Source organism: Muscardinus avellanarius (assembly GCF_963383645.1).
Source record: "Muscardinus avellanarius genome assembly, chromosome: 1".
Classification (NCBI taxonomy): domain Eukaryota; kingdom Metazoa; phylum Chordata; class Mammalia; order Rodentia; family Gliridae; genus Muscardinus; species Muscardinus avellanarius.
In genome coordinates, this window is record NC_137786.1 from 183,893,569 (window position 1) to 183,951,009 (window position 57,441).

Consider the following 57,441-nt stretch of genomic DNA (forward strand, 5'->3'; position numbering starts at 1 on the left):
TCTCTGAGATGAGGGCCAAGGAACCTGCCCCAGGCCGTGCAGTGCCGAGTGGGGGAGCTATGATCTGAACCCATATCATCTGGCTCTTTGGCCTGTGCACTTGACTACCATGCACACTGCCCTTCCCAGCACGGCCATCCTCATCCCTGACAGTCTGCAGTTGGAGGCTTCTTCCCTTCTCTCATCTCTCCTGCCCTACCCCCTCCCCATCTCTTTCTCTCCATCTCCCTGTTCCGCTCCCTGCCCCGTACTCTCTGTCTCTTCACCCTCTGTTTTCCTGCCCCACGTTTTCTCATCTCCCCTGTGTTCCTATCTCTGTCTCAGATCACTAATCCCATCCAGTACAGATGGGCAGGGAGGCCAGGGCAGGAGAAGGCAAGCCTAGGGGACTCTGAGGAATGCTCTAACCTCCCCATATTCCCCAGGTGCAACAGGGAGACAGACACTTTAAAACAAGAGGTGTGACCCAGGGGCTGCCTCAGTCCCCCAGCATCTTTAGGCTCTGAGAGACAAAACTGAACTTGTCAGAACTGTAGGAAGTCCTGGCCTCTCAACAATATCCCCCCACTTCCCTCTGATCACAGAGCAAACTCTGAAAGCAAGAGTCTCTCAGGCACCGGCAGGACCCTCTGGGCCAGCTTCTCTCTAGAATCTGATTGTTCTAGAGAGAAAAGAAAGTATGAATTGAGGGAGTATGACCCCAACCCAAGTGCCACAGGCAGCCAAAAGTCTCCTGAACCACTGAGGGCCCAGACTTTTCTTCCAAAGGCCACAACCTCTACAAAGCCCCAGCTCAGAGAGAGAGTTGGGGACCTGGCTATTTGTCCTGGAGCAAATGGAAACAGAGAATCGGAGTCTGGGCAGCATCCATGGAAGCCTTGGGTAGGTGTGCAGCCTGGGGCCCTCAGAACATAGTGGGGGGGGGGCTGCCAGCTCTCATGAGAAAGGGCGGGTGCCCAGAAAAAAAAAAAAAAAACACTTGGAAGACTCTAAACTGTTTGAATGCAAATCTGCCCCCCACTACCCCACTGGGAGTAGGTTTTAAGGGCTCCTCTCTCCCTGAGCCTGCCCAAGGCACCAGCAGCTCATCCTTTCACCTCTGCCCAAGCAGCTGCCTTCCTCCTTCCTGGGTCTGCCTCTGAACTCCTGGGGGGAGAGTCATGAGGGGTTAACCTAGGGCACAAGGAGCCCCCTCGTGTGAGAAGGGGATCCAAGTAAAAAAGAGATTTTACAGGGAGGAAAGAAGCGTGGTATGGAACATTATTTGAGCACTGGATTCAGCCAGGAGCAGTTTAACAGAGCTGGAGATATTTTGGCTTTAGAGGAGCTCAACCTGGTGGTGGGAACAGAGATGCTGCTGCTAAGAGGGGGACAGACCTGCTGGTCGGATGAGCTGGCTGTGGTTGGGTGACAAAAGTGACGCCACGCGGAGGAGCTCCAGAGTAATCTACTCTGGTGCTTGCACGAGTTTGACAGGTCTGGGAAGCACTCACCCTTATTGAGATAAAGCAGCATGAAGGTCTGACCCCAGGGCCCAGCACAGGCCGAGGTTTGCCTGTGGGGTTTCTGGTCTCTTTCCTGAGCTTTATGTGTGTGTGTTTCATCTGATGCTTTTCTCATGATAAACCGGGCTTGACCAAGAATTTTTTGAACCAACCCATCTTCATATCAACTTGTCTTTATTCATTCATTTTCAGGCAATTCTAATTTTAGAGGTAACAGGTAGCTAAATATTGACTCTGTCCTCTGTTCCCAGTCATCTGCAGTGGACTGCAGTCCCAAGGAGAACCAGTCCAGGACAGTGCATGCCTTCTACTTGACCAGATATCTCCAGGCTGGGAAAGAGGGTCAGGCTTTTCTCAGGTCATCCCTCGAGGCTGTGAAACCTCTCCAGGGACATAATCCTCAGATCCCAGTAGCCATTCCGGCCTTGCCTTGGTTGCCCCATAGAGAGACCTTGCTCTCTGCCCTCCCCACTGGCTTCAGACCTCTTGAGGCAAGGCCTGGGTGGCCTTTTCTTCAAAGCATCCACGGACTGATATAGGACTTTCTGGTTAAGGTTTCTTAGGACTTTACCATGTCCAGGATGGTGAGTGACCCCAGCTTGGGCAAGCACAGCACCTCCCAGTGTAGATCTGGGTCTCATGCTGACCTGGAAGCAGATCATCTCCACCTCTTGGACCCAATAGCACCAATAGGGTCCGTGATGCTGGGCTTAGTATGTTTCATGTCATGTTGGGCTGCAGAATACCCCCAATGAGGTCTGTAGCAGCCAGAGTGGGGCTAGGGTCTCCTGAGAAGGCCAGCTCTGTGCCCGGGGGCTTCCAAACCCTGCCTGCCTGATTTTGAGTCTATCTCATTGTGAGTGAATTAATTGTTGTGCAACCTGCAGTGGTGAGACAAGTTAATTACATAATTACTGCAAAATGACATGTTATTTCATGGCTGCAATATGGTAACTCTGTTGGAAACAATTGTAATTGCCCAGAAACTGCATTGGAGTGGCTCTGTTATCTCTCCATAACCATGTAATTAACTTGTGTTACAACTTTATCTGCAACAAACTCGGAGGTTAGAAGTCAGGTCCTTAGGGAAGGCACAGCCATCCTAGACCTAAGGACCCAGGGAGCGTCGGCTGTTACAATCCAGGAAAACAATTTGCCTTTTCATACAAGGTGAAAAAACTCCTCCTTATGGATTCCAGCCCTCCACATCTCTCTACACACTAAGACTCATTCACAATATCACATCATCACACAGGCCTAACCATCCCCAGTTCCACAACCACATCAGACTTACATCATAGGAAAACATCCACTGCAGCCAGACCGACTGGGTCTTTGTCCCTTTTCTCTTGCACTGGGTCTTTGTCTCATCCTTCACAGAGGGTGGATGCCTCCAACGTTAAGAACTTCTGCCCCAAGATCCTCGATCCCGGCCATTGCTTTCCATGGACAGGACCACTGGCCACAAAACCACGACCTAGAGAGATCGCCCCTGCCCAGCGCTCACAAGAGCTCAGCTTTCCTCCCACTGTCAAGCCAGCCCGGCCGGGGGTGGGGTGATGTAAGAGTCCAGTCCAGCCAGTTCCCTACCTGGGGGTAGGCAGAACTTAAAGCAGCAGTCTGACTCCATCAGCCCTGGGCTTTGGATGGCCAGTGCAAATAGTCCCTGTGAAAGAGGAGTGCGTGGTTTGATACATATGGCCTTTTCTGCCCAGGCTTTGGGCCCTCTCTTCTTACCACTGCTCAGTGGTTTGGTACCTTCTTGGTTCTAGGCTCTGTGCTTGGCACTGTGGTGGCATCCCTGCTGCCTGGGGTAAGCCCAGCTCAACCAGGGAGGTAGACAGTGCCTTGGTGTCTGCCCATCAGCTGCAGGTCTGGCTGTCTCTGGCCTGGGCTGGATGCCTGCTGGCTTGCTGGTCTGTCTCTCCTGCCTGCCGGCACCTGGGAGGGTCTAATTGTGTGCCCATTGGCTGGTCTGTCTCTGACTCTCTGGAGCCGCTGTAAATGGCCTATGTCCTGGAGAGAGCTGGTCTGTCCCAGGTATCCCTACAGTGGTCTGTCCTCTCCACGATGTGCTTTGTTTTCCTGGCTTTCCCTATCCCTGGCTTCTGCCTTCCAGCCCCACAGCAACCTCCTCAAGGGCGGGGGAATGTGTCTCATCTTGATTCAGCTTCTTTTCTGATTTTCTTTGGGTTCGCCCCACTCATGACACAGAAGTGGGACATAGAGAAGGTTGAGGTTCGCTGACTGTCTCCAGTCTGTATGGGCTATATTAAAAGGAAATAGGATTATTCTTGTTCTCTCAGAAGGCAGAAAGTAGAACTCTAGGTCAGACCTGAGCCAGCAGTGTCCCTCGAAAAGAGAAGAGGGCTTGTGGAGGGGGGAGGTACTCCCATGATAGCGGAATTGGGATTTTATGATAGACCAGATCAGAGCTGAGTCCCCACCTGGGCAGTCTGGGGTCCCAGTGGCTGACAGACCACAGGAACAGTTTCATCTTGCCGCTCTTGGGGGCTTGCTCGGGGCCAAGATGTATGCTTCCTCAGGGCAGGGGGGCACCCTAGTTTTCTCCTTGGGCTGGGGCTGAGGGATGCTGAACTGTTCCCTTCCTTTCAGTTTTTTCTCTCTAAGGCCAACATGACTCCCCTGCTCATCAACAGTGTATACTGGAGGCCCACCCCCTGCTCCATGATCTACGCTTGACAGGAAGAGAGAAGGGGCCCAGGTCTGTGTCAGTCATGTGCACAACACAGAGTAACATCCCCGGAAACATTCATAAGTTTAATCCACGCCAGTAATAAAATCGCATTACATTTCTCATAAAATAAATGTTCCCATTTATATACAGAAGACAGACTGTACAGGCCCAGCCGGGTCCCGGGAGGGGTCACACACAGATGGGCGTCGGCAGGAGGAGGGGCCGCCCTCCCATGAGGATGGAGAAGTTCTAATTCAGCAGGACAGCGGCTGGCCAGCCCGTGCCGGCAGAGTGGCTGACCAGTCAGCCTGCCAGGTGGGTGGGCGGGTGGACGGACGGACAGATGGGCCCGGAGGCCAGGCGCCGGGCGTTACTGAACCTGGGATTCAAAGGTGCCATTGAGCTGCCCTTCCTCATAGTCCATCTGACACAAGATCATGTTGTTCTTCAGGAAGAATTTGTCTCCCACGCAAAATCTAGAAAATGCAAGTGAGAGAGAGTGAAAGCCTGAGAGGGTCCCAGCGGGTAGCAGGACCCAGCCTGGCCCGCCGTGGCGGGATGCATGGGGGGTGGGGCGTGGGGGAGTGTGTTTGCTCCTTGAACTTTCCAGAGGGGATTGCAAAAGTCCCGCAGCAGTCTGGTCAGTTATGGTCAGCCAGGCCCTGCGGCCTGGGACCTAGGACAATCAGAGAGTCGAGTCCAGGTGACAGGTCTCCCAGGGAGGGGAGATGGGAGAACAGCATTGAAGAGGGAACACAAAATGAAAAGCACTGTGAGGCGAGAGATGGGGAGGGGGAAATGGGGAGAGGGGAGGGATAAAGTGGTTGATTTTTCTATCCTCTGTCCTCCTTCCCAACTTAAGAGGTTGGCATAGTAGAGAGCATACTTTCTCTAAACAGAAGAGATAGGCTTCCTAGGGCATCTTTCCAGGAGGTGGCCCTGTCCCACTAATCTTCTACCCAGCGAGAACCATGCTTTGGGAGCCCTTGTTCTAAGCAAGTATTGGGAGAATCCCAGTCCTTTACAAAAAGATGTCCCTAGGGTGTCTGGGTCCTTTAGCGAGCCCCAGGGTCACCGGCCCAGTCCCAGCAGAACCCAATCTAACCACCAGGTGGCGCTGTAACTTCACAGAGCCCTCCTAGCAGCAGGTCTGGCCAGAGGCCCCTTCAGGTCCTCTGGGAACACCTGTACGAGTTCCTACTTGACCTGGGGGCTCCTGAGAAGTGGACCTGTTTTTATGTTAGGCCCCAGCCAAGGGTAAAGGGATCCTGAGGTTCCCAAGACCTCCCACAAGGATGGGGTACTGAGTAGGGCCTGGAAGATCACAAAAGGGGCTAGGCTAGAACCAGATTCATAGGAGTGGGGCCAGGATAAGTGGCTATTGCCTGCAGGGCTTGCACCCTGCAGGTCTGGGAATCCCTTCTCACTGGACTGCACACGCACATGCACATAGTTACACACAAGGATACAGGGCACACATACATTACTTTTTGCATGTGCATGTTTAAAATGTGCACACATGCATACCCACTTCACCATGTACATACAACACACACACACACACACACCCTTGCACATGGACATTTAAAAACATATCCCACTGCCGGGCGTGGTGGCGCACGCTTGTAATCCCTGCGCTTGGGAGGCAGAGACAGGAGGATCGCACAGGTTCGAAGCCAGCCTCGCGCGCTGGCTTAGGAGACCCTGTTTCCAAGTAAAAATGTAAAAATAGGTCTGGGAGTGTAGCCCGGAGATAGAAGGGCTTCCAGGAACCCCAGTAGCACCAAAAAAATAAATAAAAAAAAACATATCCCACTTACATGTGTGCATGTTTTAACCCCAATGTGTATGTTTTAAACATACATGTACTAACAAGTAAACTCACACTATACACACACACACACACACACACACACACACACACACACAACTCAAGCATGCCCCATCATTACATTCACCCAGAAATGTGCCACACAAATGCACACACCCATTATTGGGGTACACATCTTTACACACATAACACACATGTGTACTTGCATGCTCAGCGCAACATGGGCACTGAGCCCCATGCACACACAGCACTCACACTTGCATGCACAGCTCTGAAGCATTCCTGGCCCCTCCAGCAGGTCTCAGCCTGGGGTCTGGAGAGTGCCCCGGGGTGGCTAAGGCCAGCACTCACCTCTGGTTACAAAGCTGGCAGGCGAAGCAGTCAAGGTGATACACATTGTCCCGGGCGCGCATCACCATCTCAAAGGCTGGGATCAGCTTGCTGCACGCGGCACAGTTTCCCGTGGTGCCAAACAGTCTGCAGGAGAAAGGCAGCCCCTTTTATTTTTTTTTTAATTTTGAAGCAGGGCTTCTCTAAGTTGCTGAGGGCCCTGCTAAGTTGATGAGGCTGGCCTCAAACTGATTAACTCCTTTCTCTACTATAACTTCATAGTGTCACTTGCCCAAGTCCCCTTTTCCTTTCTCTGAACCTCATTCTATCCTTCTGTATAATGGGCTTGCTGGATCCTGTCCAAAGATGCTTCTCAAACAGAACTGCTGCCCAGCAGAAGGTCCAAGGGTATGTGGTACAATGGCCTCCTCAGTGGCAAAGCTCCAGGATAGAGAGTTCGCTCCCTCTCCATGCAGGCCAATCTTTAACGGGATGTTCCAATGGTCTGAGCCAGCAAGCTCCTTGCTTCTTTGCTGTACAGGGGGAGCAAGCCCTGAGTGAGGCAGGGGGGCTGAAAGGCAAGGGGGAGGCCCCTCTAATCCCTGATTTGTCCAGCTCAAGCTCTGCAGGCACCTGCGGACCAGCCTGGCTCCATTATTCATCAGCCTGAGCTGCCTGGTGGCTCAGATAAAGGCAGACAAAGGCTGGGCTGCAGCATCTGCCTGCCAACAGAGGCCATTCCTGCCACCCACCAGGAAGAAGTTGCTGCATGGGGCAGGCACTGGATAGCCATTTCCCAGGCTGAGCAGCTCCGGGAGGCCACGGCCCAACCTGGCCCACTGGCCTACCTGGCCCCAAAAGTCACTCCTTGCGTCTGCCAGAGTGTGAGGAAAAAAAACCAAAAAACCAACCCTCAGCCTATAGTAGCTGTTGGGGCCTAGAATGTCATGGGTGCTTTGTCCTGAAAAGCCCTCCCATACACACACACACACACACACACACACACACACACACACGCACACTCACACACACGGTGGTCCTTCTTTGCCAAGTCCTGCTGGACCTTCAGGGTCTGCCACCTCTCCTGAGCCTGGTAGGCTCTGCTGCTCAGGAGGATGCCCTAAACCTCTGGGTTTAGAGACTCCTTCCAGGTCCTCAAGGGTTGAATCCTCAGGAGCATCCTTTACCCTCCCTCCTGGCCTCAGCCTCCCCTCCAGCCTTATTGCATTGCTTTTCTGCAAAAGTTGGAAGCTAAGAGATGCAGACAGGGCTGTAGATATTGGGCTCTTCAGGGAAATAGGGGAGCTTCTACTGATAATCCCACTCCTCTCCAACTTTCCCCGACTTCAGCAGGGGGAGCCCCATAAACCCTTGCCATGGCCTGTTCATTAATGTGATGAGCCTTCCTTCCCCACAAGCCCCGGCCACCCTCCAGCAGCCTGCGACAGGGCCAAATGCAGGTGCTGGGAGTCAGCCAAGGCCCGGCTTGGTGGCCTCCTTCCAGCCTTGCTGATGTTATAGGTGGCCTGAGGGAGGGTTAATTGGGGGATGCAGCCCCCAGGCGCTGAGATTCAGCTTGTGGGTGTGGATGAGTTAGAACTCCGGGGAATGCAAAGCAGGGAAGCTTGATTCTCTTCATCGCTCCACAGAAGAGCAGACTAGGAGAGAGCCCCTAAGGTTGGAAGCCAAAGGCTCAGAGCTGGTTCAAACCTAGGTCTTTAAGCTCTAGCATTAGCCGTCCTTGTCCCAGGTTGTCCTAGGATATGGTCACCTGCCAGCCTCCCATGGTAAGTGGGATGCCTGGAAAAGGAGAAAGTGAGGTGCTGGGAGAGATGGAGGGAGCCCAGCAGAGAGGAAGGGCCCAGGCCAGCCTGAGATTCCCTACCTGCTTCTCAAAGCCCCCCTGAGTTGTCCCCTCTCAGAGTCCAGGAGGTGTGGCAGGAGCAGCCAGGTAAGTGCCCTGGGGAAGCTTCTCTCAGGTATCCAACAGCTACCAACCCCTGTGTGGACCATGCTAGGCCCTGATTCCAAGGAGTTTAATACACAGGTCTGTGTCCAGGCAGCTCCTCGGGCACCTGGGGGTGCAGTGAAGATTGAAGCCGCATGGGCTGTGCACACAGGGTGCTAGGGTGTAAGCGGGGCACAGTCACGCTGGGCCTGGGGACCCACCTCAGGTAGTCGCGCCGGCACAGGATGAGGTTGGCCTTGGTGTAGAGGGTGGAGCCCACCTCGCCCAGGCGGCAGTCACAGCAGGCACACTTGAGACAGTCTTCGTGCCAGTACTTATCCAGCGCCTTCAGCAGGTAGCGGTCCTTGATCTTGCGGTTGCAGCCTGCACAGCCCTTCTGCTTCCCTTTGGGCTGGACAGAAAGCATCGGCACTCCTGTAGATGGACAGACCAAGAGATGGATATAGCACTGGCCTATGGCTCTGGGCCTCAGGGCACACCCCTCTTCCAGGAATGGGGAGTTCATTGCTTCTCTCTGCTGCCAAGAGGAAGCGGGAGGTGCTAGTGCCTGCAGGGAGGTGGCTGGTCCACTCTTTGGGGCTCCCCTCAGGAATGCCAGAGTCAAGCTTCCACCTTCCTGGCCTGAGGGAGGAGATTCACAACTTCTGGAGCCTTGTTCATCTTACCAGGTGAGAATCTGAGCCACCAGCTGGGTATGGTAGTGCACACCTGTAATCCCAGCTGCTTGGGAGGCTGAGGCCAGAGGACTGCAAGTTGGGGGCCAGCCTCAGGAACCTAGCGAGAACTTGGGCTAGGATGTAGCTCAGTGGTAGAGTGCCCTTGGGCTCAAATCCAAGTACCACTGACCTCCTCCCAGCCTATACCAGCTCTCCAACATAAGAGAAAGCACCAGATAGAGCAGGATGTGGTGTGTTCACTGCAGTGACAACACCCCAGCAGGTGAGCATGTGCATTCACACATCCACATACACAGGCACACTGTGCCAGTGAGGGTATGGCTGTGTGCCAGGTGATGGGCACAGGTGTTGTCCACAAGCCTAGATAGCCCTATGGAGCCGTGAGGCTTGGCTAGTCAGGCCTTGGTTAGAAGGGCGAGTGCAATTCTAAGAAGCCAGACTTCACCTGTGAGAGCTGCCTGGGAACCTGCCCCTCATGAAGACTCCTTCCTAGGCCAGAGTGCAGCCGCATAGAGGGGTCAATGAACCCACCCCCCACCTATGTCCTCAGCTTTCCAACAAGGCCTGCAGTCTGTTGTCCTACTGGCCCATCCTCTCCAAAGGAGCGCTGCTCCCTCCAGGGCTAGAGTCCATTTCTGCCACCCCCCAGCCCAGGGGCCACTTCCTTCCTCTCCCTCCAGAGGAGAACTAGCCACCCAGGGGCCTCAGCCTCCGAATGAATGCTCAGGTGTGAGGTCAAAAGGGCCCTCAGTTCTTCCAGTGCAAGGCTCTCATTCTACAGGAGGGGAATCTGAGACCTAGATGGCCAGAGGGGTTATTGTAAGCCAGCAATCAAGCTTGGCCCTGGGACCCCTGCCCTTTCCTGTGTGCCTTCTCAGCCCAGCTGCCTCCTCAGACTTTAGCTTGAGAAGGGGGTGGTCTGGGCCAGGACAGGAGTCTTCTCTGCAGAGAGAACCAGGCCTGCTCCAGGCCCAGGAGCAGCAGGCCAGGGACAGGCCAGGGCAGGGAGGAGGCCCTGCAGACTGCTGTGGGTGGAGATCAGCGGGCTCTCTCCTCCCTCCCTCCTCCAGTTCCCCCAGGGCGTCTGTTAGCTGGGAAGTTTGCTGCCTAATTTCCTTAATGCAGCTCTAAAGGTTAATTGGTCTGAGAGTGACAGGACTGAGCTCAGGACGACACTGTCCTCAGGCCTGCCTGTGTCTTCTCTGACAGGGCCCAACCTGGTCACAGAGCTTCTGAGGAGCCCACAGAGAGGGTCCCCTAAGAGCTGAGGGACCTGCAAGACTCCTTCCAAGGCCTGGATGACAGGGAAGGACAAAGTATAGACAAACAGGGGAGAGGTTAAAATATCTGAACTGAGGGTGGGGGAATAGGGCTCCAAGATTGGGACTCTTATCTCTGGGGCCTGTGGAGGGAGCATCCAGCCAACACAGCATATAATACTAACTCAGATCTGGATCTGGGCCACTGGTACAACCCCTACAAGGTGGTGTTCACCTGGGCTCCTGCAGGCCAGGGTCCCTCTTTGAAGTCATGAGCCCCTGCCAGGACTATGTACTGGCAAATGTGTGCGTATCTGCATCTACACTCCAGGGATACTCCTAGCCCACTAAGCTATACCCCTAAATGAAAGGGGGGAGTCAGAGGAGACACTAGCACTAGAAGCATATGTCCCATCTCTTCCATCTGGCAGGCTGAATTTCCAAGCTCTGGTCTCAGCATGCCTGGCCATGGAGCCAGCAGGGCTAGGTGGCCTCCCAGCACCGGTGGGGCCGGGGACCTAGAGAACCATGTGAGAACAACAGAAGCCACAAATGAGAACAATTCTACAAGCTGCCCCTGGTGCCTCCCCTCCCTGCCTGAGCCCAGGCTGGGCCTGCCAGTAAGACCTGGCCCTCCTTCTGTGGGGTTCCGATCTCAGATTCCTAAGCTCTGGAGAACTACAAAATCCATATAATTTCATCTAAAAGTGTGCCATGTTTACCAAGATGTGCAATGCCAAGGCCGGAACAACTAGGGACCCTCAGGATTTCCCTGCATGGAAAGGCTCAGGTCTCAGAAGAAGCCAGCCCCAGGGTGTGCTCATACACAGACCTGGACTGAGCTTCAGGAGGTCTGCAGCCTAAGGCTTCTTGGGCCTTAGTACCCTTGCCTGCCCATCAGGAAAACTGAAGCAATCCTTATTCTTTACTGGAGGATGGAAGAGCTCTGACGGTCCAAGAGGACCAGGGCCTCTTCCTTCTGTTCTCATGAACTCACTCTTGGGAAGGTAAAGGAGCTTCAAGGGGGGCATCCTCAGGCTGCTGCTCCCCCAGTGGAGGGAGAAGCTCCCTTACTCCTGGCCCTGCCGCCTTGCCTCCCCACTGCAGCAGCCAGCCTGCCCCCTGCAGACCCTGCTTCCCTCCCCTCCCTCCCCCCTTGGCTCTGGAAGCTGAGCCTCGGGCCATGCACTTTCCATTAAGGAGATACCATCCCCTTGCTGAAGTCCATTTGGGATCCATTTTAGTGTTATCTAAAAATCAAATCTACATGGTAATCCTTTTAATGTACTCCTGACTTCAGAGAAAAAACAGCTTTGCGCTCCTTCAGGAAAGGTTTTAAAGCATTACCCAGTAATTACTACTCACCCATGAAAACACCAATATTTTACAATGGATGATGTTTGTGCTGACACATACGCCTCAACACACACGTGGGGCCTGGCAAAATAACCACTTTGCTCAGCCCGTGTGTCACCCCTACATCTCAGGGTATGGGGGTAACAATACTTGAGGGGAGGCAGGCCAAACTCCAACCCCTACCTGTCCCAAGCGGTTGGCAGCCGGGCTGCCGGGAGAAGTGTTCCGGTCTGACTCATCAGCAGCCAGACACTTACCCTGAGCTCTGTAATCTGGGGCAAAGCCAGCCGGTGAAGGGGAGAGACTGCCAGAGGTCATTCTGCCTGCCCACACTCTCATTCCAGCCCGGGGAGAAACCTCTTTGCACTCCCACGGACCTCCAGAGTCTCCTGCCAGGCCAGACCCAAGGCCTCCATAGCTCTTACCCACCTGGCACAGCCCAGGCTGCCCTGAAGGTCCAGCACGTGGACTCTTCCAAATGGCCAGGCACACAGGTTCCAGGCCCAGCCGTGCCTTCTGCTTGGACAGTGGTCTGAGTGGCTGTGGGCATCCCCACTGCTGGCCAGGGAGCTCCTCCAAGGCCAGCTCGGCCCCAGGGTCCACCTCGCCCGGCTACAGGTCACTGCAGGCCATGCTTTGTGGCTCCCCGCTGGAGACTGTTGTGGCCAGCACCAGTGACTCCACCAGGCCTCTGGGGACCCCCCCATAGGCAGTGTGTCCTGTGTGGAGCTGCTGGGCCGCTCCTGGCCAAATCCTGGAATACTCTTTTCCATCCTACCATGGATTTGTTTGCTGCTGTCCCAGGGCCTGCACTGCCACCGCTCCAGGAGAGACGCCTCTGCCCTACATGCCCTTCCTCCCTGCAGGTCAGAGTCAGCGTGGGCCCTGAGCTATAGCATCTGTGAAATGGGGGCCATAGTCTCTTTCCAGGTAGACTGCAGAGGGGCAAAGAGGAGCTGCAAACCTGAGGCCACAGCACAGGTGAGGGGAAATGAATATGACCCCTATGCCATTCTGCACTCCTGCTTGGGTTTTTTAATTGAAGTCAGGAGTATTCTCCCTCTGGGCTCTACCCCAGCCTTTTTCATCTTTATTTAAAGTTTGAAATGGTCTCATTAAGGCTGACTGAGCCTGGCTTTGAACCTCCTCCTGTCTCAGCCTCCCAAGTACTGGGATTAAAGGTGTGCGTGACACCATGTCTAGCCGGCTCAGATTTTTTTATTTTTTTATTTTTTGTCCCTGCTTTTTACCTTGACATAATTTTAAACTTCCAGGAAAGTTACAAGAATAGTACAAAGTGTACCCTTCACCCAGATTCCCTAAATAAGAACCTTTTATCACACTTGCTTTATCTTATTCTTTCTTTCCGCCTACCTATATATTTCTTTTTCCTGGATCATCTGAGAGTTGGTTTCAGATGAGGTCTCTGTACCCCTAAATACTTTTGCTGTGTAAATTTTTGCTAAAAGCAAGGTTGTTCTCTTACAGAACCACAGTACAATGATCAAACCCAGGAAATTATCATTGAAGTAATATTCTTATCTACCGATCTCATTCAAATTTTACTAATTCTCTCTCCCAACCCCCTCTCTTTTGCAGCACTAGGAAGCTATATCCCTAACCCTTTTTACTTTTTTTTTTTTTTTACATAGGGTATTGCTAAGTTGCCAGGCTGGCCTTGAATTTGGGATCCTCTGGCCTCAGCCTCCTGAGTAGCTGAGGCCAGAGGATCAATAATAATTATTGATTACTAATAGCTTTGTTTGTGTGTGTGGTACTGGGGATTGAACGTAGGGAAATTCTACCTCTAAACTACACCTCAAGCCCTGTTTTGTTTTTCATTTTCAAATAGGGTCTCACTAATTTGTTGAGGGCCTAAGTTGTTTAGGCTAGCTGTGACTGTACAATCCTGTCTTAGCCTCCCAAGTACTGGGATTACAGGTGTGTACTGCCACACCTAGCCCAACAGTATTTTTTATGTACAGTCCTGGGTCATGCATCCTCTTCTGTTGTCTACTTACACCTGGAAGAATTCCTAAGTCTGTCTTTGTGTTTGAAGACAATGGCATTTTCAAAGTGTACAAGTCAGTTGTTATATGGAATATTCCGTAATGTGGTCTTGACTCTTGGCCTGTATGACCTTAAGTAACCCTATACCTCAATTTTCTTTCTTTCTTTTTTTTTTGTGAAGTGGGTAGGGAAACAATTCAGAGCTACCATGAGCTATAAAGGAGTTAGTATATGTGACATCCTTAAGACGTACCAAGCCTGGTAATTAAGTTAGCTTTGCTTAGTATCACCCCAGTTAGCACATGAGAAAGGATGACCTTAGTCACCGTTCCATGTCAGGTCTCTAAAATAGCAAGGGACACTTATTTTGCAGACAACAAACTGATCTGAATGTGCTACTGCGGCTAAGTCACATGGGCACGGGTTAGAATCTAGTGTCACCCAGAGGCCAGGCTAGTGGTCAGTGGCCCATCTGCCCCACAGGCTGCTCTAGTGGCCAGTCAACTGGGATGAAGTGTCTGTGGTGGCTCAGGAGCAGGTCCTGCTTTTGGCCTGGGAAGAACCTGGGGACACAGGCAGATTGGTGTACTTCAATCATGGATTTATAACAGGGTCCAGGCCTTCCCTGGCCCCCGAGGAGACTCCACTGCAGGCTCTGCCCAGAGTCTGCAGAGCACAACATGACAACCCGGTGCAGTTCTGGGGGTTCCCATGCTTACTATGAGCATCCCTCCCCACTGGGGCAGTCAGGGAACCTGGGCTAGGCAATCTACAGGGAGATAATGCTGACTGAGTGCCCACTAGGGCTCAGCTTCTAAGGGCTTCACTCACCATTGCTTATGAAATAGGCACCATCATTATTCCAGTTCTAGCAATGGAAAAACTGAGGCGCAAGAGAGCTCTCAATCTTATCACAGTTAGTAGGAGACAGAGCTGGGATTTGAACATGGCCGGCCTGTCTCCTTGGGTCCAAGCACTTGACTTGTTTGCTGCAATGCAGCAAGGCTGTATATGCCAAGGTGCTAGGACACCCAAGCAGGGAGATTTTACAGAGATTAGGAGACAATGGATGGTATGTATTTGTGGGTCATAACGCCACAGGACACACCCACAAAGCACACGACTTACCCATGTACGAGTGATCACACAGGCATACAAAGGCCACACCAAGAGGACTGTGTCTTTTTTATTCTCCCCACAACAGTTTTATTCCAGTGCTCAGATCAGTACTGGCATGCACTAGGTGCTTGGTAAACTTCATGCACACACCTGTGCCTCCAAGCATGCACGTGCCTGGGTGTGTACGTGCATTTGGTGTGTGCATGTAAGTAACACCCCAGGCACAGGTGCGCGTGTTTGCATGAGCTGCCACAGGCACATCTGCTGTCTTTCAAAGGCCTTGAGTTCTAAAAAGTGGATCACAGCTCAAAATCAAGCTCCAATTTGAACAAAACCCACAAGTAAGAGGCCTGGAAATGAAAGGAAATGGCAGACCCTGGGCCCCCTGGGTCACCCACGTGCATCTACTTAGAGCATCAGAAATTGTTCAGAATTCAGTCCCTCGGTCCTCTCACCTCCTGAGCTGCTAGGGGCGGGGGTCAGCAGACTTCAGAGGTCTGGGTCTCTGCCACTCAAGGTGTGTTTCCACACCCAGGCCTGGAAGGAGAGAGGACGATCCCAACAGAGGCTGCCCGCGGCCCCTCCTAGGCATCAATCCCCTTTAATAAGGAAATTTGAAAGTGTAATCTAATTCTGCAGAATCTCTTTAAATCTCGCTTTCTCAGAAGTAACTTCATTTCACACAGACACATCCAGCCTTGTGAGAAGGCCTCCATTTCACACCAGTTTTATCTCCACAATTTCTCGTCTCACTGCACTCCTATCCCAGGGTCTTGCCACGCGCCAGGCGAGGCCTGAACTAATAGCATTTCCTACTCATTTGGAATCAAAAGCCAACAAGAACAACTGTTGAGACGCGTGGCCACAGCCACCTAGCACACACTCATTACTGCCCCCTCCGCACACCTATTCACAGGCGGGTGTTTACCGGGTGAGAGAGGAGGAAGGGGGTTCGCTTGGCTCCAGCTCCTCAATAGGGCAGGGAGAGGAAGGCTGGGAGGCTGGGCTTAGCTCATGGGGTGCTGCTGGCACTTTGGGCTCTGGTGCTGCCCGTCAAAGGGGAGAAGAGGCAGGCAGTATACACCCGAGGACAGAAGGCTCCGCAGACATGAGGCCTCAGCTTGAATTCTGGACCTGTCACTTCCCAGCTTTGCCTCAGCTTACCCACCTACAGATGAGGACAGCCCACTTTAAAGGATTCTTTTCAGGATTAATTTGCATGATGGGCGTGAAATACTGATAATGGGGCTTGACACAATAGCCCAAAACGATCAGCTAAGAAAACTTGTATATGTCTTGCAACCCAATAGTTCTATTGCAATGTGTATGCCCGGCAGGAAGGAGAGCAAAGGGATGTGTAAGAGCGTCCTAGAGGTTTTCTTCACAATAGCTCCATGCTGAAAACAATACAAATGTCCATTCATGGCCAAACTGATGATATATTATGGGATATTCACGCAATGGAATGGTATGCAGCAATGAAAAGGAATGAATTATTAATACGCACTACCTGGGTGAATTAGCCTAGTGTTGAATGGAAGAAGCCAGACACAAAGGGGATATACTATATAATTCCACTTACACGTAGTTTCCAAACAGGCAAGACTGATCTGATGTCAGAATAATGCTTACTTGGAGGAAGTGGGGGATGCATTATCAACTGAGAGGAGGCAGGAAGAATTGAAAATGTCCGATATCTTGATCTGAATTCCTAAATGGGTATATACATCTGAATTTCTTTCTTTTTTTTTCTTTTTCTTTTCTTTTTTTTTTTGTGTGTGTGTGGTACTGGGGTTCCTAGAAAGCCTTCTACCTCCGGGCTACACTCCCAGACATATATATGTATATATGTGTATATGTGTATATGTGTATATGTGTATATGCATATATGCGTATATGTATATATGTATATGTATATATTTTAAATTTGGAAACAGGGTCTCTTAAACCAGCAAGGCTGGCTTCAAACCAGCGCCATCCTCCTGTATCCGCCTCCCAAGCGCGGGGATTACAAAAGTGCGCCACGATGCCTGGCTATACATCTGAATTTCTAAATTGGCGCACAAATTAAACAAAACATTTGTGACTCGTGCATTTTTTCACGTTGTTTTTCAATTATTAAAAAACAAAGATGTAAACCACCTCAGCCAGAACTTGAATGCCTCTTCACGAAACCCACCATTTACCCGGCAGTCCCTGTGTCAGCTGTTGGGCTCACCAAATGATCCCTCCATTTCACAGATGAGAAAACAGAGGCCGAGGAAGGCCAAGGCCCTATCCAAAGTCACGCAGCTCAGAGGCTGCAGAGTAATGATGGAATCCTGGCCCTCACACTCCAGAGTTCCAGTTCTCATCCACGCTGCCCCACTTCCTCCCCACACAGCCTGGATGAAGAAGGGGGAGAGTATCTGAGTTTTTCTGTGCAGCAGAGGATGCTGGGGAGAGACGAGGCATACTTAGAGTAGTCTGGGCTATGACCAGAAGGAATTCTGTCCATGCAGGTCACTGTCTCCATGCTCTGGAGTGGGGGTAAGGAGGGAGAATGGGCTGCTTCTGCTCACCTGTCGGTCCCTCAAAGGCTGTGGCTGCCATGGGATACTGATGGGGCTTCTGGGTAGGACCAGCAGAGAGACATGGGCCAGAACTCAGAGGGAACGAGGCTGGGAAGAGAGCAGGTAGATTTCTGCTAAGCACTAGAGCCAAGATGTCTACACTGCAGCTGGAGGGGGGGGGGTCCTGAGGGGATGTGAGGACAGTGGCTGTAGATGCTGGGGACACAACCAAGCAGTCCTCCTGTAGTAAACTGTAGAGACCAGAAAGAACCTGGAACATTAAAGACGATGAGGGTTGCTGGAATTCCTTTAAATGTCTTACCCTGTGCCAGGCCCCCCTCCGGGCCCCTTTCGCACCCTCCCTAAGGCTGCAGTGCAGACACCTTGGACGATAGTAAGTCACATCACCCTTCACCAGTGCCCCTACACGCCAGGAGCTTTGCACTTGCTAACTCACGCTCATCACAACCCTGAGGTCAGAGGAAGCACATAACCAGCCCACGGGCAAGCCTGGGGAGTCCAAGCAGGGCCCCAGAACCTGCTGCTGGCCGGGAAGCACCCCCGCCCTTCCTGCTCTATCCCACAGCCAGAGGCCTCATCCTATCTACCACCTTTCTCTAAGAAACAGGGAAGCGAATTCACATCTGGACCCAATCTGCCAAAAGAAGGTTGTGAAATGCCCCTTGTAGGGACCTATCAGGGCCTGGGGAACTGCCAACCCTTGAGCACTCACTCAGGCTGAACAGGCTGGAGCCCCCAGAGGGGCCCACGAAAGAGAGCGAAGTAGGAGGCACCTGGGCAGCGTGTTTTGGTGGTGGCAAACCTGTCCTTAAGGATGTTGCAGCTAAAGCCTGTACTTGCCATGACCCTGGAGCATCCAGAGGTGAAGGGGCTGACATATTCCTGCACATGCTTTACTGTCCTCTGTTGTAGAGGGAGTTGAGCCCAACATAGCTCAGACTGATGCAATGTCCTATTACGGGACTGTCTTAGTCCATGCAGGCTACTGGTATGGAATACTATACACTGGGTGCTATAAGCAACAGAGACACCTATCTCACAGTATAGAGGCTGGGAAACCCAAGGTCGTGGCACCGGCAGCTTCAGTATCTGTTGAGGACCTGCTTCCCGGTTCACAGACAGGTGTCTTCTCGCTATGACCTCCCATGGCAGACATTCTCTGGAGTTCCATTTGTAAGGACACTAATCCTATTCCTAAGGCTCCGCTCTCATGACCTAATCACCCCAAGGGCCCCACCTCCTCATACCACCACTCTGGAGACTGGGCTTCAACATATGGATTTGAGAAGGCACACACGTCCAGGCTGCAGCCGGGACTCAGGTGAGACCTTGCAGGGAGGCCGGGAAGACACGTGAGGTTCTGCAGCAGGTCCACGTGGGGTCTGATCTCCCACCTCATGCAGTTTTCTGCGGTTCTTTAGTGAGGAATGTAGACTCATCGGAAGCTGCGTGTGCTCACTGGAGTTCATCACTTAGAATGAGGCTGAAGTTAATTGCATAGCTACCTGCAGCATGTTCTCCCTCTCTGGGATGAGAGCAGGCATCCTCTTCTAATTCTTTGGGCATGTCTACAGTCTTGGATCTATCTCAAAAGCCACAGATTTAACAATAGGACTCTTGATCTCCTCCTCCAAACCTGGCCCCTGTGCCCTTACCTCTGGCCTCCCTTCTCAGTGCCCACGCCATCATTCACCCAGACGCACCTGCAGAAACTCACATCATCCTCACCCCGCCACCTTCTGCTCCCCATCCACCTGCTTCTTTCCATTTCCAGAGCTGCCACCATCTTTCCCCACACTATCAGCATAGCCTTGATACTGTCCTGCAGTCACCCTGTCTCCCTCTCCCACACTGAGGTCCAGTCACTCCCCAGATCCCCTCCATGCCTTAGAGTCCTGGCACATGCAGACCCCTTCCCTGCCTCTTCAGTGATTGGTATCACCTCATCCTTGAGCTATGGCTTAAATGTCATCTCTGAGAGGTCTTTTCTTCCTCTTTATTTCTGTAAATGACTGCCCCTGCCCTAGTCATTGCCTTCTGAGTTTTAAATATTATTATTATTATTATTATTATTATTATTATTATTATTACTGTTATCATTGCTGTGTTACTGGGAATTGAATCTAGGGGGTATTCTGTCTTTGAGTTACACCCCCATCCCTTTTTGATTTTTTTATTTTGAAACAGGACCTCTCCGGCTTTGAACTTGTGATCCTCCTGTCTCAGCCTCCCAAGTCCTAAGATTACAGGGGTACATCACTGTGCCCAGCTTCTGAGTTGCTGTGTGTGTGTGTGTATGTGTGTGTGTGTGTGTGTGTGTGTGTGTGTGTGTGTGTGTTACTGAAGATTGATCCCAGAGGGATTCTACCTCTGAGCTATACCCCCAATCCTATTTTATTTTTATTTTGAAACAGAGTCTCACCAGGTTGATGAGAGTCTCACTACTTGCTGAGGCTGTCCTCAAACCTGCAATCTTCTTGTCTCAGCCTCCATAGTACCGGGATTACAGGCTTGTGCCACCATGACTGGCTCTTTCCGAGTTTTTAAATCATGATTATTTTGCTTCCTTTAGTTACCAGAAAAATGAGTGGTTTCTCTCCTAAAAACAGAAGCCTCCTGAAGGCCTATTCTTGGGACCCTGTCTTGTCAATCATTGCATCCTCAGCGTTGAGCCCGATGGCAGCCATTTTCTAAATATCATTTCAATTAATGAATGAAGAGACAAAGTGGAATCCATCCAGATATCACTGACAAGAGTCTGCTGGCCAGGCTGTACCGACTCAGACAGCCGGCTTCCTCAGAGATAGAGGCCTTACCCAGCTTGTTGCTGCCTCTGTGCCACACATCCCAAGGTACCTGTGACTAAATGGTGGGAGAAAAAATGCAGACCTGAGTGTCCCGGGGCCCAGGTTCTGCCACGATCGAGACTTAAGAGAGGTGGATCCCAGGGCTCCCGCTGCAAAATGGCAGCACTCGTACAAATGTAAGCCTTTTATCCCTTCCAGAAAGGAGCAGCAAAATCCTGCCCCTGCAGACCCACATGGAAGGAGATGTCCTCTCTGTGCCTCCCGTGCACATAAATACTCTGTGCACCCTTTGGAGAATGGTGGGCAGAGCTGCAGAGCCCAGGCCTCTGTGTAAGGCCCACAGCTCCGTCTTTCCCTCTGCAGCCCTGGCCCGGGCTCTTCTGCATGGCACTGACTAGCCTCCTGGACTTTTACCTGAAAGTTCTTTGGGCTTAAAATGATAATCACTCTTCCCTCTCAGCCTCCTCTGAGCCTCTGGGAACTCGTGGGAGGAAACAACCCCTGGAGTTTGCTACTGAAAACCCCCAGGCCCAAACCTTTCTCTGTTTGGAGACCCCCCACCCCCACCATCCTGGGCTGCTAGAGCCAGTCCCCAGGTCCCTTAGCAGGATGCTGCCTGGAGCTGCACAGCTGTGGGGACCAGAGGGAGAGAGTCTGGAAGCTGTGTTCTCCAGACAGCAACTCAGCTGCTCCCTGGGCACCTAGAAAGCCCGCATCACCCATCTAATAAAATGGGGCCTCCCAAAGGGCCTACAATCTCCACCAGGGAGAAGGAGGAGGAGGAGGAAGAGGAGGAGGCAGATTCTCAGCCGAGTCTCAATTTCACAGCGTCAGGGATGTGAGCACCAATGCGCTGAACCAGAAACGAGAGTCTGGCGGAAGCTGCAGGCACACGGTGAGCGCCAGGGGATAGGAGATTAGGGCCCTTCAAAATCAATTTCGAATTCAAACTTTTAAATGTGTTCTCTAGGCGCAAAGAGGGGACCCTTCAGGCAGGCTTGGCCTAGCCAGCCGCTGGGTCCTGCTTCCTTCTCAAAGCAGCCACAACCCATCTGCTAGCCACTGGGCTGAGCCAGAAGAGAGAGACCAGGGGGACGGAGTGCTGGGAGACTGCCCTGTCCCCAGAGCAGCAGGGACAGCAGCCCCGGGCTCCTATAGAGGAGCACAGCCCTGGGGCTTCCTGCTGAGGCTTGGGAGCTGTGACATCTCTCCTTTGTAAACCTGGAGAGAGGAGCTGAAGACAAGGCCCACGTGGGCCCCAACCTGGCCGAGGAGGCTCCTCAGGCACCAGTGGGGAAGCCATTCAAATATGGGTTTGGGAGTTGGATGGTTAGGGATTTGTATTCTAGATCAGCCATGGGCTTCCAGAGAGAAGATCCTTGTGCACAGTGAATCCCTTTCAGAAAGCTGGTGAGAGAAAGCCCATTGTGAGCATTCTGGAGTGCAGCCCTTGGAAACAAAGAGGGGCCACAGCCCTGCGTGGGACTCCACAGGGCAGCCTGGCTGCTGGTGCAGCCACAGGCTATGGTTGTGGCATCTGCAGCCAGGGAGCTGACCATCACAGTGTCATCTGTCAGGCCACATCCGGGCTACTGAGTACTGGTCTAGGCACTGGTCTGTGAAGTCAAAGGGATGCACAGGGCACGGGCCTCACGGGAACCTGCGCAGAACACACTGCTCCAGCCAACCCTTGGAGAAGAGCCCTGGGAGGAAGGCCTGGCCGATGGCAGGGGCTCCAGGCAGCCCCAGTCCTGGACCTCTGCTGCTGCCTGGGTCCCTGAGAATCCATATTTGTTCCTCCCAGCCTGTGGTCAGCCCACAGTTCATGCCTTCCCGGCCTCTGTGTGAGAAAACTATTATCTAACAAGTTTCTCTGACCCCAGTGGCCCCTTAGCCCCAGGTCCCCAGTTCTCCAAACCCCAGGCCGTCTTCCACCTTGAAGTCTGAACTATAAACCAAGTGACTAATCCATTCTGCAGATGAGATACAACAGAATGGGTGTCAGGCCCAGCCCTGCAGAGAGCCCTTCCTGGACTGAGGAACAGTGGGAAAGGAGGCTGGGGTTCCAGGACTATGTATGTGAGGGGGGCTGGGACTCCCCAGCCCCTCCCACCCCCTGTCTTGGGAGTGGGCTGCTGGCTTTGCAAGGAAATTACAACACGGGCCTGGGTAATGCTTCTTTTAGTTACAGCATAAACTGCGGCAATAAAGCGTACCTGGGGAATGTTTAGAGAAAGCACTAATGATTTCTTCCCCAGTGGTTAATAAATTCACTTCCAGATCAATTTGTTCGCGATAGAGCCCGGCGAGCGGAACCCGCGCGGCGGGCACAGCCGAGTGTGTCTTTTTCAGTATAAATGATTTATTACGATGATTAGCGGCACATAAACAATTTAAAATACAACGCTAATTAGTTTGGGGAAGAAAGGAGGGGAAAAGCCACCCTGCCTCTCTCCCCATTATGTTCTACTTCCCTAAGTGTGTACTTTTTAATTAAATCCAAATGTCACAATAAATTTAAAGTGTTTTATTACCACTCGGGCTAACCGAGGCAGTCATGCAAGCCCCCCTTCCAGGAGTCTGCAGGCGGGGCGGGGGCGAGGATCCGGGCGCCAGCAGGGCTGTCCTCAAACTCTCTTCAAGATAAGATTGCTCAAGCCCCTGCAAATCTCTCCTGTTTTTAGCATCCCAGGCTGGAAAGCGCTGGGACCACCCAGGGGACCTCCCGCCTTCTGCTCCCCTTCCTGCTGGCCGTCCAGGTCAGAGCTCTTCCTGGGAGCTCTCTCCAAGCAGTGTCAGAGTCAGCCACTTCTCCCTGATGGTCACACATAGCCTGTGCCCTCGGGCTGGGCCTTGTCGTGTGAGGCAGGGGTTCAGTCGGGGACTTGGACTCTGATGTGGGTGGATTCAAGTTCAGGCTTTGCCACTGTCCAACAAGTTAAGCTTGGTCAAGTCCCTCCACCTCTGAGCTTTGGCTTCCTTGTCAGCAAAACTGGAGCAATAATCCCCAACTCACAGGCACAGAAGAACAAAAGCAGAGAGTTTTGCGATCCTTGACATGCTTTGCGAGTAGTGATTGCTTTAGAAATCCCTTGACGGGAGCAGAGATCAGGACTAACCTAGCAAAGGAAAGGACAGACACCAGCCACGTCCCATGGAGCCCAGGCGCCCAGCAGGTCCAGGCTGCCAAGAACCTCCCTTCTGGAAGCTCAGACAGCCCAAGATCATTTCTCTCCTAAAGTCTCTTGTACTCCTCATGTGAATTTAAAAACATATATCCCTAAACATAGAGTTTTCATGTGATTCAGCAATTCTACTCTTAAGTGCACGCCCAAGAGAAATTTAAAAAAATAGGCCTACACAAAAACCTGCATGCAAATGTTTAGAGCAGCATTAGTCACAAACAGAAAAAATCAAAAGGCCCATCAATGGACAAATATCATACATATATCCCATGGAATACTATTTAACCATAAAAAAGATATATGTTACAACATGGAGGAACCTTGAAAACATGCTAGGAAAGATGCCAGACACAAAAACCACATATTGTGTGATTCTGTTTGCATTAAATGTCCAGAATAGGCAGGTCCATAGAGACAAAAAGTAGATTGGTGGTTGTCAGGGAAGGAGGATTGGGCAATGACTGCTAATGGGTACAGGGTTTCTTTTATAAATGATAAGAACATTCTCAAATTAGAAATGATGATGGTTATCCAACTCAAATATACTAAAAGCCACTAGATTGTACATTTTTAAAAAGTTTACTTTGTGGTATGTAAATTATATCTCAATAAAGCTGTTATATAACAAAACAATGATAAACTAAATAAATATTCCTCTGAGAATAGGAGAAACCAGTTCATTGAAAAAAAAAATTGAGTCCTAGCCTCATAGGGAGGCCAAGCCCTGGTCAGCCCATCTCCTGTTAGCTGCAGGGAGCACAGCATAGTGGAGAAGGGACTCCCCCTTTCCTTTCTCCAGCCTCCCTCCCCATGCCGATGGAACTCCACCTATTTCTAGCTCTGCTCCCCAGGAAACTCAAACCCTACTGGATCCAGTGCTTTAAATTTGTTGACAGGTCTGCATCCTTTGAGGACTATGGAGCATCCATAAAGCGGGCACGCCGGGGGAGGGCTTTCTCTTTCAGGACCTTGAGCCAATCGTACATGGGGCACACAGGGGCACGTGCATGATGAACTGGGTCACAGCGGAGGCTGGAGGAAGACTGCTGTCCTCCTCCCGGGCCCCTGAGCCAGGGGCAGGATGGTGTGCAGGCTCAGATCTAGGCACCGGGCCAGAAAGGAAGGGAACAAGGACGCCTTTAGAGGAAGAGAGCACTGTGCCCAGCTAGGGACAGTACCCTTTTGTGGGTAGTCTAAGAGAGTGACTATAAAAGGACGAGGGATCCAGACCAGCAGGGGGAGCCGGGAGTACGCTGTGGCAGGGCAGGCCACCTGCCCCTGTGTCTGGGACTGACCAAAGTGTGGAACCATTCAGGGGTCATCTCTGCAGAGACAGGCCAGTCTGCAAGTCTCTTGCATGTGGATAGAGCCCTACAGAGGGAACAGGACAGCTCTGGTCACGCGAGAAATAGCTGGGCCTTGAGGCAAATAGACACACACCCCTTATCTAGCTGTGAGGCTGGTTCCAGGAGTCCCCAGAGATTTGCCATGGAGTGCTGTTTCAGACAGCTGCCCTTTAGGAAAACTATCCCCCCAACTTCTCCAAATGTTACTCCCAAAGTTCCAGGGAGCCCAGGACTGAGAAGACCGCTCAGGGGTAAGAGCAGCACCAGCAGGGCTGCAGGTAGCTCTGACTTCCTGCTGCTACTGTGTTCTCACCAACAATCCTCAGGCAGGCACAGTGCCACCCAGCTGGTAAAACACAAGCCTCTCGTTGTTCTGTGTAGGGAACAGAGAGGATGCTCTGGGCTCGAATTTATGTGAGGCTCAGAGGGGTTGAGTGGCTTGTCCACAGTCACACAGTCTTGGATGCTCAAAGAACACTTGTCTGGGATCTCACAGTCAGGGGTCAGCAGAGCAGGACTGGAATCAAAATCTATGCTTGTTACCTCCCAAGCCCAAAGCAAGCTACCTCTGTAGAAATTAGCCATGCCCTCATGGACCTGTTTCTTTTAAAGGATTCTCCATGTTCTTGGCTGGTGTTCTTGGGGAGACATTAACTGCCTCCTCTCTGACCAACCCAGAACCCTCCACACCCCTTCCCCCATTAGTCCCAGACTGCAAGTTCAGAAGAAAACTGAAGAAAGCCAGGTAGGAGCCTTGAGCGCTCTGAACGGGAGGTGGGGAGTCACCACCTATACAGCTGAAAAAGGGCCCCCTCCTACATCACACCTGTTTCTCTGCTGCTAGTTTTATCCCTTCTGATTTATTCTTCACAATAGCCTGAATTATCTTAATGAAATGTTGATTTGGAGCGGGGTTTGGAGGCACATGCTTATAATCCCAGTACTTGGGAAGGCTGAGACCGGAGGATCCGGGTTTGTGGCCAGCCTCAACTACTTATTGAGGCCCTCTGCAACTTAGTGAGACCCTGTTTCGAAATAAAAAATAAAAAAGTTGGGCCAGGGGTATAGCTTGGAGGTAGAATGTCCCCAGGTTCACTCTCCAGCACCACAAAAAAAAATAAATAAATAAAACGAAATGTCGATTTGGGTCTTGATTTTGCCGAAAGCCCTGTAAAGATGTCCCATTGATCTTAGCACAAAATCTCAACTCCTCACCATGGCTACACAGCTTGCACGGTGTGGCCCTGAAGACCCTGACCACCACTGCAGATGCAAGAACACGCTCCAGCCACCAACCAGGGCTCCTCGTCCTCTCTTCCTGGGACAAAGGCCTCGTTACGATGCTCTGTTCCCCTTTGAATTCCTTCATCTCATATTCACTCATATTCACTGTTCATCATTCAGCAAAAGTTCTGTGTGTGTGGTACTGGAGATTATACTCAGGGGCACGCAACCACTGAGCTGTGTCCCCATCCTTCTCTTATTATTTTTAATTCTAAAACAGGGTTTCGCTAAGTTACCCTATGCTGGCCTCGAACCTGTGCCTGTCTCAGCCTCCCAAGGACTGGGGTTACAGGTGTGCACCACTGTGCCCAGATCACTCAACAAGTATTTGTTAATCATCTATTGTTGTAGTAGGCTATTCCTTATACTGTATTTTGATGATTATTATACAAACACTGATAATTTTTTTATCAAGGAAATAGTTCTTAATAAGCTTCACTAAGTCAACTTAATTCTTTAATCAGTTTTTCTATGCAGTGGTGTTGAACCATTTCTTCTTTCAACCGTTTTTAATTTATTGGGATTATTTTCATTGAGATCAATTATTTTTAAATTTTTAAGTGACTCTGATTCATGATCAGTTTTTGGCTCATAGCAAATCTTACAAATTAGGCTTTTGCTACTGTCGAGATTGCTTTTGTAGCAATCACTTCTACCAGGAAATGTTTCTGGAGCCAACTTCTGCAGATCTAAATTTTGTCAGGAAGCTTTGATTCTTCTGTCAATTTTCAGTCAATAACATATTTTACCAGGTGCAGTCTTTGCTGTTGCCAGTTTTACTTTGAGTTAATTATTTCAACCAATTTTAATTTTTTCCTGGATCCTTTTTTTGTTTTGCCTTCTTGATAATACTAATGAGATACTATTCTCATGTATAAGGCACATTTTTGCACTGATCTGATAATGCCGGCTGAGGATCAAAGAGTAGTATAAAAACATCCTTGGGGGAAAAGGCAGGTGCAAACATCGCACCCTGCACTTGGGTAGAGTGCCAGGTTGGAACCCGATGCCCCAGGGAGCCCTGCCCACTGCCCACTGCTCCCCAGGGCCCTGGCCCCTGCCAAGAGGCCCTACAAATGGAAAAGGCTTTTGGCTGGGGGAGTGCAGCTGCCTGCAAGAGAAGGCCTCCAACTGACAGACAAAGAGGTGAGGTGCTGAGCTGGATACAGCCTGTTGGGCCCCGGACTTTCTTAAATCCAATAGCTCAGCAATATTCACTGAGCAGGAACCAGAAGCTGCTAGAGCCAAGCATGGGGGTGTATGCCTGTAATTCCAAGACTTGGGAGGTTAAGACGGGAGGGTCACATGATCGAGGCCAGCCTCAGCAACTTAGTGAGACCTTCAGTAACTTAGTAAGATCCTGTTTCAAAATAAAAAATGAAAAGGGCAGGGAGGGTATCTCAGAGGTAGAATGGGTTCAACCCCTAGTATAGACACCTGGCTCTGCAGGCCCCTCTTGGCTTTGGCACATTTATCTCCTATTATGGTTGGAGATGGAATTTCTCTCGGAAACTCCATGTGCTGGCAGCACAGCAAGGTTCAGAGGTCAGGCTCAAGGTCAGGCATGGCTGAAGAAGAGGGTCACTGGGGTGTAACCTTGGGCTCTGCAGTGACCTCTCTCTCTCTGTTTCTGGCTGCCATGAGATGAGCTTCCCTCTGCCCTGATCTGGTGATGTGAGGGTTTTGCTTTGGAATTGTCCGACTGTGGACTGAACCACTGATGTCCTGCGGTCACACGAACCTTTCCTACTCTGCATTGTTCTTATCAAGTAAATTGGTCACAGCAATGAAAAAGCAGAGTAAAAAATTGTGAAAGAAGGAATTCAGCAATCGCCAGCTCTAGCCCGAGAGAGTGTATATATGTATGTATATAGGTGTGTGTGTGTGTGTGTGTGTGTGTGTGTGTGTGTGTGTGTGCGTGCGTGCATGCATGCATACCCACACATGATCAGTACCATTCCTTCTCACTACTGGGGCCATGGGTGAGAAGCTTCCTTACCACAGCAGGCAGGGAACTTGTTTCTCTGAACTCTGCCATGTGCCAACTTGCTGGGGTATCGCAGGCAGGTGTCTTTCCCTCTTTGAGCACAGCCTACTCCTCCACAAAACAGGGCTAGTATTTGTCCTCCCCGCCTCCTAAGGTACTATGAAGATTAAATGAAAGACTCTGAGACATCAGTGGCCTTCCTTGGAGGGGTGACCCTCTTGGGAATGCAGATAGAGCTTGTGACTTCTGCTCTTTGGGGACACCTAACCTGTTGGACACCTGAGGCCCAAGAATTCCAGAAGCTGACTTCTCATGGCAAGCCAACTGCTAAGACAGTCTCCAAGAACCCCGTGTCTGTTATTTATGTCCTTATATAATCTGCCGCTTCCTCCAGTGTGGGCTGGACCTAGTGACTGGCTCCCAAGGAAGAAAACACAGCAAAAGTGATCGAATGTCACATCTGTGATTAGGTTATAAGACTGTAACTTCCTTCTCCTGAGCAGCCACTCTCTCTTGATGGCTTTAAGGAAGCAGGCTGCCATGTTGGAGAGGCCCACAGACGGCATAGAACCCAGAGCAGCCAGCCGTCAGCAGCCAGTGGGGAATTGCGGTCCTCAGTCCAACAACTCAGGAGGAACTGAGCCCTGACAGCAGCCAAATGAGTGAGTTTGAAAACAGCTCCTTCTCCACAAATCTTGGGACAAGACTGCAGCCCCTGCCCGACACCTTGATTACAGTCTGCAAGAAACTGTGAGGGCCCAGTTGAGCTGCCCCTGGCTTCCTGTCCTGCAGAAATGAGAGACTAAATGTGTGCTGTGTTCGGCTGCTAAATTTTGAAGCAATTTGTTATGCAGCAATAATTAATACCCTGCCACACTGGCCTGCACTCTCAAGACAGGAAGGACTTCTCAGGCATTGAGGGAGAGGGGCTGCAGACACATCTCTGCCCTGTGAACTGTCTTGTGGAGGGGCCTTGGGGATAGAACCTGGGTTTCCAGCCTGCCTCCCTCAGGCTCCTGTTTTCAGCTGGGTGGATTAGGGAAGTAGGTGGAAACAATTTGTTTCCTCTGGGAGTCTATGGTCCTGAGTCCTTTCCAAAGAGCCACCCCCAGCTCCAGAGCAGGGTGGGCTTTCCAAAGCACATCTGTTTCCACTTTCTCATCGACTCTCGCTAAAACCCTAGGAACTTAGGGAAATTGTGTCAACCATCCAAGAGACCATCGGAGCTTTGCCTGTTAAAATCTCGACAGACCTAAAGGGAGACTATGATCATACCCATTTTACTAGTTAGAATTATGATTACAATTTACTCACCAGAATTCCTAAGTCGCAGAGGAAAGATTTGTTATGTATTTTGTTTTGTTTTTTATATGTTTTTATTGGAGCATTATAGTCTCACATCGTAATATAAATCATGTTGACAGTGACATATATACACACAGCACTTGGCACCCCCCACTGCCTCCCCATCTCCCCTTCCCCATACAGAGTACTGAGATTGACATTGGTATTTTCACATATGTACACAGAGACAATGGTAGTAATCCCTTCAGTGAACCTCCGTCTTCCCCCATCCTTCCCTTAAACCACCTCCCTGGCTCTACTGAGGTTTCTCCTCTATTATCTGGAGTCCCAGAGGGAAGATTTGAACCCAGTCTGAATAAAAGCCCATTCTAGCTCCACTTGTTTTACACATTCGTGTAGCACCACAGGCAGCCACACCCAACTGTTCCAAGACAATATGTCCTCAGGGATGGGGCTTTTTTTTTTTTTTTTTTTTTTTTTTGCAGTACTGGGGTTGGAACCCAGGGGCATTCTATCTCTGAGCTACACTCCTAGCCCCATTTTTTATTCTTTATTTTGAAACAGGGTCCCACTGAGTTGCAAAGGGCCTCACTAAGTAGCTGAGGCTGCCCGTGTACTGCGATCCTCCTGTCTCAGCCTCCTGAATGCTGGGATTATAAGCGTGTGCCACCACGCCTGGCTTAAGGGATGGTGCTTCTTAAAGAACCAGGAGAGCTGGACGTTGGTGGCGGCGGTGATGCACACCTATAATCCCTGTACTTGAGAGGCTGAGACAGATTTGAGGCCAGCCTCAGCAACTTAGACACTATCTCAAAATTAAAAAGGACTGAGAGTATAGCTCAGAGGTAGAATGCTCCTGGATTCAACCCCTAGTACCAAAAATAAATATATAAATGAATGGGGAAATAAATAAATACATAAATAAAACAAAGACTAGATCCAGGACACAGGGATGGTAGGATGAAGCAGGGCTCCAGCTGTGGGCCAGAACAGCCCAGGCCGGCACTGCTCCCATTTGTCTGGGAAGAGCAGGTCTCCCTCCCCCTCTCTATCAAGTCATGGTGCCAACCAGCAAAGTTGAATTATTAAAACTCCCTTCTGGGGTACCTCATGGATTTCTCTCCACTGAGATTCAGAGCAGAGGGGCGGCGGCTCCCGCCACACAATATTAAAATGTCAGGAGTTTAAGGCCTGCGTTCTTTGAGTCATAAGTTATCAGCACCCAGTGAGGGCCGACAGAATGCCTCCCTTAAATTATTAAGCAGAAAGCGTCAGACTGTAATATTTTGCTAAACCAAAGTACAGACACAGACAAAGATGTCATTTCAATATTTGAAACCAGCAAGTTTAATTTAAAATAAGAGCAAACCAATAAGCTCAGAACATAGCGGCGTATGAGAGGAAAATTATACTGTGAGAGGGGAAAAAAAGTGGAAGGACTTAAGAAATTTATAAAAGTAATCTCCAAGTGGAAATTAGAAATCAAGGCCTAGAAACAGAATAACACAAAAGAAATATTACTGTCCACTTTCTAAATCAATATAACACTGCTCCACGCCGGAATTACCATGGTAACTCAAGTAAAAAGAATCAAGCAATTCTTATTATTTCAAAATAAAATCACAGCCTGAAGCCTGGGTTTTATTACAACCACTGATAGATCGCTGGCTTGTATTTATCTGAAATATTGCTTTTCAATCAGTTGGTTTATGAATGTACACAGGCCTCTCACCAGCCCACTTACTGCCCCGTTTTGAGGAGAGGGGCCAACCAATGAATTGATTCCCGCCTGGCTGAATCTGCATATCTGCCTGGCTTAAGTTAGCTGTGCTAACCACAGAGCTTCACCCCCTTTTGAGCAGTCCAGTGACTTTGTAGGACAGGAAGGAAAAGCTAGGGGAGGCAGGTCATTACGGTTGCTCTTGGAGGAATGGGGCTGGGGGTTAAAGGCAGCCTCCTGACAAACCAGCCCATAGCAATCTCCCTCCTACCCCAGGTCATCCTCTGGAAGGCTCCCTTCACCCACCCAGCATCCTTTTCCCAGACCCTGTCTGACATCTGGACAAGGGGGCAGCAGAACACGGAGAATGAGCCTGTGCTCTCTAGTCAAACCGCCTGGGTTCATAGGCAACTCTAGCACTAGAAAACCACAGGGCCTGGGACCAATTACTCAGGCTGTATAGTTGTCTTATTCAGAAAATTAGGATAATAACTATCTTCTTCCTAAGGCTCTTTGGGTACTAAATGAGATCATACGTGGAAGATGCATGGCGGATTGATTACAAACATGGCTCCCATCTCCATCCCTTCTGGTATCTATGCCCTTTGTAATATGACATCTCATCTCCCACCTTCCAGAGCTGAATCTGTTTCCCTGACCCTTGAACTTGTGCCGGGGTGGTGGTTTATTTTGGCTGATGGAATGCAGCAGGAGTAACAACACCCCCATGCCAAACCTTGGCCTCGAGAAGCCTTACGCGCTTCCACTCTTTCTGGACCCTTCTGTGCCACGGGAGCCGGCCAGGCGAGTCACCTAGATAATGAGAGACACACGGTTCTGCCACCCCACCATCCCACTGAGCAACTACGCTCCATCATCCAGGTGTGAGCAAGCCCAGCTGGGATCAGAGAAACTGCTCAGCCAGCTCGACCTAAATCACCAGCCCACAGATTCTTTAGCTAAATAAATGCTTATTGTTTTGAGCCTCTGAATTTAGGGGTGGCTGGTGATGCAGCAATAAGTTTTATACACACACACACACACACACACAGCATGGTGCCTCACAATTTTGTGTGTGTGGTACTGGGAATTGAACCTAGGGGTGTTCTACCTCTGAGCTATATCCCCAGCCCTTTTTATTTATCTGTGTGTTTTTTGAAACAGGGTCTTCTTAAGTTGCCAAGGCTGTTCTCAAACCTGTGATCCTCCTCTCTCAGCCTCCCAAGTACTGGGATCACAGGTGTACGCCACTGTGCTCAGCTCAAATCACTTTCCAGTAAGGGTTTGATGAAATGAAACATACTGCTTTTATGACTCCTAAAGACTGGGAAGCTGAAGCTAAAGAGATCACACTGTTCCTGTTCACAGAGCAATGTAAATTCACACACTATGAGGCTTCCTGGTGTACTGTGTGTACATAGACAGTAGGTGCTGGTTAAGTGTTGCTCCCATTGTAGAGATGAGGAAACTGGCCCAGTAAAGTGTCTGGCGCCACACAGCAGTGAGCTGGGACTAGGACTCAGGTCTTCTGAATCATGCCAGCAGACTGCATCTGAAGAGAGCAGGGCACTCAGGGCAGCACAGTGGATATCCAGGGGGAAAAGCAGGAGGCTGATGGCTCGACCCGGAAGGCCTTCGCCTGGGCATCGACTTCCACAACCTGGCCCAGCCTGCCCACTCTTCTCACACCATTTACTCACTGTGGGCTCCTCAGAACACAAAATCACATGCCCCAACCAATGAGAGACCAGCTTGTTGCTAGGTAGATGTTTCTCTGAACATGGCCAACTAGAGGAGAAAGCCATGCCAGACAAGGGGACAATGGGGTCAAGGGTATAGAGGCAGATGCTGGGTCTACAGGGAACACCAACCAGCATGGACATAGTGGACCTACCTAGCTTAGTGATGGAGGTGTGGTCAGACCAGGGCAAAATGCCAGGGTAGCAGAGATTGGGTCAGTCTGATTGTAATGAGCACCAGGAGAGAGATAGTAGGTGGGTAGGTCTAGAATCCCAGATGAATGCAATCCAGTGGTGTGCTGAGACATGCTTAACCACCGGCTCTCCAGGGAAACACCCTGCTTTGTCTCCAGGGTGTCAATATTCCCCCCATGGCTGATTTCAAGCTACTGCGATGATGTCACTGAACTCAGAGTTGGGAAGAGAGTCACAAAATCAGCTCTTGTCAGCCATTGCAAGCTGACTCCATGGTCTAGTCCTATTCTGAGTCTGGACCTGCCAGGAAACCTCACTTTAGCAGCACATAGGAGCTAAGCTTGGGGATGGGAAGATGTCCTGCAATCCTCACTGGCCTTCAGTTCCATGCAGTGAGGTGGGCAGGCAGGATGAGCTTCGCGCCAAATGCACCTCTGGGGCTTTTTCAGTCCAAAAGGCCTAGAACAGGTTAGTTCCCATAAGCACCAACATCTGGAGACAAACCACATTCCCAGGGCCAGCAGCAGGCTAGTGAGGGCCATGAATGGGGGACTCAGGCAAACCATCCCAGTCCATCTGATGTTCCCTGTTATTAGGGCTTTCTAGGACCCAGCCTTGTCATGTACTGGGGCCAGGGCAGAGGGCGTAGCATCTGGGAATGGAACCCAGAAAGATGCTCAAGCTTCGGGCTCTAATTCCTCATGTAACCCTGGGCAACTCTCTTCTCTTCTTTTCAACTCCAACCTTCCTCCCATAAATGCAGGGACTCGCAAAGAGTGACTGTGGAGGCCTTTTTCTGCTGCGACCTGCCTTGGGCATCTGGACAGTGTTGAGAAGTGAGGCCAGCCTGGCGCCCATGCAGTGGTGGCCAAGGACCACAATGGGACGGGAGAGTGAGAACATGATGCTCCTCAGTGAACGAGGCCCTGGACTGGGCCCAGAACTACTTCAGATCACACTGAGACCGAGCAGGGAGCAATGTTGCTCCATGCAGCTGTGAGGCTTCCAGTGGATCAAGCGTGTATATGGACAGCATCCCATTTAATCCTGATAACAATTCCATTAGACGTGGATATTCTCATTGTAGAGATGAGGTGGTATAGAGGCAAAGGTACAGAGGCAAAGCAATCTCGATGTTGAGTGGGCATAAAAAGTAAAGCCCCAGTGGACATGGCAGACCTGAGTAGCTTGGCATGGTGGTAGAGGGGAAAGCAGGTCTAATGTTACCTCCTGGCACCCTGGGGCACCCATGCCTTCTCCTCCAACTTCTGTTCTCCTCCACCTTCTGTCCTAACTCCTTCCAATATTCTTCTTTTGTTTTTTTCATTTTTGCAGTACTGGGGATGGAACCCAGGGGCATTCTACCTTTGAGCTATACCCCCAGCACTATATTTTTATTCTTTATTTTGAAACAGGGTCTCACTAAGTTTGGAGCACCTTACTAAGTAGCTGATGCCACGAACCTGTGATTGTCCTGTCTCAGCCTCCCAAATACTGGGATTACAAGTATGCCTACCACACCCAGCATCTAATCTTCTTAATCACCGTGGGTCAGCACTTTCTGGGAGGATCCTTGGCTTCTGGAGATGAATCCAAACATCTGTGGCCTTCCCGCTACATGGAGCTGTACCCCTCACAGAGGGGTACTAACTGTCTGGACCTACATATGTTCAGAAACCCAATATGGCTCATGTCCCTCCCCCCAGCTTCCCTTAGCTACACCTCCACTGCTCTGTCTTTTGCTCAAAGATGACCCAGCCAATCCAATCTCAGCCATTTCCCAGCCCAGGTCTCTTTGAGCTGGCAGCCCAGTTAGGCTGTGACTGAACTCATGTCTCCTTTGCCCATGACCACAGAGGGTCAGCTGCCAATGCTTGCTGGCAATCGTCTGTCTATTCCAAGGGTAAGAGACCAAAATAAACCTCTTCTGGGTCCTACTCACTAACGGGGCCTGCTGAGAGGCTCCTTAAATGGAAGAGGGAGAGTCTATCCCCTGGTCTGACTCTAGGACACAGGATAGGGGAGTGAATCAATTCTCAGGAGAGATGAGAGGCAGGCCCCCAGCTCTAGGAAAATATACATTGCCATGTGCTAAAAGCATCTTCATAGGACATGTTGAGGGAGAGAGAGAGAGAGAGAGGGAGACTGATTATGAACAAACAAGAGGAAAAGGCAGCCCCCACAGCCCCAGAGGCCAAGTGAGTAGCCACACCAGCGCTGAGCCCCGGCACTCAAAGGGTGAAGCTTTTAGGCAAGCAGCGGCCAGTGATCTCAGCTTCCCCGTCCTAATGCTCCTGAAAGGCTCTCTCCTGCTCCCTGTAATTGGGCATCAGTAGTTAATGCAGTATTGACTGCATTACACGCTCCCGTGCCTCCCCTCGCTAATGCCAATTGCATCACCTTGTACAGTCACCGGCTTGCTTAGCCAATAGCCGTTAAAAGCAATCCAAATCATGAATCATATGGGAAACTTTTAGCAAGACACCGCCATCCAAGGAGACAATTTACAGTTGAGTTAATCTGGGTACATTAGCGAGACATGGATTCTGGACGACAGACCAATTTATGTTGTTTCCCTGTCCCCCCACCCCCCGACTGCTTAGTGCTTGGTGTGGGCAAATGAATGGAAAAGCAGGGAACCAAGAGAGGCACCTGGCTCTCTACCCAGGCTCCAGGAGGGGGTGGGGGAGACGCGTCTTTACAGACTCTGCCTGGCTGAGTTTGGGCAGGAAGGGGAAGCGGCTATACAAGCTGCTCAAGGTTTTCGATGCCTCATTCCCAGAAATGAGGAGGTGCTGCAGACGGAGGTGCTGGATATGGCGGCTGCAGATGGAGACCCCCCCCCTACACACACACACACATACCCACATATACCTCTAGGCACCAGGTGAGTGCCAGTTCCCAGCCTCACCCTGCCAGCCTTACAAGGCCTTCACTAGCCCTTGACGGGCTGCAGTGCCCACTGGGCTATGCCTTCCTGCCAGCCGCCTGGGGTTTCTGGCATTAAACCCCATCAGCGCTCATCCGCTGTCTCCATCACCGGACCACACTCTGCATGAGAGGCCCCAGGACTCTGTACTCTAGAGTGGGCTATCCTAGGAGGTTGCTGGTAGCCCAGCCAAGGACAGTCAGTAGCTGAGGATAGCCAAGCGCCTGCCTCTTAGATGAACCGAATCAGCTGTGGGGGCCGAGCTCCTAGCCTAGCGGTCATTAACAATTGAAGACTCCACTGTCTCGTCCTTCTCAGCCCAGCTCTATTCTCCTTGAGCATTTTTGACTTATTAAAAATGCTCCAGGAAGTCATGTCTAGTGTTTAGCTCCACGATCTGCCTGCTGCTTCCTGTGGTCACCCCAGCCATCCTGCTGGCATTTCACAGTGGTGGTTTAGGCCCAGACCAGCCCTTCTTCTGCATGTACCTGAAAACACCCCAGGGCCCCAGCTGGGTGCCCTCTGCATCCTTCTTATCCAGGCTCCCAGGACTCAAGTTTTCACTGTTCTGTGTGTCGCTACTCAAGAATCTCTTCTCCAGTAGCCAGGGCCTTATTTGACTTGCTGGGCTCAGTGTAGAAATTCGCTTTGCTCCAAATTCGACCCCCTCCTCCAGCCAAAGCCCACAGTCTGGTGCCAGCCCAAACTGCAGGTGCCAGGAGAAGGGCCGTCTCTCCGGGAAAGTTGGAGCCCAGCTTCCTTTCGCTGACAGACAGACCCGGCAGCGTTTAGAAAGCCCGGACCCTGAGTTCCAGTAAAGTGGAGCTAGCTAGGCCAAGAACAAGCATCCAAATGAAAGCAATTAATCTTAAAACCCGAAGTTTAACCGTTTGCAAAACAGATCTTTCTGTCTCTGTGGTGACCCTTTACTGCTCGACCTAATGGATTACTTTATTAATAATGCACTGTGCTTAAAAGCAAAAAAAAAATTTTTTTTTCTGACGATTCAATACTTCAGAAAGTCTCTTAAACCCGTTGCTACGGCAAAACGATTGATATTTTATTATCTTTCAGAAGTGCAACATGAAAGCCCTGCAGCCCAGCAGAGGGAAAGCTTTGGTCCTCGGCAGCTGGCAGACCTGACTTCAACCAGAGGAGCCCCAACCTCTCCCCGACAAGATGTTGTCAGGTGGAGAAAAGGCACTGGGGGCGGCTAATAGGAGTCTGGAGTTCCTGCTGCAGCCAGACAAAGGGTGCTAGGTACAGCCCTGAGGGAAACGCCCCTTAGGACCTAGGGGACAATTGCTGCCACCCAGCTCCCATCGCCACCTGCCAGGAGAGCATAAGTGTACAGGACGAAGTTAGGTGGTAGGTGTGGAGGGACAGGTGAGTGTATCCAAAACCTTTTCCCTCCCCCAATAAAGGTGCCACCTTCAAAGTTTCCTGGAATGAGGAGAGGCCAGTCTTCTAATGGGTAGAGTGTGGATTTAGGAGCAGAAAGGTTGCTTTTGGAGAACAGCTCTAGACTGATCAGGATAAAAATTTGGTGGCTACTGAGAACCCCAGCCACTTGCCTTTCCAATGCTGTAACGGCCCCCAGAGGCCAGGAGCTTCAATGGTAACAGACACCATATTGTTAGACTGAACAGGTAGGAGACAGAGGGGCATCTCGGCTCTCCCATGCATCTCTGGGAGGGACTGGGGTGACTGAGGCACACTGCATTCTGGAGGTCCATTCACACTCAGAGCTCATTTGAGACCCTTAGTATTATCACAGAGCCCAAGGTGCTAGGGGATCCAGACAGAATTCTAGCTCCAGACTCTGGGCGGAGGTGGGAGTGCCATCTTGTTGGCAAACTGAGAACAATCTCACTGGTCAGAGACCTCCCATGAACTAGACTCAGGTCCTCTGGACTCCTGGCTTAGGTTTGGAGGGTGGGGAGGCAGGCATAATCTCAGCTAAAAGTGCACCCTGATCTCCGCATGCTCCCCTAAAGACGAGTCCTCCCAGCCACCAAGGGAAGATCATCTGCACTGGTTTCTGTCCTTCATTTTTACAGAGAGGGAAAGAGAAGTCTGGAGATGAGCATGATTGGTCCAAGGTAACACAGTGGTTAGTGATAAAAGAAGCCAAATCTAGCTGGGCATGGTGGTGCATCCTTGTATCCCCATCATTTGGGAGGCGGAGACAGGAGGATCCCAGTTCACGGCCGGCCTCAGCTACTACTTAGTGAGATTCCACGCAACTCAGTGAGACCCTGTCTCAAAATAAAGGATAAAAAATAGGGCTGGGGGTGTAGCTCAGACGTAGAATGCCCCTGGGTTCCATCCCCAGTACTGCCAAAAAAAGAAGAAGCCAAATCAAGGCCTCCTTCCTCTCTATCTGGCCTGACCCCATATCCCTTCTTCTCCTTCCCACTCCATGTAAATGGCACCAGCTCAGTTCTCTGATGGTCCACACGGCCTTGGGGAGGGGGTCTGTGAACAGAAAAGTGGATACTAAAGATGATATCACACTACAGCCAGCCTAGAAGCATTTAGTTCCCCCTTTCCTCTCTTTCTACACATATGCCAATAACTGGCCTTTATGGGCTTATCAACCCCAGGGCTCCTCTATGTGTCAAGACAGACACTTAAAAAGCCCTCTCTCCGCTGATGCATCCAAAGGTGTAGGTAGGCCGGGGCATCAGCACATGGTAGCAGCAAAGTGCACATCCTGTGTGACCTTGAATAAGTCATGTAACTTCAAATCTTCAGCAGTGATCGCATCATTTCACCTCTGCCCCAGTGAGCAGAGGGCACGGCACAGCAGGAGGATAGCCACGCATGCCCACTGGCCCCGGGCAAGCCCACCCTCTCAGGTCCTTCCCAGAAGCAGAGGACCAAAGCAGCACAAGTGCCAAGGTTCACGATAGCTCTTCCTACCATACCCATGGGCCACACCAGCCTCGACTCCAGGGCACAAGGGCCGGGGGCTGCCAGGGAATGGCCAATCTCTGGACCTGGAGGGGGGCTATCTTAGGTCGCAGGACACGGACTGCTTTTTCACCCCCAAAGGGACTGGGAACCCCAACCTTCCAGGGGCCACTCCTGCAAGACACTCCCAGTCTTTGGGGTTTGTGTGACCACCTGCTTGCTCTTGGCTTTAGCAGCCATGGGCTCTTGTGTCCTGACCTCTCCATCCTGGGGTCACCGGGGGTCGCACGGAAGTTCTTGGCCACAGAAGGCCCAAGCCACACGGGGCTCTCCAGCAGGAGTGCGACTGGCCTGTGTGGCGGAGCACTTTCTTCTTCTGGGCCAAACTCCTGCCTCCAGGCTCAGGGAGACAGAGAGTGGGCCGAGGAGGCGCAGGCGTCTGTGCTCTCCGAGTCGCGCTCCTGGGCAGCTGTCCCCTGGAGGGCCCAGCCGGCCTTCCCCTGGCGTGCCGGGCACCCCAGCTTTTCGCGCCGTCCGCCCGCTGGCCCCAGGGTCGGGAGTCCCCGAAGCCTCTGATTTGCTCGGCGCTCTGCGCCTCTCGGGTTACGCGCGGGCGCGAGGGTGATGGCTGCGGTGAGCAGGGCAGCCGCAGAGACCAAAGGCTCAGCGCGAGCCGCCGCGGCGCGGAGCTCGGAGGGCAGCGGGAGCCTCCCCGCGGCCCCGCGGCGCAGCGCTCGGCGGCCGCCGCTCGCGGCCCGGCCCGGGGCTCCCGCCGCCCGCGTCCCGCCCGCGGCCCAAGCCCAAGCCCCGGCTCGGCCATCGCTGCGGAGCCCCGCCAGCGCGCGCCGTGCCCGGTGGGTTCCCGCGCGCCGCGGCGGGGGCGAGGGGTGCGGGGCGCCGGGACCCCTGCCCGCCACCTACCGTCCTCCTTGTCCAGCACCATCATCTCGGGCGCTCCGTGTCCAGCCGCAGCTCGGCTCGGCCGGGAGGAGGGCGCCGGCTCCGGGCGCGCTTGGCGGGGCGGCCGGTCCTCGGGCAGCGAGCGGGCTCTAATTACCCGCTTGTCCGGCTCTTAACCTAGATTGCACTCAGCTAGAATTACATTCAGGAGTGAAGCACTTCGCAGATACAAAAGCAGTGTCACCTACTTTTGTGCCTCAGAATTGCAAGGAACTACGAACTGCAATTTAGAGAGAGAGAGGGAGAGGGAGAGAGAAGGGGAAAGAGAGGATCAGAGCCGTTTCTTTGATTCTCACCTTCTAAATGGCTCAATTTGCCCAGTATAATCTGTCTTAATGTAATTGCATTTGATAGCTCATAACCCTGGCTCTGGCAACGACACAGCTTTCAGCCTCATAAAGTGTTTTCCCCTCGGATTTAATCTGAATCTCAATCTAAAATTATATTCAAAGAGATGGGGGAATCTCGGCGGCCGTCTCCCGCTGCCTTTCTCCCTCAATGTATGAGGTTTGCACTCCTGCTACTGAATAAATGCACACATTTCCCGAGGCCCCCCTCCCTCCCGGGTTAATGGGGAGTGGAGACGCGCGGCTGCCCGGCTCCGCAGCGCCACCTGGAGGCCTCTCTGCCCCAGCTCGGCGCTCGGCTCCACTCTGGTCCCAGGATCCTGGTCTCCGCTGTCAGTCTGGCAGAACACCCGGGTCTGTTATCTCAGCCTCTTGGCCTTGATTTCTGCATCCTCACAGGAGTCATTTTTCTCTGATCTTGTCCCTCCCTTCCTACCAGTTCTGTCTGAGGTTTCTGGTTGATTCACGGTTTAGCAAAATGAACGCTCTGCGGGGCACAAAACCTCTCACTGTGAGTCCTACAGTACTACCCCTGGTCACAACAGCCCTCCAAGAGCACCCGATGCCGTGGAGAAGGGGAGCTTGTCTCGGCCGGCCTTGCTCTGGTTAAGAATGGCATGGCCTGGGAGTCGTTGCTCCTTCCACGTTTATTGAGCATATATTTTATGCCAAGCACTATTCTGAAGCACGGAGAATACAAGCAGTGAACAAACCAGAGATTCCTGCTGCTATGATGGAGTCGGCAATTCCTGGTCTGTAACTCATAAGGCGGAAAGGGAGACGGTGTCTGTCGCTTCTCCTCCTGTACCCTGCTTCTCCTCAGAGCCCTGGGGCCAAGGCTCAGGCTGCCTATTCCAGGAAGGCCACCTACTTTTAAATCCCAAGAACTTTTGCTCCCCCTTGACAAGTACAGAGCTCTGGGATAGAGTGGAAATAATGCTTTTGCTTCAGCTCAAGAAAGGCTCCAGACAGATGTGCTGGAGGCTTGGACCTAGCTGTTGCTTCTGAGGATTGATCTACACAGGCAAAGAGAAGAGCACTGAAGTCCCCGAAGGGACAAAGGGCCACCGGATATGATTCCATCCCATCTCTGCCACTGTACAATGTGGAAATTAGCAAGCTACTTTCTCTCCCTGGACCTCGGTTTCCCTGTGTGTGCAGTGGGAGACCGCACCTCTGTCTCTAAGATTGCTTTGGGGAGCCAATGAGATAATGCATGCAAATGTGCTTTGTAAACTGGTGCTCTGGACAATGCAGGGGTTATCTGGCACAAAGGAGCCCTAGAGGTGAGGTCTGGCCCCTAAAACCCTGGGAGGCCCCAGTGCTTGACAGGGGTGGAGAATTGGGAGCCACTGGTCCGTCTTCTCTTCTAGGCAGGGAAGTCAGGCTTTGAGGAGAGAGAGGAGCTGCAGCTTCTAATGAGATGCCTCATCTGCAGCTCAGAGGGTTTCGCTTTCCCCTTCATCTTGAATACTTAATCCTAATAGTCCTTGAGTATATTTGATGTTAAATATATCATTTTGCTCAGACTCTCTGTCCCTCAGGACTGGAAGCTTGATCCCTCCCAGGCTGCCGCAGCCAGAGCCATGCCCTCAAGGTCTGGGGGCAGCTCTGACACCACTGTCACAATCACATTCGGTGGCAGCCCCCGACCCTGACCTGTGCTGGGGGCCCGACAGTGCAGCAAACACAGGGCCTGGCAAGGGCAACTTCTTACTGTAGAGCCCTCGGTGCTGCCTGGAGACACTCACTCCATGCGGGCTGCAGCCCTACTCCAGACCTACAGGGACACTTCTCACTTTGGGAGGCTAGCCCCGACCCACAAACCAGGACTTAGCTAGCTGGGCTATTTCCTACTCTTGACCATGTGTTGGGCCTCTTTGTCCCGACATCAACTCACCAGAGCCTCCAAGATATCCAGTTAACAGCCACATGGCTGGCATCCCTTGGGGGAGTCGAGATCCTGTGTCTCCAAGCCTGGGGTGCTGGGCAATGGCTGCAGAAGCAGGTAGGGCACGCCATCAGGGGGCTGGTGATTATGTGAGGGCATTTTGTGCCCATAGGTGGCTCTCTCTGCACCCCAGCCATGATCATGGCACCCCAAACTGATCTGGAGAGAGGCCTCCAAGGCTGGTTTAACAGCGATGCTGGCAAATCTCAGAGGGTTTGGGTGGCCTGAGTTCCCAGCTAGGAAGGGACCCTGCGGGGTTGACAGAGCCAGACAGGAGCCGCACTCATTGGACAGCCTCCTCCTTAACACCCAGGTACCTCCCACCCCTAAGCTAACTCCCACCCAAGGGTCCTCCAGGTCGAGGTCACACCCACAACAATGGAGTAATCCTCAGATCCCCTGGGGCTGGAAGCCCCAGTTTTCACCCAACACATTCCACAGGTGATGAGTATACTCTCACTTCTACATGCCAAGAGTGCTCCAAACTGCTCTCGAAGTGCCTCTGGGCACAACAGGGAGGCCAACTGATCAGTCTCCAAGGTTACTTCAAGGAGAAAGGGGATGCTACTGGCTGCCTTACAAATTTCTGGGCAGGTCCCAGCACTTTGCCCTTATCCCTGGCAGAAAAATCTTGAGTAAGGGTTCCTGCGCTGGGGTGGGGGACTATCTCACCCGCTAGAAGGGCTTGGTGCCTAGGGCCTGGGCAGACCAGATATTCCAGAACTTGCCTTCAGTGGAGGCTGTCAAGATGTGCCTCAGCCTACGGGCCTCGCTCTCAACACAGAACAGCTGTCTCCAAGGTGGGGTTACCGGCTGGCATCACAAGTGACACTTAGAGAAAGAAGCGTTCAGGGTGGCAAGGGCCCCTTCCCCGTGGCCACTACAGTTTACACAACAGCGTGAACCTACAGTCTTGGCAGTGCAATGGGGATGCCTGCTGGCCACGTTTAGATGCCCTGCTCAGCCCCCTGTGTACACAAAAGCAGCCGATGCACAGGAATTTGCAATCAGCTAGTAGAAAAGTGCACAGTCGGCAAACTTTCCTTCTTTTCATTTCTACAGAGCCCAGACCAGCCTTCTAAGAAGCTGTAATCATAAATTGTTAGGCCTTTTAGAAGCCTAAGCCGAATCTGTACCCTAGAAAACCCCTAGATAGAGCCCGACCCACTACTACAGGTCGGGGGGGGGGGGTGCACTGGGACTAAGGGATTTCCAGTGCTCCAGGGAGGAAGGCCAGTCAGCTAGACCCTTTCCCTGCAAATCAGCAGTTGCCTCCCAGACCCAAATTCTCCAGCCTCCTGCCTCATGCTTCATTCTCCAGGCACGAAGGGACTGCCCCAATGCCTGGCAATGGCCGCACTGGCCAGCCAGAGCTCTGAGTTCTCTCAACAGACAGGCAGTGGATCCAAGGGGTAAGATCCAGATTTTTGTGAGGCCGGAAGCTGACTGCAGTTTGGAGTAAAGGTTCTTTAAGAAAAGGGATTCAAGATTATTGTGTGTGTGTGTGTGTGTGTGTGTGTGTGTGTGTGTGTGTGTGTGTGTTGGGGGAGGGAATTAACCCAGGGACATTCTACCTCTGAGCTACACCCCCAGCCCTATATTACTTTTATTTGGGAACAGGGTCTCTCTAGGTTGACGAGAGTCTCACTTTTTACTGAGACTGTCCTCGAACCTGCGACCCTTCTGTCTCAGCCTCTCAAATACTGGGATTACAAAGTGTGCACCACCATGCCTGGCTTTCAAGATTAATTTTATCGCAAAATTACCACCAGGGTTCTGGCAACTGAAAGACGTGGGGAACTCCAAATTTCATTAGCTTCAAGGTAAATCTGTCTCTGTTGGAGCCTGGCATTTTGAGCGATGTGGTCCAGCCACCTACCTTAGCCAGCAGGCTGAGTGACAGGCAGGGCGCCCGTTCTGCCCAGCCCTGCTGGGGCAAGACACTCCGCCCCTCCCGCAGCTAGGAAGGCCCAGACCTGTGGGACCCCAGGACTGCGGTCTCACCCCCAGTCCTCCCGGACTTGGCATCCCCCGGGAGGATTCCTCCCGCAGTAGGGTGCCGAAGAGGACCTGCAGACGCTCGGGAGGCTGGCTGACCGCGGGCTCTGCCGAGGGGCCCGCGGCGCGGGTCTCAGGGGCGCCCCGGGTGCTGCAGGCGGCAAGAGCCAGCGAGAAAGTTCCCAGCCCGAGCGTGCGGGCTGGCGGGCTCCGGAGGGCCGACGAGACTTCCCAGTCCCGGGGGGGGGGGGGGGCAGGCGCGGCGCCCGCCACCCCGACACAGTCACACCCGCGCGCACGTCCAGCCCGAGCTTCTGCGGAGCCGCCGATCGCGGGGCCGGCGCCGGGGCCGCCCCTCCTGCTCCCGGGTCCCTGCACCCGCAAGCGCGCCGCCCACCTACCGTCGTCGGGGTCCAGCACCATGGTGCCCCGCCGCCCCGGCCGGGCGCGGGCTGGGGGCGCAGAGGGGCCGCGGCTCGGGCTCCCGCCGCCGCCCAGCGGGGCTCCGCGCCCTGCGAGCCGCGGCCGCCGACCCGGCGGACCCCCGGGCCCGAGCGCAGCCCCAGTGGCGGCGGGGGCGGGGCGGGGGCGCGGAGCAGCCGCTGCCCGGGCCGAGCGGGAGCCGGAGCGGGAGCCCGAGCCGCGGGGTCTGCGAGCGCCGCGCTCGCCTCGCCTCGCCTCCGCAGAGTGAGTGCAGCCTGCCTTTCCCAGGGCCCCGCAGATTCCCCTGTTAATTAAATCAATTCATTATGCTCAGATCTGATTAGCGGCCCTTCCCCCCTTTGAATCAATTATTCAATACACAAACATAATTGCTCGGGCCAGAGGTGCCCGCCATTAGCTTATTTAACTCCAAGGACACTAATTACCCGCAGGGCACGGGAACTTTTCTCATTAATTCTGACAAAACACAAAAGCACAGCCAGAGTGTGTGCGTGTGAGGGACGCTGTGCATGTGTGACGGCGTGCCGGGTGTGTGTGTGTGTGTGTGTGTGTGTGTGTGTGTGTGTGTGTCCGCAGGCCCCAGCGAGGGCTGGGGGTGGGGAGTGGGCCCTGTGAGATTCTGACCGTGCCATCGCAGCCGGGGCGGGCGGTCTTCAGCCTGTGACAGTGTCGCTGTGAGTGTGGGACTCCGGTGTGATTGTGAGGCGCAGGGTGAGCGCCTGTGGCTGGGTGTAGCTCTCGCTGGGACTAGGGGCTGAGGCTGGAGACTCAGCATCCGAATGCGTCTGAGATGTGAAAGTGTTTCCGTGTGTTGCCCTGCGACTCCCCGCCTCCTAGAGCAGGCACTCCTTAGGGTTTCTTTTCTCTTTATTGCTGGGTCACAGTCTCTGCAGACTCAAATCCGCAGGAGAAAGTACAGACCACAGAAGAGTAATCAGGGGTGATCAAGAGGAGTTATGCCATCCGGAGCAGGACTGGGAAGGGGTATCTGCCCCCTCTCTAGCTGGGCTTTGGTTCCCACCCCGCACTTCACTACCCAGTGCTCCCACAGTTCCCATCCCGCTTTTCCGATAATGCCCCCCTCTCCACTTTTATCTTCAAGTCCCCCAACCCCCACTTCCACATATGCTGACACTCAGGCACACTCCCCCAACTCCCCCATACTCAGTTCCCGCCCCGTCTCAAGCCTGTACCGAGGGTGTGCCTATGGTTGACCAACTTCTCCACATTTTACCTCCCAGGAAATCTCTATTGAGAGAGTAGTGAGAGAGCCCAGAGAGGCAGGGACACAGAGGGTAATTGATTCCCCCAAATTAGGTTTCTGCTTTCTAAAGACCAGTATTGTTCCTGTTCTCAATGTGCACAGAGGTATTGAAGATTTCCTTTTTGTTTCCCTGGGCAATGAATGAGCTTAATCCATTTGGCTTTATAAATCAGGAAACTAATATTCGCTCCTTCCATAGCAGCTTTTTAAAAAATTTAATTGGTGGGGGAGGCGCAGTTGGTCACCCTTATGCTTGTCCCCAAGCCCCCACTTACCAAAACACATTCTGATTGAGGGTGGGTGGGTGGGGGGCTCAGGCTGATTCTCCTGCCCTTCTCTATCCCTGCACATAGACCCATAGAGTGAGTATCTGGGAAAGTTTGTGAAATGATTGCAGAATTATGTTCAATTTGGTGAAGAAAGGGGCAGTGTTCAGAGGGATTCTTCAGAATGACCGCCCAAATCAGCTGCTTTTACTTCCCTACTAGTTCTGAATCGCTGAGTGTAGTCGTGCCATGCTCAGATTTGGCAAACCTTCCCCCTCATTGTCCTGACACACTAGCATCTTCTCCCTGGTGCCAAGGTCTGACCTTGCCCCTTTCCTGCTTAAAAAAAAATCGCTAATGGCTCCCCATGGTCCTCAAAATAAAGTCGTAAGTGCCTGTTAACTCAGATTCCTTGAGATCTGAGGATGGCTGGGCTACCACCAACACCCCTTGCTTTAGTTCAGCTAGTGTCTATGGAGTCCCATCCACTCGTGCTCCTGTCTTGCCAGCTGAAGCACTTGCAGGCCCCCACCCCAGTGACTCATCTCTCTAGTCCCTCCAGATAGAGGCCTTCCCGGTCTCAGGATCCTCTGAGGAAACAGCTCCCTAGGTCCCTCCAAGTGGGTGCCCTAGGAAGGCTAAAGATGCTGAGTGGTATGTGCATTATTCCTTTGAAGCCCCGGGTATGACATCAGTCCCTGGGGGCCGATGAGCTCTTCTCTGGAGGGGGAGGGCTCATAGGGTGTCAACAATCTACTAGGTCACCCTAGAGAAAGTGGGAACTGAGGAGCAGGGGTGGGAACTCTTTTTCCAGGATTTAAATTCAAGAATGGAGCTCAGAAAGAGATCCCCTTGGCCTATATGAGCTACAGGACCTCACAGAGATGGCGTGGGAGCTGAGCCCTGGAGCATGCTCCCTCTGGAGGCCCAATGCTTTCCCTGTTTAGTGCACTGTGCAGCCAGACAGGGCCACTGCCTGGATCTGGTGCTAGCTGGCCCTTGTACCAGAGCATCTGGCCAAAAGGGGTCTGAAATTCTGCCCCCTCCCTACCCTCCAAGCCATGTGTTTGGCATGGGCTGCACCCACCCAGAGAGGGCACTTTTGCTAATTTGCACAGAAGTGCCATATGGACTAGCATGGCCCTGCAACTGGGTATCCCTGGCCAGTTCACACTCAAAGAAGCCAGTCCGAGGGGTGATTATCCAGCCTCGTAGCTCTGGCCCTCACTTCTGGCAAGAGCCTTGCATTAGCTCTTAAAAGACTGGTCTCCTGATTTTCAGAGAGGGAGAGAGCGAGAGAGAGAGGGCGAGAGAGAGAGAGAGAAGTTTGGAGAGCTTATCCAGGTGTTGCAACAGATGCCCAACACCATCTGTGCATTTATAAGAGGCCTTGACTCCTAGTGGAAGACTCTGAATCAGTTCATAACTGGGACTGAGACCTGGACAGACTTGTCATGAGCACCAAGGTCCCCAGGGGGCTGGGATGAAGAAAGGCAATGGCAACGGGGGAGGTGGAAACGCTTTCATGTGTGGACTAGACTGAGCAGCAAGGCCTGGAGTTTGGAGGATGCAAAACTCCAAGGATGGTGCAAGGCTGGGCCTGACCCACTCCTGACCGGCACAGAGGACACAGGTGCAAATGAGGAACTGGGTCAGAAGGAGCGCTACAACTTTGTTATGGGAGCATCCTCTGAAAGACTCAGCCAGTGGAAGCTAAAGTGTCACCTTGCTGGGCCAAAAGAGAAAAGAGCAACTAAGTCAGCAACTTGGCGGCACTGGCCGCTGGAGCAAGATGCCCAAGAGCATCAGGCAGCACTCTAGCTGAATGGGAGGCACCATTCACCCTGCCCGCTGAGCTCCACCTCTCAACCCTGAGACTATCAGAAAATAACGCTCCAGAACCAGGAAGCTAGTGGTGTCCAGAGAATATTTGAGTTATCCGTGCAAGTATTCCTAGAAGGTCTCACAGGGTTTTGAAGGGCAGGGCCCTGGAAAAGAGAATTGGAGCAACAGATATGGGGCTAATTATTGTAAATGTATGAATTCTGGTACTTGACATTTGTACGTCCTTCATGCTCTCACTTGTCTCAGCTGTGTGATGGCTTGATGGAGAGGGTGTGTGAACAAGAATGGACCAGAATGGACCCGAACCGCAGCAGGGGAACAGCCCCATCGCCACAACCAGCCTCCCCTGGTGGCAGCAGAACCCAATCTTATAAGTGTGTTCTGCTAAATGAGAAGAGAGTGGATTTTGCTATCACAAAACAGATTGTGTGAGTTAAGTTAAAAAAAATAAAATATAGCCAAATGCTGTTTACAAGAAATACTCCCAAAACAAGGTGACAAAAAAGACTGAAAATAAAGCAATGGGCAAAAATACACCAAGCAAATGCAAGCAGAGAGGTAGTAGGAAGAGCAATGTTAATGTCAAGCAAAGCTCATTTCGAGGCTAAAAGTGTAAACTGCTCAAAAATTAAGAAGTGTACTTTTTCTTTGTGATACTGGGGATTGAGTCCAGGGGCATTCTACCTCTGAGCTCCACCCCCAACCAGATTTTGTATTCTTTATTTTGAAAGAGAGTCTTACGAAGTTGCAGAGGGCTTCACAAGTTGCTGACGCTGGCTGTGAACCTGCGATCCTCCTGTCTCAGCCTCCCAAGTACTGGTCCCAAGTATTGAGATTATAAGGGGGTGGGTGCCACCATGCCCAACTAGAAGTATGCTTTTAAACTACTATCAAATCAAAATGGAAATGATAAATTATCTAGTAATTTAAAAAACAGCACATCTTTTACAGTTGTGGCACATGTCTGTACTCAGAGGGAAAAGTGTAGTGTGAAACGCTTTTCATGTTAAAAAACAAAACAAAGTAAATAAACTACATATGCAATCTAAGAAATTAAAACAAGAACAAAAACAAGCCACATGATTGTAATCCCAACACTTGGGAGGCTGAGACAGGAGGATCGCACAGGTTCGAAGACAGCCTCAGCTACTTAGTAAGGCTTTCAGCAACTTAGACCCTGTTTCAATTGGAACCAAGGCCACCACCATCTCCTCCTCCTCCTCCTCCTCCTCCTCCTCCTCCTCCTCCTCCTCCTCCTCCTCCTCCTCCTCCTTTTGTAGTACAGGGGATTGAACCCCTGTACTACAAAAGGCTGCTTTAGAGCTTACACCCCCAGTCTGATTTTATTTCTTATTTGGAAATAGGGTCTCCCTAAGTTAATGAGACTCTTACTACTTGCTGAGGCTGTCCTTCAATCTGTGATCCTCCTGTCTCAGCCTCCTAAGTACAGGTGTGCACCACCATGCCCAGCTAAGACCTAGTTCTTTGAAAAGACCAATAAATTTGAAAAATCCTTCCAGGCAAACCTGGCTACAAAAATAAAGAAAGCAAGAATGTGCACTATTCAGTTTTTTAAAAGAGAGCTATCACAAGTACCAAAAAAGGTTAAAGAACTGTAGCAACAGCATGTGTAAGCCTGTGAAAATAAATGTGGACACCCAGAGGGAATGGATGACTTCTTCAAGAAAAGTAGAAAACTATCAAACTTGAGCATAGAAGTCAAAATTCTGTATGGGCCAATAAATAAAAGAGATTTAAAAAGAAATTAAAACTCTGCCATTAAAATATCACAAGGCACCAGATGCTTCAGAAATTCCTCTTCAGGATATGGACCCGAAAGAATTGAAAGCAGTTTCTCAAAGTACTCAAAGAGGTATTCACCTCTTTCATAGTAGCATCGGTCGTGTTAGCCAAAAGATGGAAACAGCCCTCTTCTACATGCATGGCCGAATGGATAAACAAAATGTGGCGTTTCCAGACAATGAAATAGCATTTGAAAAGGAAGGAACTCCAGACACATGCTACAGCATGGACGACTTGCGAATGTGATGCTAACTGAAGCAAGCCAGCCACCAAAAGACTAATACGGTATGATCCCACTTCTACGGCGTAAGTGGAATATTCTGACTCACAGAAGGTGGCTTCCAGGAATGTGGAGGAGGAAGGAAGGTGGATTTGTTGTTTAATGGTGATAGTATTTCAGTTTCGAGATGAAAGGAATTCTGGAGATTAGTTGCATAACAAAGTGAATGTACTTAATGCTATTCAACTATACGCTTAAAGTTGGATGAGATGGTGAATTTTATGTCATGTGTATTTTATCACGATTAAAATTTTGGAAAATGGCAAGACATAGATTATATTAAAATAAGTTTGCCGGGCGTGGTGGCGCACGCTTGTAATCCCCGCGCTTGGGAGGCAGAGACAGGAGGATCGCGCAGGTTCGAAGCCAGCCGCGCTGGCTTAAGAGACCCTGTTTCCAAAAATAAAAAAAGTATAAAATAGGTCTGGGAGTGTAGCCCAGGGTAGAAGGGCTTCCAGGAATCCCAGTACCACCAAAAAAAAAGTAGATCATTTTTAATAGTGATAAAGCCATAAAATACCCAGTAATAACTTTAGAACAATAATCATCACATATGTACAGTTTTTCTTTGAAGAAAGTTATAAAATCATATTGATGAATATATAAAAACATGGGAACATATAGAAAACAGCTATATTTCAGAAAGAGACTTTTAAAAATGCTAATTCTTTCAAAATTAACATATTCAAATAGAATTTTATTAGAGCCCCAAATAAAAATTACAGAACTTTAAAAATCTAATTTGCAATACATTAAAAATAAATATCTGAGGATAGTTAAGAAAACACATATAAAGAAAAAATATGAAATAAAAGGACTTGTTAGTCCAACATGGTAGCGTACGCCTGCGATCCCAGTACTTGGGAAGCTAAGCAGAAGGAGGTCTGAGGCCAGCCTCAACAACTTAGTGAGATTCTCAGCAGCATAGTGAAACCCTGTTTCAAACCAAAAAATAAAGAACTACTGGGGATGTAGTTCAGTAGTAAAATACCCCTGGGTTCAATCTCCAGGACTAAAATAAATAAATAACAAAGTTGCAGGGTCAGATAATAAAACATACTATAAAGCCATCATAATCCAACAGTGTGGTGTAAGTGGCGAAGAGACAAATAGATCAGAGGACCAGAGAGCCAACTATTAAATCTAAGCACAGAAAGGAATTTAATGTATGACAAAAGATGGATTTCAGTTTATCAGAAGAAAAAAATAATGGAATTGCCCTCTGCAAACATTTCTCCAAGGGAGATAAAGAAATAAGCCAATAAATACCTAAAGAGATGTTTATCAGGGAAATACACAAGAAAACCACAATCATATACCACTTCACGCCTACCAGGGAACTAGAATAAAGTAATTCAGGTAATCACAGATGGTGGCTAGGATGTAGAGAAATCGAAACCTTCACATACGGCCGGTGGGAATGTAAATGGTGCAGCCATTTTGGAAAACAGCCTGGCAGTTCCTCAAAGAGTTAAACCTAGGGTCACTGTAACCAGTAATTTCCCCACTAGGTGTATACCAAGGAGAATTGAAAGCATATGCCCACGCAAAAATGTGTGCATTAATGTTTATAGCAGCATTATTCACAATAACCAAAAGACTGAAAAAAATCTAATGTGCATCAACCTCAAAATGGATATTATTCCATCACAAAAAAGAATGAAATGCATGCCCTAAGATATACGAACTTCAAAAACATTACGCTAAGCAAAAAAAAAAAAAAGGCAGTGACAAAAAACCACATATGCATACCTCCATTTATATAAAATGTTGAAAATTTGCAAATTTATAAAGTCAGAAAACAGATTAGCCAGAAAATGAAAGTAGCAGCGAGGTGATAGCTAATGGTGTAGGGTTTATTTTTGAGGGATAGAAATGTCCTAAAATTGACTTTGGTGATTCATGTACCTGTTACCATACTAAAACATATTGAACTATATACTCTAAATGGGTGAATTGTATGATCTATGAATTATAGCTCAATCAAGTTGTTTCAAAAATTTTGCTACCAAAACTGATTTTTCATCTAAAAGAAACAAGTGAGATCCATATTGCCTCCAAACATAAAAATTCCGCCCCAATTATTTATATATTTTATCATAATAAAACATGAAAATATTAGAAAATGTTAATGAAGTTGAATGTAAAAACATAAACTTGGTAGGAGTAAGAAAAGAAAGATATATTTGATTTTTAAAGACTTAGCAAAAGATACCATGAACAATGGAAAACTATTAATATATTGAGAAAATACTTAAAAATTTGTGGGAGTCAAAGGGAAAATATGCCTTATATATAAAGAGTTTCTGTATATCCTAAAGAAAAGACAAATCCCAAAGAACAGTCCATGCAGAATGGGAGAGATTTATTTATTTATTTATTTATTTTGGGGTGGTGCTGGGGTTCCTGGAAGCCCTTCTACCTCTGGGCTACACTCCCAGACCTACCTATTTTTTTCTATTTTCTTTAAATTTGGAAACAGGGTCTCTTAAGCCAGCGCGGCTGGCTTCGAACCTACGTGATCCTCCTGTCTCTGCCTCCCAAGCGCGGGGATTACAAGCGTGCACCACCACGCCCGGCAAGATTGGGAGAGATTTAAATAGCCCATAAAATACATACCCTCATTATTAGATGGGAAAATGCAAACTAAAGCGACATAAATCTTTATTATGTAAATTTTATCAGATTTTTTTAATGTAAAAGTGTAAAATGTTCAGGGGTATTAAAATAGTGAGAAAATGGTTATTCTGAATTGTTGCTGAGCAAGTAATAATTTGGGGCCGGCAACCTGGCACTATCTGTTAATATTTAAAAAGTGCATGCCTCTTGACCCAGAAATCTTCCTTTGGGGAATCCACTGTATGGAGAAAATCACCTATGTATAAGGATAACCCTGCAATGTCAGCAGTGTGTGTGGTGGCAGAAAGCCGAAAACTCTTTGAACACGATTGAACACACTGTTCCCTGCTATGGAATATTATACAACTATTAAAAGCGAGTCCCTGCTGTATGCTACTGACAAAGCATACAGATATAGCAGATGTACTGTTAGTGAGAAAAGTTAGCAAGCAGGATTATCCAATTTAAAAGAATCCCTCAGCTGTTTAGAGAAACATGGAGAGAAGATGTGATAGGCTGTCCGTGTTCAGACTGTCAACATTGGTGACCTTAGCAAGTGAGAATGGATGGTGGGGGAGAAGGGGAAGGTACCCACTTTTAGAATCTTTTTATTACTTATGACTAAGTAATTCCTAATTTTGAAAACTTAGAAACAAATTGAAGAGTATTTTTTTTTGGGGGGGGGGTGTCTGGGGATGGAACCCAGGGGCATTCGATCTCAGAGCTACACCCCTGCCCTGTTTTTATCTTTATTTTTGAAATAGGGTCTCACTAAGTTGCAGAGGGCCTCACTAAGTAGCTGAGGCTGTCCGCGATCTGCAATCCTCCAGTCTCAGCCTCCCCATGCTGGGATTACAAGCATGTATCACCACACCCAGTTTGAGAAGTCCTTTTTGACAGTCCCTCCAATCCGTTACTGCTACTACCCCAATCCAAGTAATCATTACCCCTTGCACATTGATGCAAGAGCTTTTCATTGACCTCCCTAAGCCAAAAAAGAAAAAGAAAATTTTATTGGTATGCACCTTGAGCCCTCTGTGCTCTGTATGCAACTGGAAGATATTTTTAAAGCACAAACAAGACTTTGCCAACCAACACTCCAACCTGCCATGGCTTCCCGTTGTTCCCCAGAGCGAGCCCCCCCCCCATCCTTTGCCTGCCTCCCTTGGCTCTGCACGGCAGGCTCTCCTAACACCACCCCTCACTTTCACCCACTCTGGCCCCCAGGACACCTCATGTACCCTTTTGCCCTTTTCTGAAGCCTCGCCCAGCTCTAGGCCTGCAAACAGATGAGCTGTTTCTTCAGCCTGGAATGTCCTTTCTCCCCTCTTGTTTGGACCGCCTCTTGCTCGTCCCATGGGGCTGAGATTTAATGTCAGGGTGGCCTCTCTCTGCAAGATGAGGCTAGACCTCCCTGTTGCAGTCTGGCACATCCCTCTGTGCCTTTCCTCCACAGTGCTTATCACAACCATCTAGTTAATTACATAGTTATTTGTATAATTATTTGTGTGACAGGGATAAAAGAAAAACTATTAAGCTAGAAGTGTGTGCATCTTCTCCTCCGGCCCCCTGCCTCGGGAGAGAAATGGGTCAGACAAGGAGGTCTCCAGGGTGCACCGGCTCAGAGATTCTGAACTTGCTTGTTGTGCTCCTGCTGCCCTAGCCCCAGTTTCCAGAATTTGCCTGACTCAATTATTTCCCTCTACTCTTCCATTTATCTAGCCAACTAGATTATTCTGAGAATTGATTATAGCAAAGCCCTCTGAGTTGCTGGAGAGTTTGTGGGCTCTCCAAGAAAGCCAGAGTGAGGTCATAAAGGACCCCCAATCTCCAAACTTCATTTCTGCACCTCTCCTCCTTCAGGGGCCTTCACCAAGGCACCAAGGCCCAGTGTAACCCATAGCTCCAGAATATCAATAGGGACCCCCATTTTGCATAATTAGGAATCAACTGGTCCCTTTTCTGCCCCCCATCACCTATCCACTGAGGACTGGAGACCTCAAGCGATCCTGGGCAGGGTCCAAAAGGCCAGATGGTAACAACTGCTCCAAGCTTGGTGCTGGACCGAGAGCTGTATGGACTCCAACCCATTGGTCTGTGGGGCTGAGCACCGTGACTCACTCCCAGAGAACAGACTGTTTCCCGACAAGCTCACCAGCGCGAACACACCCACACGCAGGTGGTCCCCTTGGAGCTACAGCCGCATGTCCCGACAGCACAGGCGTCTCAGAAACAATCGTCCTCGATGCTGCAGGCAGGGGTGGCAGTATGTGGAGCTGGTGGGGGAGTACCCTTGCTCCCCCTCCCCACCATCCGCCCCTTGTCTCTTAGGGTCTGCCTGCCCCACCATCCAAGAGCCCAAAGGGGCTCCTCCCTCCTCAGCATCAGCCTGAGAGGCCCTGCCAGCTCCCAAATGGTACAAATTTGGGAGGGGGGGAAATCATCTCTCAGGAAGCACATATTCCTCCATGGCTGCTGTTCTCTGGGACATGCCTGGACCCCTCTAAGCCAGACTTTGAGCCCCTATGTTTAATCCACCTCTCATGATGAATCATAGGAATATCTGAATCCTATCAGGGCTGGAGGTCACAAACAGCCACCACCCAGAGCCTGCATTCAGTATGCCCAAGCTGAGCAGACCTAGCCACCCACAGCCTGGGGACAGGCTGCTAATGCAAACCTCAGAGCTCACAGGTGCAGCCTTGGGGCTCCCGACTAGATGGCGTCAGCTAAGACTTAGATCCTGATTCTGATTCTACTTGCAGATCTCAGGCAACTGCCCCTTCCAGAGTCTGGCAGACTGCTGGTGGTATCCCCAACAGCGACCCCCTGCTGTTTCCTGTATGTATCTACCCAACTGGTACCCATGTTTCCAAACTCCCTTTACCATAGGTGTAGAAGAACGGCTGCCTCTTGTTTGGAGACAGAGGAGATATATAAACTACTTTTGCTTCTCTTACTTGTAAGCAAGTTGTGTCCAGGGCTTGGGGGTCTTCTGCCTTTCCCACAGTCTGGAATCTGCATGTTCTGTGCAAAGAACAACACTGTAAGCAACTCAGAGATAAGACAGAAAGATGCAGGGCCTTTGAGTGACCTTGTGGAGTAGCCTTGCCAACTTGGACTTTCAAGTGTCCTGTTGTAAGAGGTAGAAATGACGGTCGATCTCATTCAGGCCACTGGACTTTGGGATTTGTTTGTCACAGCACCTTAGCCTTTGTCCTAACTAGTACACTGAGCCTTTGATTCCCCACCCACAAAATAGTCTGGATATTTTCTTCTAGTTCTAAGTTTCCAATCCCAAATTCTGCCTTGTCAAGGCCCTTAGTTTCTGAAAAGCCACCCAGGATGGGAACTGGGCCTCTGACTGGAGCCAAGGCTGAATCTCAGTGTGTCCCCAGCTCCCTCCTGGTGCTCACACAGGACCTGACCCTGGGGGAGAGAGGGGAAAGGAAATGCAGAAGTATAAAGGCCCCTTACTGCTGGCTGAGGGCACATTTGGAGCAGGAAGCTAAGGGCAAGGGGTTAGGACAGGCTGCTGCCTCTATCTCAGGCGGTTCTGGGCCTCTCTGGTGAGCTCAGTCAGATGTTTATACTGACCTTACTCTTGGCCACTGTTGTCCAAATGCTCCAAATATATGCCCTCTGGCAGGACCCTTCCTTCACTCTTCCTTTCTACTAGTGTAGACTGGACAATCTGGTCCAGGAATACAGACATATACAAAAAGTCAAGGGGCTTCTTTTCCCAGGATCCACCCATCAAACCTCAGATGGGTCCCTGGCTCATTGGATTAACGATTTTGTGTGCTCTTAGGTCCCTGGTGTGTCAACCTAAGGTTGGAGCCCTCTGCATCTTCCACAATCAAGCATTTAGGCAATGATACTAGAATTCAGGGCCTTGCACTTGCTAGACAAGCTCTCTACCACTGAGCTGTAACCTCAGCCCTTTTAAAATTTTATTCTGAGACAGGATCTTTCTAAATTGCTCAAGCTGGCTTCAAACTTGTATTCCTCCTACCTCAGCTTCCCTGTAGCTAGGATTACAGGTTTGTGCCACCACATCAGGTTGGGTTAAGGACCTTCTGTCTCATGCCTCGGGTAAAGGTCCCTGAGCTCATGCCTGAATAAACTATTCTCATTCACAACTCTTAGAGTAATGTAATAACACACAACTATGGCCCAGAGGGCAGCCCTCTCCACAGCCTAGTCCTGCCAGACGTTGAACAGTTGCCTAAAGAGGCTCTCAGAAGGAGCTTAGGAGTTGGAAACTACTGGCCTAGAATCAAATGGCCTCGGAGCTGCTAAGGTCAACAGAATCAAAGCAATGAGTGGAGGTGAGGCTGAGATTTCTGCTTGCCAGTCTAGACTGAAAGCCCTCCATTCTCCCTCAGGTTTCTCTTCTGTAGCCAACAGTGTCTTGGACCTCAGAAGGTCAAATTTCATGCTGGGTGCCAAGATTCATTAGATTCAAGGTCACCATTGTAGACAGATGTGGGATTATCCACGTGTCCCCTTGCCTTCTGAGTACCTCACCCTCACCCACCATTCTATTTGTATTTTCCTGTAAAAGATACTCAGTTCTTACATAACCCTACTTCCATGGCCTGGTGGATGCTGGAGTGGGGACCTGATCCAAGATATGCCAATGGGTCTTCCCACTGGTTTTTAGACTTGAGGCCAAGAGAGTTGGGTTAGGTGCTCTTTGATGGCTAGAACTCTAAGATGTAAAAGCCAAGACTTGTATTTTCTGGTATGTAGATCAAGCTGTTCTGTGGAGAGACGAAGACGAAGCCAGCAAGAAGAGACAAGCAGAGATGTGGTGATAGACACAGGCCCAATAGTGTTTTGTTTCCTAATCTATTGATTTTCTGAAACTGAGATCCATTCCTATCTTCCTCTTGGTGTGAGTATTCTAAGTTGGATTTCC

The 57,441-nt window shown here is 50.7% G+C and overlaps 1 protein-coding gene across 1 annotated transcript; it reads right to left on the reverse strand.

The window, feature by feature from the left end:
- Positions 1–4,573: 4,573 nt before the first annotated feature.
- LMO1 (LIM domain only 1) lies at positions 4,574–39,686 on the reverse strand (the record flags this gene model as incomplete). The annotated part of the gene is made up of 4 exons (XM_080697392.1): positions 4,574–4,679; positions 6,386–6,511; positions 8,534–8,747; positions 39,662–39,686. The coding sequence occupies 4 exons, from the start codon at positions 39,684–39,686 to the stop codon at positions 4,574–4,576; spliced, it is 471 nt and encodes a 156-aa protein (XP_080553518.1).
- Positions 39,687–57,441: the final 17,755 nt, after the last annotated feature.